At 37.7% G+C, this 72,089-nt stretch overlaps 2 protein-coding genes and 6 non-coding genes across 8 annotated transcripts; 2 read left to right on the top strand and 6 right to left on the bottom strand.

The window, feature by feature from the left end:
• The first annotated feature begins 22,094 nt into the window (after nucleotides 1-22,094).
• Nucleotides 22,095-22,649, top strand: LOC149612603 (uncharacterized protein F54H12.2-like). Its single transcript, XM_089858388.1, has one exon. The coding sequence runs from the start codon at nucleotides 22,095-22,097 to the stop codon at nucleotides 22,647-22,649; it is 555 nt and encodes a 184-aa protein (XP_089714514.1).
• A 22,193-nt stretch (nucleotides 22,650-44,842) lies between these two features.
• Nucleotides 44,843-46,192, top strand: LOC149612602 (uncharacterized). The gene has a single exon (XM_089858386.1). It carries the CDS (start codon nucleotides 44,843-44,845, stop codon nucleotides 46,190-46,192), a length of 1,350 nt encoding a protein of 449 aa, XP_089714512.1.
• Nucleotides 46,193-50,431: 4,239 nt separating this feature from the next.
• Nucleotides 50,432-50,504, bottom strand: TRNAV-AAC (transfer RNA valine (anticodon AAC)). The gene has a single exon. It is a non-coding gene; the product is annotated as a tRNA-Val (tRNA).
• A 341-nt stretch (nucleotides 50,505-50,845) lies between these two features.
• TRNAA-AGC (transfer RNA alanine (anticodon AGC)) lies at nucleotides 50,846-50,918 on the bottom strand. The gene has a single exon. It is a non-coding gene; the product is annotated as a tRNA-Ala (tRNA).
• A 479-nt stretch (nucleotides 50,919-51,397) lies between these two features.
• Nucleotides 51,398-51,470, bottom strand: TRNAV-AAC (transfer RNA valine (anticodon AAC)). The gene has a single exon. It is a non-coding gene; the product is annotated as a tRNA-Val (tRNA).
• Nucleotides 51,471-51,534: 64 nt separating this feature from the next.
• On the bottom strand, nucleotides 51,535-51,607 carry TRNAV-CAC (transfer RNA valine (anticodon CAC)). Its single transcript has one exon. It is a non-coding gene; the product is annotated as a tRNA-Val (tRNA).
• A 478-nt stretch (nucleotides 51,608-52,085) lies between these two features.
• On the bottom strand, nucleotides 52,086-52,158 carry TRNAE-CUC (transfer RNA glutamic acid (anticodon CUC)). Its single transcript has one exon. It is a non-coding gene; the product is annotated as a tRNA-Glu (tRNA).
• A 643-nt stretch (nucleotides 52,159-52,801) lies between these two features.
• On the bottom strand, nucleotides 52,802-52,874 carry TRNAV-CAC (transfer RNA valine (anticodon CAC)). Its single transcript has one exon. It is a non-coding gene; the product is annotated as a tRNA-Val (tRNA).
• Nucleotides 52,875-72,089: the final 19,215 nt, after the last annotated feature.

The raw sequence follows: 72,089 nt of genomic DNA, 5'->3' as shown, positions 1-72,089 counted from the left end.
ACTTTATGTCCCTCTTCTTTCAGGTCCCAGGTCCATTTCTTTGCTCTGGCAATGATTGACTTCGAACTGGGTTGACTTGACGATTTCTTCGAGGGATTCTGTTAATCCTTCCGGGACGACCATATATATTTCCTCCTCGAGTTCGCCATTAAGATAGGCCGTGACGACATCCATTTGGTGGACTTCCAAACGGATTTCCACAGCAAGGGCCATAAGCAGTCTTATGGAGCTGGATCTAATGACGGGTGCGAACGTCTCTTGGTAGTCGATCCTTGGTCTCTGGGCAAAACCTTTCGCTACGAGCCTGGCTTTCCTTTTCTCTACTTCTCCGCTGGGTAAGTACTTCGTTCGGAAGACTAGGCGATTTCCAAGGACCTTCTGGTTTTCCGGACATTCAACGATGTCCCAGGTTTCGCACTTGATAAGCGAAACGAACTCTAACGTTACTGCTTTCCTCCAATCGTTTGCGTACGGAGAAGCCAGGGCTTGCTTCATGGACAAAGGTTCTGATAAGATGGCTAGGTTTGCTGAATCATCGGACAGGGTTTCTTGTTCATCAGTAGACTCTTCTGAGACGCTCGGAATCATGTTGAACTTTTTCTTCGGTCGTCCGGGTACTCCAGTTCTTATTTTCTTCGGTCTTCCAGGACCTTTCTTCAGAACGAGGGTTTCTGAGGGTTCTTCGATGACGTCCTCGTTTTCCTGGGTATTAGATTCTTCCGGGATTTCATCTTTGAACTCTTTTTTGACTTCTTTGAATTCTTCTCTGCCAGACGGTTTTGCAGCGTGTGTAGTGGCCGGGACTTCGATTTCGCCTTTAGCTTTGCTTCCGTATTTCAGGTTGACTTCTGGAGTGACGAAATCATCATATCCGCCTTGTTTATTAAATTCTCCCAGGAACTTGACATTTCGACTTCGGTAAATTTGCTTCTCAGACGGAACCCAGAGTCGATAGGCCTTCGAGACTTCAGAATAGCCGATGAAAACGCATTCTTTGCTCCTTGCTGCAAACTTCCCCTTCCTTTTATTTTGGTCCAACAGCAAAGCTTTGTCACCGAAAATCTTCAAATGTTGCAGGGATGGCTTCTTTCTGGTCCATCTGGTAAATGGTACTTCTCCATTTATGCTCCGGGAAAGACAACGGTTTCGAACGTAATTAGCCGTGGCCATCGCTTCTGCCCAGAATGATGGTGGAAGTTGCGCTTGTATCATCATACATCGGGCCATATCCAGGAGTGTTCTGTTCTTTCTTTCAGCAATGCCATTCTGTTCCGGGGTGTATGGTACGGTGAGTCTTCTTTTTATCCCAGAGTCTTTCAGGAATCTGTCGAATTCATTGTTGCAGTATTCGGTTCCGTTGTCGGACTGCAAGGTCTTGATTTTTCTCCTGGTTTCAGCTTCAGCTCAATGCTTGAATTCTTTGAAGGCTTTCAACACTTCGCTCTTGTGTTTTAAAAAGCTGACTTCACTCCACCGGGAATAATCGTCAGTGAAAACGACGATGTACTTGGCTCCGCTCATCGACGTTACTCTCATCGGCCCGCATACGTCAGAGTGTACTATTTCCAGGACATGCGAGGTTCGGCTATCTTCGGTTTTCGGGAACGGCTCCTTCGATTGCTTTCCTTTGATACAGATTTGGCAGATTCCCAGGCTCCCATCTTTTTCAATGCTGAGACCCGTAGCCAAATTCTTCCGGGCCATTTCCTTTAAACTTCTCTCGTTCAAGTGACCGAGTAGGAAATGCCAGTTCTCCAGGTTGCTTCTAGGCTTTATTTCCGCTTGCAATGCAAGGACCGTTTCTTCAGCCTTTCTCAGGTTGCCGTTTTAATCCAGGCCTGCGACTTCTTGAATGTGACCTCACGTCCTTTGTCTGTCATCTTGGCAATGGATAGGAGATTTGTTCTTAAATCCGGGACATGAAGGGCTCGTTCCAGGCGAAGAATTCGATTGTCGCTGCCATTCGTTGCGGGTATTTTTACTTCGCCAACACCTCGTATCTTCGTTTACTCAGTGGCCAGGTTCAAAGATTTCGTGGTCTCTTCGTAATGATTGAAGCAATCTCTGTTAGATGTCATATGTGAGGTGGCTCCGCTGTCCAGGCACCAGGAATCTTGATCAGCCTTCAGGTGCAATGCGAATTCTTCCTCGGCCAATATTTCTGCCAGTACATGATGGGCGTTTTCTTTCTTTCTGGTTCTTATGCCTGAACCATTGTTTCTGACGGGGCAATCGGCTACCTTGTGGCCGGGTTTCCTGCATCCATGACACTTGTACTTAAAGGTCGTGCTTCCTCGTCCACGTGAACCTCTTCCTCTACCCCTACTGCCCATCATCGCATTCTGCACGGGTTCGTCTTCCCTAGAGTTCTTGGCGTCCGATTAACCCAGGATCTTTGTTTTTAAGGCTTCTGGATCAGGTAACGTATCCCTGGACTCTATTGCGCACCGGAAGTTCTCGTACGATTCTGGTAGACTGTATAACAACATAATGGCCAGTAGGTCGTTGTTTACAGCTACTCCCATGTCAGCCAACTTGTCTACTGCATCGAAAAATGTGATCCGGTTATATAGTTAAGGCATCGCGATAAAAAATAAAGATTCTAAGAATGACCGCGATGCATAAAAAACACAAGTATAAAAAATAGAATCTGGATATAGATAAATAACAACCGGTATTATCTCCAATTTACAACATATACTTTGTAGGAAAATTTCAGGTGCGTTTCAGATACTTTTCAGGATCATTACTGGCGCGTTTCAGATACTTTAATTTGTACAATAATTGCAGGTGCTTTTCAGATACTTTTTAGGATCATTGCAGGCGCGTTTCAGATACTTTTCAGGATCATTACTGGCGCGTTTCAGATACTTTTTAGGATAAGGGCAGGTGCTTTTCAGATAATTTTTAGGATCATTGCAGGCGCATTTCAGATACTTTGTAGGATAATTACAGGCGCGTTTCAGATACTTTGTTGGAAAATTGCAGGAGCGTTTCAGATACTTTTCAGGATAATTGCAGGAGCGTTTCATACACTTTGTAGGAAAATTGCAGGCGCGTTTCAGATACTTTTCAGAATCATTGCAGGCGCGTTTTAGATACTTTTTAGGATAATTGCAGGCGCTTTTCATATACTTTGTACGATAATTTCAATTGCACGCGCGTTTCAGATACACTTCAGGATCATTACTGGCGCGTTTCAGATAATTTTTAGGATTATTACAGTCGCATTTCAGATACTTTTTAGGATCATTGCAGACGCGTTTCAGATACTTTTCAGGATCATTGCAGACGCGTTTCAGATACTTTTTAGGATAATGGCAGGTGCTTTTCAGATACTTTGTAGGATAATTGCAGGCGCTTTTCATATACATTGTAGGATAATTACAGGCGCGTTTCAGATACTTTGTTGGATAATTGCAGGTGCTTTTCAGATATTTTTAGGATAATTGGAGGCTCGTATCAGATACTTTGCAGGACCATGGCAGGCGCGTTTCAGGTACTTTTCAGGGTCATTGCAGGCGCGTTTTTGTAGTGCTGAAATTTTGGATTTTCAATTTGTAAAATTAATAAATTTTTACCTCACCGAGTGACGATGTCGTCACGGAGAGGTATAACACTGTATGTGTCTTTTGTGTGCCTGTCACCGCGTTCGCAGTTGACAAATTGGAGCAAGCGTGTTCGTACATTGGTTTCTACTCCGTTATCGTTGTTAGGGTTGAGGTGTATGCGACGATCGCCTAAGGCTACGAGAAACGATAGCTTCCAAATGGCAAGGCTTCCACCAAATGTTCACGCTTTCTAATTTATTATTGTTAATCAGTCGCCTTATATACAACTTTCCAAACATTGCTAAAGAGGCTTACGCTTGAGTTCAAACATCAACAATAGCTATGTTTAAGTCTCTTAAAACGATTTAACTAGAATTAAGGTAAATTAATGACGATTAAATTAATAAATATCATTTATATTTAATTAAATATTTAAAAATATCCTCTAAATTGCGTCTCGACTTGGAAAGGCTTATTTTGGAATCCCAACTTGTACTCATCCCTTACAAAAATATTAAGCTGTAATTCATCTGCATACACGCTTTTTTATCGCTACCACGCTGTAATATGTATACATTAAGGCTACATTTTCTGCACCTCAAAAAACGGGAAAAATTCACAGCATTTCTGGAACTGCAAATTGAGTGCCGTTTTGACATTTTCTGTTTGTTAACTGTTAACTGTCTAGCCTGGCAGATATATGTAGCGCAGTTCTGCAAACGCTATGCAAAAGTTCAAATACCAGCTGCTAGTTTAAAACTGCAATTTGACCACATTTATAGACATGTTACAGGTCAGAAAGAGTGATGGAAAAGTAGAAATACAGCTGTTAATTTAAAACAGTAATTTGACCACATTTAGAGCCATATTGCAGATATTCAAAAGTAGGACATTTTACTTGAATTGAATACCTGCAACATGTCTATAAATGTGGAATAGCTTCAGTTTTAAATTTTAAGCTAAATTTCAACTTTTCCATCGCTTTTGCAGACCTGTAACATGTCTATAAAAATGGTCAAATTACAGTTTTAAATTTTAAGCTAGATTTCAACTTTCCATCACTTTTGCAGACCTGTAACATGTCTATAAAAATAGTCAAAATACAGTTTTAAATTTTAAGCTAGATTTCAACTTTCCATCACTTTTGCAGACCTGTAACATGTCAATAAATATGGTCAAATTACAGTTTTAATTTGGCAGCTGGAATTCTACTTTTGCATCACTTTTCCAGACTTGAAACATGTCTATAAATGTAGTCAAATTACAGTTTTAAGCTAGCATCTGGTATTTCTACTTTTCCAAAAGTTTTGCAGACCTATAACATGTCTATAAATATGGTCAAATTACAATTTTAATTTGGCAGCTGGAATTCTACTTTTGCATCACTTTTTCAGACTTGTAACATGTCTATAAATGTAGTCAAATTACAGTTTTAAGCTAGCATCTGGTATTTCTACTTTTCCAAAGGTTTTGCAGACCTATAACATGTCTATAAATATGGTCAAATTACAATTTTATATTGGCAGCTGGATTTCTACTTTCCCATCACTTTAGCAGACCTGTTACATGTCTATAATTTTGGTCAAATTTCAGTTTTAATTTGGCAGCTGGAATTCTACTTTTGCATTACTTTTTCAGACTTGTAACATGTCTTTAAATGTGGTCAAGTTGCAGTTTTAAATTGGCAGCTGGATTTCTACTTTTCCATCACTTTTGCAGATCTATAACATGTCTATAACTGTGGTCAAATTACAGTTTTAAACTAGCAGCTGTTTTTTCTACATTTGCATCGCGTTTGCAGAATCGAGCTGAATATTTCTGCCAGTACAGACAATTAGCAGCTAATAAACAGAAAATGTAGAAACGGCAGACAATTTGCAGTTCTAGAATTGCTGTGAAATTTTTGCGTTTTTCGAGCTGCAGAAAATGTAGCCCAAATGTATACATATTACAGCGTGGTAGCGATAAAATAGCGCGTATGCTGATGAATTACAGCTTAAAATCTTTGTACGGGAAATGACCAATGCCAAAAAAAGGAAATTAGCAAACGCCATACCAGAAAACAACCTAATTGAAGAAGAAAATATGAGGTTGAATTTGATAAATAAAAATATGAATAAAAAATAAGAGAATGATGATGGAAAATGAAATGTTTTGATTTAATATTGCACGTTATAGTTAGGTTTAAATACTAACTCGTAAGCAGACTATAGAAAAAGGGAAAAAAACTCTTCTCAACAAGGATTTTTAATGTTATTTTGGAGTTTCTTGGGAATCATTCCGGAAGCATTTTGGGAATTCTTTGGTAAATTGTTTGGGAGTCTTGGGAAAATGTTTCAGGAGAAAGCCGTAAAACCTTAAGCGTTTCTACAATGTAAAAAACTACTGTCGAAATTACGGCAATTTTACTGACAGAAAACTACCAGGAAAGTTACCGTTAAATTACAGGTTTTTTTACCGTTAACGTTAGCAAGGAGAAGATGAATCACGGCTAATTTTGCTTTAGCCCAAGGAATTCTTAATTCATGGATCCACTTAGAACAACAGTTACTAAATAATAAGCGTTAACATCCAGTGAAAACATGAAAGTTAAATTTTACGTTTACCCTATATATAAATGTAGTAAAGCTGAATTAAAAAGTAAACACAAAATTTGAAATATTAATATCAAGAGATGTTCTTGGAATATTGTAATGAAACAGAGCTTTATAGCTTCACAACTACTAAAAGAATCTAAATGTCGAAACATATTTAATAGATTTTCATTTAATATTCTGCAAAAAGAAAATGTTTATGGTTTTGTAAGAGATATTTTCATCCTACTCGCTTTATATTAACTTTGATATGCGTGTAGTGTTTCGATTCAGATGCAATCTTCATTACTCGTTCTATATAAAGTTTCAATCGTGTCGTTCCGAAGAAGGAAGTTTACCTTAAATAATTAAATAAATATATCTTATATTAATTACTTTAATCGTCTGTATTTTAGATTCGTTAAAGTTAAGTCGATGCAATAAACATCATTCCTAAAACTATTTTAAACATAGCTATTGTTAACGTTTGACTTCTAGCGAACACCTTTTTTAGAATTTTCGTGAATTTAGGGTATATAAGGTGATCGATTCACAGTGAGGTATAAGAAAATGAGAATATGCGTGAACCCATGGTGGAAGCCCTGCCATTGTGAGGCTAGACGTTTCTCGTAACCCTAGCCGCTCGCTGCGTACATCTTAAACCTAACGACGTAGATGCAGTAGAAGCTAATGTTGCAGATTGGTGTCTAAGTGGTATAGACGAATAGTGCATGGTGTTGTTGCTAGAATCCAATAAATATTTATTGGTATTGGGTGAATGAGTTCGCCAGCAGATGAAGTTATAACGGCTAGTTGACGATTGACGTTAAGTTAGATAAATATAGCGATGAAGTAAAGTTTTCCGAATTTCTGTGTACTTCGAATGCGGTCCGGAAATTGCGAACACGTTTGCTACGATTTGCCAACTGCTAACGCGGTGACAGACTGACGGACGCACAGACACGTCCAGTATAATACCTCTCCGTGACGACATCGTCACTCGGAGAGGTAAAAATAAATTTCTAGATAAAATGTTTTAGGAAAATGAAATTGTTGTTGAAAAATCTGAGATAAGTAATTTTTTATTTCAATTAATTTATAGGAAATAAATCCTATACCAGTAAAATAAATTGCCCTGGATATGGGAATATCCCTCAATCTGGCATCACTGAATTACGCGGAAGAACGCTGGTTAATCTGATTTGATACGCTTAGTTATTGTCCAATGTCGTAAATTGTAATAATAAATAAATAATAGTAAATAATATCCTAACAGAGAAAAAAGGTGAACTTATTTGAATTTATTTCATTTGGGGTAGTACGAAACCCAATGCAAAGAATAGCATTGTTGATATGTTATTCCTAAGCTAACAGCATCCTCACAGTTGATCGCTGATAATTTATTGTTGATGTTTCTACTATTACTTAGTGTTGATTTTACAGTATTTTTACTATTACTTTATTGTTGATGGTATGGTATATTAAGATAACAGTAACCTTCTTGTTATTTATTGAACATTTACTGCTAAATGTACAGTTAATAAAATTATTACATTTTTACTGTTGCTTATAATAAATATCCTGTTAATCCAACAGTAATATCTGGTATTGGATGTTACTTGTTGAAATTTTTCGGTAATTCAACAGGAAGAAACGGTTATTTTTAACAGTGTAAAGAAATTACCTAAAAGGTTCTTACGATAGCCTTAAGAAAAATATAAAAAATATTCTTGATAAAACCGTAAGAGATAACCAAAAATATTCTTAAGAAACCCGTAACAAATCCCCCCAAAAAGTCTTAAGAAAACCGTAACAAATCCCCCAAAAAAGTCTTAAGAAAACCGTAACAAATTCCCAAAAATATTCTCAAGAAAACCGTAGCAAATTCCCAAAAATATTCTTAAGAAAACCGTAAGAAAGTAGTTAAAATAATTCTAAAGAAACCCTTAAGAAATTAGTTAAAAATATTCTAAAGAAACCCTTAAGAAAACCATTGGGAAAAATGTGCCAAACTTCCCAATAATTCCCAAAGAAATCTCTTAAGAATTTCTAATAAAATTTCTTAAGGTTTCTTTAGAAGTTTTTTGTAAGGGCATGATTATTTAAACGTGTATTTAACTTTCGGCTCAGATTGAGCCGAAAGTTAAATACACGTTTAAATAATCATGCCCTTACAAAAAACTTCTAAACCCGTTAATGTCTCTTCATTACAGACACGAAAATCAAAACCCATAGCTTACTACACCTTGGGCCTCTATTATTTACTCTTTAGTTCACTAGGCCTATTACGGATAATACTTGATTTTACCGACATTGTAAGCCTTAGCGTTCTTCTTGATATAACTAAAGCAAGGATTATTCTATATACAGATGTAGTATAGCTTAAGTAATAGCGCTCCTTCTTTAATGGTATGAATCCTTGCCTGTCTATTAATATTTTACGTAGAGTAATACGTTTTTAACGAAGTCTAGAGAGAATAAACATAAGAGAGATTGTTTCGGAAAAAAAATACTGCTTCCACTAATGGGTTTATACTCCTTGTTACTGTTGTATAGAGTAGTCATGATAAAAGCTTAAAAAATTACGAGAGGATCAAACGTGTATTCAATTTCCAGACCGCATTTACAGTCCCGGAAATTGTTTTCCACTTACAGGCTATTACTCCATTGCCTATCTAACAACTCTGTTCATTTGTCCACCCCACATGGACACCAGTCTGAACTTACTGGCTTCTAAACACCACCATCTTCTAGTCTTTCGCTCATTCCACATGGACACCAGTCTGTACTTAATGGCTTCTAAACACCACCACCTTCTCGTCTTTGTCCATTCCACATGGACACCAGTCTGTACACCTGGCTTCTAACACCACCATCTTCTGGTCTTTGTTTTTGTCCATCCCACATGGACACCAGTCTGTACACCTGGCTTCTAACACCTCCATCTTCTGGTCTTTGTTTTTGTCCATCCCACATGGACACCAGTCTGTACACCTGGCTACTAACACCACCATCTTCTGGTCTTTGTTTTTGTCCATCCCACATGGAAACCAGTCTGTACACCTGGCTTCTAACACCACCATCATCCTTAAGGTTAAGACGTACGCGGCAATCGGCTAGGGTTACGAGAAACGTCTAGCCTTCCAATGGATGGGTCTTCTCCAAGGTTCACGCAATTGCGATGTTCTTATCTACAGCTGCGTTTCGAATCCTTTATATACTACCTATTTGAGTAAGGCGAAACAACAGTCATATCCTTCAATTCAAAGGTCAATATTAGTCAAGTCTCTCAAGGTTGTTTAATTATTCTTTTTCAAAACGATGTAACGCTCAATAAGGCGAACAACTAACGAAGAAAATATTAAATATTAATTATATTTATTTTAATATTTAAGATAATCTCTTTTCTCAATTCAAATTTAATACGGAAAGAGTTAAAAAGCAGTCTATTTTTTGTCTGTGTGTGTCTGTCCGTTGTCACACTAGTGCGCCGAGTTAGCAGTTCGCTTTGTTTTGATGTGTTGGGAAATCCTACAGAACCTTAATATTCACTTTTTCCATAATATAAAGTGAATATGTGGAAATCTTTTTCGTAATTACGATGCATTTAGTACTTTTGTAGCTCAAAAGCTCTGTTTCATTTTGATATTCCAAGGATGTTTTTTAATATTATTATTTGAAATGGCTGTTTATATATCACTTAAGCTATACTACATCTGTATATAGAATATTCCTGGGTTTAGTTATTTCAAAGAGGGTAGAAAGAGGGGGAGTAGAAGCTAGTGGTTTTGGCAAGGCATTTTGGTTGTTCTCGCTTTTCTTTTTTATTTATTTGTTATATTTTCCTCCTAATATCCGGTTCACCGTATTTCAACCATGAAGAGAGCAGAGAAAGATGCGCGCGCACACCGGAAGCTTAGAGGTAAACTTTCAAAGCGAGAACATTCCAGCCAAGCCTTCTACTTCCCCTCTTTCTACCCTCTTTGGCTATTTCAAGGAGAAATCTAAGGCCTGGATTCTGGCAAGTAAATCAAGATTGATCCGCAATAGGCTTAGTGAACCAAAGAGTAAATAATTGAGACCTGAGGTGGAGTAAACTTTGGGTTTTGATTATCGTGTCTGTAATGAAGGGGCATTAACGGTTCAGAGTGAGCCGAAAGTAAAATACACGTTTAAATAATCAGATTTAGATTTTATAATAGAAAAAAGCATCATGGTAGCAATTAGATCAGTGAAAGGGCTAATCGTTATCGGGTTAGTGGTATGCATCAGAGTATAAAATTCAACATAGAACTTATATATTCTTTGTAAATAATTTTTTGAAACCTAGGACTAGCGGATGATTATATATTTTGACAATGTAGAGAAAACTATTCAATGACTTAAGCCTCGTTAGACAAAACAAAGCGAAAAAATGTTGCTCTAGTATTTCTATATTGAGTCGTATACAAGTCGTATACAAGTCTTTTCCCCGACTCGGAGAGGTAGTATTTTGGTTTTCCCAACTTGTTTGGTGCTAAGATTTCTTAAGAAAAATCGAAACGGTTAGGCATTGGTAAAAAATAAATTGTGTAAGCTATTTGCAGAGATGATAATTGTTTTACATGTTTTAAAAAAGACTGAAGCTTCCACTATTGTGTTTATGCTCCTTGTTTGTTTGACTGAAAACCTTCTAGGTGTAGATAACAGTCAGAACAAAAATTTCAAAAATATATATTTTAAATCTAATCAGATACGCCCACCTAGTTGAAAATAGAACTATTAAATTTGCGGGAGCCATTCTTGAGAATTTTTCTTTGCTTGTGGGTTGTCAATTTATCTACCAGTAAATATTTCTGTTTGGAAGTTGGATATTAAGTCAAATTAAGTGGTTGTAAAGAGCCAGCAAGTTTTTGCCGCTTCTTTTTGTGAGTATATGATTTTTGTATGTAAAATGGAGGAAGATAATGTTGAGAGTAAGGATGAAATGCGGAAGCGCAAAGCGCGGGAAAGGATGAGGGCAAAAAGGTCGACGTTTTCATTGGATACTTAAGTTTATATAATCATCTCGACACGGAGAGGTAATATTTTGGTTTTCCCAACTTGTTAACTCCTTCCGTATTAATTTTCAGTTGAGAAACAAGATTATCTTAAATATCAAAATAAATATAATTAATATTAAATATTTTCTTCGTTAGTTGTTCGCCCTATTGAGCGTTACATCGTTTTGATAAAGAACAATTAAATATTCTTGAGAGACTTGACTAATTTTGGCGTTTGATGTGAAGCATACGCCGGTTGCTTCGCCTTACTCAAATAGGTAGTATATAAGGCTGTCGAACTACAGTTAACAGCAAGAACAACCGCAATTGCGAAAACCTTTGGTGGACAACCCACCCTAGGAAGGCTAGACGTTTCGTAACCCTAGCCGAGCAGCGCGAATGTCTTAAACCCAACGATGACGATGGAGTTAGAAGCCAATTAGACAGATTGGTGTCTATGTGGAATAGACGGAAGACCAGTAGATGGTGGTGTTTAGAAGCCAGTATGTACAGACAGGTGTCCAAGTGGGATTGACAAAGAACAAAGACCTGAAGATGGTGGTGATTAGAAGCCAGTATGCACAGACTGGTGTCCAAGCAGAATGGACGAAGACCAGAAGATTGTGGTGAATAGAAGCCAGTATGTACCGACTGGTGTCCATGTGGGATGGACGAAGACCAAAAGATAGTGGTGATTAGAAGCCAGTAAGAACAGACTGGTGTCCGTGTGGGATGGACAAAGACCAGAAGATGGTGGTGTGAGAACTCAAGAACACGTTTGCTCCGATTTGGAAACTGAGAACGCGGTCACGTGGGTGTAAAAACAGACACACACACAGACAGACAAACAGACACACCGATCGTTACAGAACCTCTCCGTGACATACGTCTCTCGGAGAGTTAAAAATACTTTGTAATATTTAAAAGCCAGAGCAAAGATACCGAAGAAGCTACATAATTAATACGCAAATACGTTTAATGTCACGTTATACTCATATTAAACGGCTCTATGTTTAAACTAAACCCTGCAGTCGATTTTAGTAAAGTACGAGAGCAGTACGCAGTTGAAGTTCAAACGCTTTTCTATGCCTTAAATTTCAAGTAAAATATATTGTTCAAATAATATTATCAAAGGAGTTATAGTAGTCAAGTAGGCTTAGCCATAGATTTCAGAGCGTAACTCTATGAAGAAAGATGAATTTCTTCATGATTCCTCTAACTTTATGTGCCGTAGCTGTACAACTTCCGGAGATCACGGCTGAGAGTCATGAAAGGTTAGTGCTTCAACTTCAAATGCTTTAATTTCTTATTGATAACTACACCTCATTATTTTTTTCACAATTCCGCGTATTTTAAGATATTGCATGGAAATTAACTCATTAAATTCACTCTTATGTAAAAGTTAACCTAGCAATCTTGTCTTGAAGCAATTTTAAAAAATCTTTTCAATGCTTGTTTCACAGCATAATTTCTATGCAAACAATTCGGGTGGAATAGTAGCTGTTCCAGATATGCAAATTTTTAATTTTGACCATTGAATTCAGGGCATAAAGCATTACTTTTTTAGAGGCATAGTACGCCTAAAATTGGAACTACAATACCTGAGCTCTTTCCAGCATTTTAAAATAAGTCAATAGTTTACTTATTCCTGTCTTCACGTTTATGCTTGCATGGGATTGGCAGTTTTTTATTGGTTGGTCGGCTACTTGAATTTGAATGTAAGGATAGATTTATATGACTCTCAGTTTTATAAAGATTGATTTGAAATAACTTCGACTCTATATTGAACAATGAGGGTTTTACGTAACAAAATTTGTTTGATCGAAAAAAAATCAGTTTTTTTCCTTAATTGATGGAAAAAACATTATCTGAGTAGCGTCGCTAGGGTTTGAAATTTAAGGGGCTAAAACTGAGCAAACTAGTTATTATAAGAACTTAAAAAAATTTGCCTAATGGGTTCATTGGAAAATGTGTAGACCTTTAAAAACTATCCGTAAATTTGTGTCAACGTGAAATTATTCGTATTTTAAAGATACACAACCTTTTATTTATAAAGACTACGGAACCGATTATGAAGGATTTTCACTCATCTTAAGTTCATTTTTAGTTTTGGTTTGCTTTTAGTCCACACTATTGGGACTCCCTTCGAAAGAACACCAAATATTCTACTGGTCTCCCTCTGCTCTTTTCTTCAAAATTGCACTGTTTGATATTGAAATTCATCTCTGCAGAGATGAAACTTAACGAATCTATCATTATATAATTTTTTATATATTACTACAGAATTATAGGTTGCTAACAGCAATTTTTTGGTAGGGTTTACGGATTTTTTTGGGGAGGGGGGCTATAGCCCCCCAAAAAAGGCCTAGCGACGCCACGAGTAACGGGGTCAGCTTGGTCCCACCTATAGAACGCCTACATTTCCAGCCATACTATCTTCAAAATATTATATGTATTCCCCTTTACTAGCCGGGTGTATTCATCATTAATTTTTAGGATAAAGGTTAACTAATATCTAATATATGTATTATAGAGTTAAGGACTAAACAGTATTAGGTTAAATGCCTCTAGAGTTGGAACATCGTCAGTTAAATTCTTTATATGAAAGCTAAAAATCGATCAAATTCTGGCTTATTCCAATTTCTCAAAATTTATTATAATTTTAAAACATTACTATACGGGACTCTGGCCCTTATTGTCTAAAATCCCTTCCAAAAATATAGGGAGAAAAAATGTGTTCTCGCCTAGGTTTTAAAATTTACAGTTTGTTTTATGAATTTTTAATCCCCTGTTGCTACTTGCTACCATCCGTTGTCATGGCAAATCGGTTGTCGTGGCAACGTAATCAAAATTTCCCAACAGTTTCGTCTCTCTAGGGTGGATTAAGAGAAAGGCTGGTTTTCACCGACCAAAGTTTTACGGAATCGTAAATACAATTTTGCATCATTGTTCGTTAAAATCCTCGAAAAAAAATGCGGCAAACAATGGAGCCTGTATCTTACGATACAGGCTCCATGGTTGAGGCATTTTCATTGAAACTTGCAATATGAAAGAGCGCGAGGTCCATAGATAACGTTCATGTTGAAAATGCTCCCAACTATTTTGTTTAATTTTAAAGACGTACAGTTTTATTTTATAAATAACGATTAAGTAAATCTTCAAAAAATTCTTCGGGTCTATACATTTGAACCTCTCCGAGTGACGATGACGTCACGGAGAGGTATTGCACTGGACGTGTGGGTGGGTGTGGGTGTGTCTGTGTGTCTGTCACATCCCACGTGACCGCGTTCGCAGTTTGCGTATCGGAGCAAACGTGTTCCCAATTTCCGGACTGCATTGACAGTTCACGGAAATTTGGAAAATTGTGTTTGTCTCCGCTGGCTATTCTACTTGAGTTCCCACACCACCAGTTTTGGTTTTCGTCCACTCCACATGGACACTAGTCTGTACTTGCTGGTTTCCAAGCACCACCATCTTCTGTTCTTCGTCTTTCGTCTAAACCACATAGACACCAATCTGCAACATTGACTAATAACACCACCATCTACTGGTCTTTCGTCTATACCACATAGACACCAATCTGTGACATTGGCTTCTACTCCATCATCGTCGTTAGACTTCAGATGTACGCGGCGAGCGGCTAGGGTTACGAGAATCGTCTAGCCTCCCAATGGCAGGGCTTCCACCATCGGTCAATATTAGCAAAGTTTCGAAAGATAATAGGAACAACTTTATTTTAAACGATTTAACTATTTTTAAAGTTATTTACTGGCGATTAAAATAATTAATATCACTTATATTTAATTAATTATTTAAGATAAACTTATTTCTATGTGAGAGTTAATATAGAACGAGTAATGAAGATTGCATCTGAATCGAAACACTACACGCATATCAAAGTTAATATAAAGCGAGTAGGATGAAAATATCTCTTACAAAACGATAACATTTTCTTTTTGCAGAATATTAAATGGAAATACTTAAATATTTTTCGGCATTACGATTCTTTTAGTAGTTGTGTAGCTATAAAGCTCTGTTTCATCTCAATATTCCAAGAACATCTTTTGATATTAACATTTAAAATTTGGTGTTTACTTTTTAATTCATCTTTACTACATTTATATATAGTGTAAACGTAACTTTTAGCTTCATTCAATAATAAGGATGTTAATACTTCATCTCTCCATACGTGTTGAAATGACTGGGTCTATGAGATAACATAACCTAGATTTTAACCAGAATTGACCTTGTTTCATGTCATCTTATAGGAAGTCTTAACGGTTCAGAGTGAGCCGAAAGATAAATACACATTTAAGTAATAGATATTAGGTCCTCATTAGAATTATTGAAGATACGCAGGAAATTATTAAACGCTTTAAACTTTACAAATGATCATGGCAATATCTCGCCGATTAGAACTATGTATTTCCGGTTTGTCTCATTGGCTGGCGGACCTATGTTTGGAAAGTAAATTCGTCTAGGCTTGGAGAGGTTTATTTTGGTTTCCAACTTGTTGTCTGTGTGTCCGTCCATTGTTACACTAGTGCGTCGCGTTAGCCGTTAGCCTTGTGTTGATGTGTTATGAAATCATACAGAACCTTAATATTCTCTTTTTCCATAATATAAAGTGAATATGTGGAAGTATTTTACGTAATTACGATGCCTTTAGTAGTTTTGTAACATGAAAGCTCTGTTTCATTTTGATATTCGAAGGACATTTTTTAATATTATTATTTGAAATGGCTGTTTATATATTACTTAAGCTATACTACATCTGTATATAGAATAATCCTTACTTTAGTTATATCAAGAAGAACGCTAAGGCTTACACTCTGTCGGTTAAATCAAGTATTATCCGTAATAGGCCTAGTGAACTGAAGAGTAAATAATTGAGGCCCAAGGTGTAGTAAACTATGGGTGTTGATTTTCGTGTCTGTATAGAAGAGACATTAACGGTTCAGAGTGAGCCGAAAGTTTAATACACGTTTAAATAATCAGGTGTAGATATTATAATAGAAGAAAAGATCATGGTGGCAATTAGACCAGTGAAAGGGCTAATGGTAAACGGGTATTAGCTACGGAGTTTTCATTCTTTTTATGGTGCGCAAGACTTTCAGTGCGTCTAGCTACAAATCAGGTTAGGTAGGCAAGTGTCACTCCCCAAACAGTGGCGCGGGAAATTGGTGTGACGTCGGACTTGGCGCGGGGAATTGGCGTGAAACCTCATGATGTCAGTCTTGGCGCGAAAGCTCATGATGTCAGACTTGGCGCGAGCTGGTGGGGGAAAATGGCGTGAAACCTCATGATGGTGGACTTGGCGTGAACTGATAGGGAAAAATTGGCGTGTAATCTCATGATGGCGTTTAATCTCGCTTGTCTCCCATACGACCGAATTCCCATTCGACCGAAACCGTCCCATTCGACCGAAAAATACCGCACTTTGGCGGATTTTGAATTCTGTCCAATGGGACTAAAATCTATGCTTAAAGGTAACTGTTTTTGTGGTTTATTTTTTAATAATTTTTAGTGGAATTAGTGTCTGCAGTATACAAAAAGTAAGACGTAATTATATTTTGCAACATTTATTTGTTACGCATAACACAAGTTAACGGCTACGCCATCGAGTAGAGATACAGCATTTTTAATTGCTTCATCATTTCGGTTTTTTTCGAGTTTTCATATATTTGTACTAAATTTTTATACCTGAAGAAATTTCATTTTAAAATGAACCCCGAAATTGATTTCCTTACTTAATATAGTACCTATAAAAAACAACATCAGCAATTTTTTTTATTTTCCAACGCTTTCAACGAATTTATTTTTATATCGAAAAATACGAAATTAATCTAAATTATTTATTGGATATGAATATACTGAAACGTCTACTATTAAAGGTACATTGCTTAAAATTTGAATCCGCGGGTCTAAACGATACCTAGACCTAACCCAACCAAACCTAACCTAACCTAACCTAACCCAACCCAACCCAACCTATCCTAACCCTAACCCAACCCAACCTAACCCAACCCAGCCTTCATTAACACGAATAGCAGAACAACAGAAATTAATTTTATAAAAATATTGAGAAATTACAACGCAAAAATTTCAAACAATTTTTTTAAAGAGAATGAAATAACACTACTTCGATTTTAATATTCGAAAACCGCCATTCCGCTTCTTTCTTTTCTAATTTGGCGTTTTCGGTCAAATTGGAATTCGGTCCATTGGGAATTCGGTTCTATGGGATAGTACCTCTAATTTCATATCGAACACTCGAGATAGGGTTATCTATTCCCGTTGGCTTATCTTATCTTATTTTTCGAAGGACCAAGCTTAGATTATTATTATTATTATTATTATTAAATGCATGACATCACTGATAAGGGATCCACTTTTGAATTATGGCGGTTAAAACCCATGTCACGTGTTCAGGAAGTAAGGCTTAAAACTAGATGTCATATTATTAACGAAGTAGGCGGGAAGTATGAAAGTAGACGGTAAAAAGATAGTGCAGTTTTCAGACACGACAGTGTACCTGATTCCTCACGAGGACAGGAGAAACCATGAATTTCGCAACCTACAATGTTTTAGAATGCAAATTAAGTGTAAATACGAGGACATATTAACTAAGATATTGAAGTTGAAAGTTGAACGTATCGCTAAACCTTGTCATGGGTTGGGATTTTTAACGCCATGTTGACTCTATATGGCAGAACATCGTGATAAGTCATCTTAAAGAACGTCATGTTGGCGTGATTAGAACCCAATCATACCCTAGAGCAAAGTCACGTGACAATACAGTATAAAAGACGAAGACGTTTTGAGGATAAGACATTCTACAACTCTTTAACCTTCCTTGAAGTACCGATCCAGATCCGAAATTTAAAATGTAAGTACAATTCTCAAGTTCTCTTTAGATATATTTATGCTAGTAGGTTAATTTCTCTACCATTTGTCGATATGGATTTAAGTATGCAACACCCCTTTACCGGACTCGTAGCCGGGGTCACCGGCTGTAGGAAAAGTGTTTTCGTAGGGGAATTAAGTAAACATAAGGATATATGTATTTCACCCAATCCCGAAAGAATAATCTGGTGTTATACGGAATATCAGTCGAAACTATATAGCGTTATACAATCCCATACCCCAAACTTAAAATTCCATGACGGGTTATTAGGTGTGAGCATCTTAGATTCTAGTGTGAGGAACCTAGTTATATTAGATGATCTACTATGTGAAATAGCGAATAATAAGGATGTGACAAATCTTTTCATTAGTGGATCCCACCATAGAAACACTTCCGTTCTAATTTTAATGCAGAACCTATGCTACCCCGGAAAGGAAATACGTACCCTGAACCTTAACGCTCATTACCTGGTTATATTTAAAACACCCCGTGATCAGTCTGCCATTTCCCACCTTGGTAGACAAATCTCGCCGGGTAATAACAAATACGTGGTAGACGCGTTTAGACATGCGACATCAGAACCATACGGCTACCTCTTTGTAGACCTTAAGGCTAACACCTTAGATAAACACCGTCTAAGAACTGGTATACTTCCAGGTCAACAAGCAGCGATCTTCATCCCCACGTAACAGCGGTGTTGGAGGCTAATTTCTTCCGGATAGACGGAAAATGGATAATCAAGGAGCTCACGATGTTCTTGAAGGAGACCGAGGTGTACGAGGTGTGGAATTTTAAATCACCATGCAAATTCGCTGATCTCTCTGACAAGGATAAAAGACAATGCAAGTGGTTAACACGAAACACTTGCGATCTGTCATTCGAAGAGGGTGACTATCCCTACGTGGCTCTTAATGAAGCCGCCGATTACATCAAGCTCCTAGCGTCGTCTTTCGGGACGAAAGGGTTGGAGAAGGCGGATATCCTGTCCAGGTTCCTGGGAGAGGAAGTTACTAACGCCGAAGACTACGGTTGCCCAAGACTATCCACTATCGAGGGCGAAACACCGAATCCTTGCACATTCCATAGGGACGAAAACAACTGTACCCTGGTTAAAGCCGCGAGGCTAGCATCATGGCTTCGTCAAAACGAGTCGGAGAACATTTAAATTTATTAAAATTTATTTCTAAATGTAATTCTTGCCAAAGAGGGGCGGCGATTAAATATTCAAATAAAGATGCCATAAAATCTATCATTGAGTGTTGTATAATTATCTTACAAGGGAACGTCCCTCTTTCAGAGGATGAGAAGAAGCGGTAGATGAAACATCGACACGTTATAAGAAGAGTTACATCTAACATACCCTATTCAAAAAAGAAGAAATTATTTATTCAAAAAGGCGGGTTCATCCCATTGATCCTTGGCCCTTTATTATCTATCATTAGTTCGGTAGCAGGCGCGGCTATAAGTCGAGCTATAAAGTAAGAAGAAAGAAAGAAATGGCACGAAAAATTTTATTAATTTCTGAGGACACGTATAATAGGTTAGATTCGAATAGTGGTTTAAAAGTCGACACTACAATGGAGTTGGATAAGGATGATAAGTTGAAATCTATCACTAACGATACTAAATTAAATGATACCGATAAATTATTAAGATATAATCACGAAATTAATAAAACAGCGAAAAGGAAGAAAGTGAAACCTGCGAAAAACCAGAATTCGAGTTCCGAAATCACGTCTTCGGTCCCTCCCTATAGCGCAGTCGATTGTTTGAACTTGTACAAATGGATAGACCGTATATCAAAAATAAAATGGACGCATACCGAGGAATTAATATATGAGAATCGTAAAATCGTCGGTTCCAATATAATTGATTTATTAACATATACTACGACGAATTCTAAAAAACGGTTGCCCGACATTGGCGCCTCACAGTTTTACCAACTTTTGTATACTGCTAATGTACCAAGAACATTAATTAAAATTAGAAAAACAGATTTACCCCCACCTGAAAAAAGCGAAGCGAAGAAAGAAAAAATGCAGAAGGAGGAGGATTATTATCTCCCATCCCAGACTGGTGAAGGTTTCAGAAATTGGATAAACTTGTAGCATTTGTTTTTCAATAAAATACGTTTCATTTATATTCCACGTTTCACTTATTTTAAGTATCTTGATATGGAAGGTTGTGATAATCAAGTGGGCACTTTTGTGGCGTTAGCCAACCTAGTAGACACATTTTTTAAATCCCCTAAAATTTTAACTGTGGTTTTAGTAATTGCTATATTCCTAATTATAGAGGTTAGCGATTTTCTCTTCTGGCATTATCACAGTGTAACAAACTGTACTCTTAATGGATAGACTTCAAGAAATTTATTCCAAGGTTTCTGACCCTGGTTCCTACGGGAGTGTTCTCGGGTTATACCGAGCCGCTAAGGAGGATGGGTTAAAGGTTACGGTAAAAGACGTGGAAGCGTTTCTGAAAACTCAAGACACGTATACGGTACACAGAAATGCTAGAAAAAACTTTCCCAGGAATAGGACAATAGTTTATGGAATTGATGAACTGTGGCAGATTGATTTAGCCGATTTGAAGAGCATAACTCGCCACAATAAAGGATTTAGATACCTTCTATGCTGCATTGACGCTTTCAGCAAGTACGCCTTTGTGGTGGCAACCAAGGAAAAGAAAGGACCAACCATCCTTAAAGTTTTTGGGCCATTCTAGAGTCGGGGCGATCACCGAGGCGAGTTCAAAGTGACCACGGCAGAGACCATGCAGAGATGTGCAAAAGGAATTGAAGAGGAGGGGGATTGAGTTCTTTGCCGCGAATTCCGAACAGAAAGCTACGATAGTCGAAAGGTTTAACAGAACCCTAAAAAGTCGCATGCACCGGTATTTCACGGAAAACAATACCTACACCGGAAACATCGAGACGTGCATTGGGAAACCTCTACGGTGATTTAGACTTCTCTCATCCATTAAAGTATCCTTTCGATATTGGTGACGTAGTTCGGATAAGTAAACATAAGAATGTTTTTGAGAAGAGTTACCTGCCCACGTGGTCGGAAGAACTTTTCAAAGTGGTGGAGAGACTACCTCGCAGTCCACCGGTGTATAAGATCCAGGATTTGAATTCAGAACCAATCACGGGTATTTTTTACAAGGAGCAATTACAGAAAGTGGGTAAAGACCTGAATTCTAGCGTGTTTAAAATAGAAAAGATCTTGAGGAAGCGTCACAGATCTGACGAAATGCTCGAGAAGCTAGTTCGTTGGAAAGGATACTCTCCGTCTTTTGATAGTTCCATGCCGATTCGCATGGGTCTGTCAGCTCCGAAGTTGAACTTTTCGACGTACCCCTTACCAATACCAGCATTCTGAGTGGAGAATGGGTCGAATACAGTCCCATCTCTAACATTAACGAAAATTCGACAATCACGTTTACCGTGGCTGGCAGTTCCGACGCGTATTTGGACTTGTCCAAGACTTTACTACATATTCAAGTTAGGATTGTCGACCCGTCAGATGGAAAAACAATCCCAGCAGCAGCGGACAAAGTTGGACCAGTAAATAACTTCCTGCATAGTCTTCTCAGTGAAGTACACCTTTCGGCTCAAGAGAGATCCGTTACACCATCACCGCAAAACTACCCTTACAAGGCCATGTTTCAAACGGCGGTGACGTTCGGAGGACCTGCCAAAACCAGTTTTCTTACCAGTTCCATGTTTAACAAGGACACTGCTGGTAAATTTGACGTGTTGGACGATAGCGAAGGGTTTAAAACAAGGGCGGCCTTCGCTAGAAAAGGGACAATAGATATGGTAGGAACTGTACACTTGGATCTTTGTCAACAACCCCGACACTTCCCAAATTTAACGGATCTCAAATTCAGGTTTGTTAAAAGTCCAAACGAATTTTGCGTGCAGGCAGCCGGTGCAGTTAAATGGAAAGTGGTTTACGAGGTAGCATCCTTGTATGTCCGTAAAGTAAAATTACCATCGGAAGTGTGAATCGCCCTCGCTAAATGTCTGAAACTGGCAACTATGAAATACCCGATTATTCGTACGGAATGCAACTCTTTCTCAATTAATAGCGGTACAAAAATTTGCAGTAGAGATAATTTATTCATGGGTCAACTACCCAAAAGAGTTCTTTTCGCCCTTGTAGATCAAAATGCGTATTTGGGTGATTACGGAAAGTCTCCTTTCATATTTCAACCTTTTGATTTAAATCATATTGCGCTGTACCTCGATGGAGCGAGTGTTCCGCATAAACCCCTTACCCCAAACTTTTCAGGTGGTCAGTATATGAGATCTTATACCAATCTCTTTACCCAAACCTCTCAATGGTTATTGGACGAGGAGAACTTTATTTCACGAGAGGAATTCCCCAATGGGAATTGCATATTCGCTTTTGATTTAAGCCCCGACCTTAATAGTTTGACCTCTCAATTTCAGTTGATAAGGAATGGTAATCTTCAATTGGAATTAAAATTCGCCAAAGACTTGCCCCAGACTATCACAGTTTTATATTACTCTGAGTTTCAGAATTTGGTTGAGATTGATAAGAATAGAACTGTCATATACGATTACAACTAGAAGATTATGGACACTATACAAATAACTAGAATTATGGAAAGGGATAAATTCACCAAGGATCTTTTTCGCGGTGTTTTCGCCGCGGATATGTTACCTAAAACTGTGAAATCTTTCCCTTCCCTATATATCGTGAATACGGGAATGTGGGATACCAACGGAGAACATTGGACTATCTACTTTTCTAGTAACAAAAATACAGAGTTCTTTGATAGTTTTGGAAACCCACCGGACATGTTTCAATTCAACGATTTCGTAGAAAGAAATAGTGTTACCGTAACTTTTAATTCAAAACAATTTCAAGGAAATTCCAGTCGGACATGTGGCGGGTACTGTATTTATTTTTCACTGTATAGATGTAGAGGTATTAAAATGTATGACATGTAGAGGTATTAAAATGTATGACAATTGCTTAAAATTTGTAAAAGATAAGAATTTCAATGATAAAATGATATCGGAAATTTATGTACAAGAGATTTTCAATAAAGTTTTTTTAAATTTAAATGTGTGTGTGTTTTTCTTGTTCAAATCGGGCGCAAATTTATTCCTACACACGTGCGCGGTAAATTTTTTCTACACACGCGCATGCGCGGCCGGTCCTCGCGCTGGGGGTCTGCCCTCCCTCCTAGAATGAATTAATGTTGCCTAAGTTGTATGAAGTAAGTGAAAGAGAGAGAATTGGTATTTAAAAAAAATTTATTGAGAATGAGAAACCTTAAACTTGAGGCTTAAAACACGTTTGCGGGAGAGGGTAAAAACAAAACTTAAAACTATATATTTTTTTCTACTTGAACATTAAATTATTTAAATTAAAAAAATAAAAACTAAACATTAAATTATATAAACCTAAGAACTAACCATTATTTAAACCTAAAACTATACATTAACTAACTAACAATTATTAAACATCCTTAAGTTTAAAATGACCGTGGATTGACTACCGTTTCTCCCAATTCCCATATCTCCCAATCCCATTTGACCCAACACTATGTCTTTTCCCCCAATTTCTTTTCTCCCAATTCAGCATAAAACATATGTTAATAAATTCAAAGAGAATCTTTTGTTTTATTAACAATGATATGTTTTACATATTCAGTTTAGTTTGAATTTCCATTTTATGATTTCTAGATATTGGGATGGAGCTTTTCTCCCCGCATCCAGTTCCCTTTTTAGTTGTTTTATTCTTTCCTCCTGAATCTTGTATTTTCTGTTTTGGTGGTCGAACAGGTTACCCCCCTTTCACCCAATTTAAAACACCCAATTCCCATTTACCCAAACATCATTCAACCCAATTCCCAGTTCTCCTATTCCAATTAACCCAATATTGCATACCCAAAAAGACTCAAATAGAGTAGAATTTGATGGTTTTATTTATTTATTTTTTCATTTCATAAGGGATACACTTACTTGAAGTGTATAACCGCTCCAAAGAGGAAGATACGTTCTCCTAACCAAACCTAACATAACATAACACTAATGTTTTGGAAAAGGCATATTATTTGAGAAGTCAATGAAGCTAAACGTCAATATTTTGGAAAAGGCGTAACATTGTTAAATGATTTATAAAATATTACTAACCTAACCTAACATAACATAACAGTAATGTTTTGGAAAAGGCATATTATTTGAGAAGTCAATGAAGCTAAACATCAATATTTTGGGAAAGGCGTACCATAGTTAAATGATTTATAAAATATTACTAACCTAACCAACCCAAACCTAGTCTAACATAACAGTAATGTTTTGGAAAAGGCATATTATTTGAGAAGTCAATGAAGTTAAACATTAATATTTTGGAAAAGGCGTACCATAGTTAAATGATTTATAAAACACGAACTTTCTCGTGAATCTAGCAGAAAAATATAAAACATTTAGAATAACACTTCAAATTAATTGGTAGGAAAATTATTTAACCTATCCTAACCTAACCAATCCAAACCTAACCTGAACCTAACATAACCTAAACAAACCTAACCTAACCTAACCTGAACCTAACCTAAACCTAACCTGAACCTAACCTGAACCTGAACCTAATCTAACCTAACCTAACCTAACCTAACAAACCAAATCAAACTTAACCTAACCTAACCTAACCTAACTAAACCTAATCTAACCTAACCTAACCAAACAAAACTTAACCTAACCTAACCAAACCTTACCTAACCTAACCTATTCGCATTAAAAATAATCAAAGTCGTTTTGAAAGCAACCCTTATTAGCATAAAATATTAGACGAAACCATTCGATTGGGAGAAATGAGAATTGAATAGTTTGGGATAAAAATTCCGATTGGGAAATATAAGATTGGGAGAACTGGGAATCGGAAAGTTTGGGATAAAAATGTATTTTGGGAAACACAGAATTGGGAGAAATGGGACCATACCTGGCCGTGTGCGTACGTCGATATTCCATCGATGATGAACCTCTTATCATCGCAAGGGTTCAACGCTAGCTTCCTCTGTGTAACGGAATAGAGTTGATGTTTTACGCTTACGATCCGCTTCATCTCCTCGACGGTAAGCTCCCGATCTAAAAGACATTCCTTGTATTGGGCATGCCGGATCTTCTTTCGGACTTCACGACGACAGACACCCTTCGCCGTCTTCTTTTCACCCTTTGCCGACAGGATACTGTACATTTTTGGCCGCAATCCGCTGAACTCCTGGATTGGAATGCCATTGAGTTCATCTTACTTCCCAAGCACCTTCTTGTTTTCATCACTGAAGAGTGGATGATCCTTGGGGTAGCCGGAAAAGTCATACATCTCCTTGTTTTGGGCAAAGTCATGGGGAAGATCGTCCTTGAAAATTTGATAGGTGAGGCTGTCTGTAATTATACATTAAAAAAAATAACATTGGATTAGTTTTAAAATCAAGTGAATGATTTATTTTTAAATCTATAGTAAACGATTAAAATACCGGTATCCGTGAAAAGAAGTTTGACATCGCCGCCATATCTAGCCTGCATGGTGTTGTAATGGAAGTCATACATTACTAACTTTGACAAGTCCAATATTGCAAAGCCAGTGTAGATGGGGCGGTCCAACTTGAGAGATTTCTTCAGCCGATGGATCCCAACCAGTTCATTCCTGAAGACGGTGAATCTCTGGAATGTAGGGGAACTGGACTTCTTGATGGCCTGCTCCCGGGTCTGTACAAGGTCGAAAATGATTCGGTTGCGGAGATTTTCCATCGTCTTGCCGAAAACGCTGTTAAAAGATAATAATTAATTTACGTGTACAATAATAACTTGGGGGTTAGGTGTGTTCATACCTATTATTAGCTAGCTTGAAGAAATCCATTTCAAAGTCGTTGGTCGCCTGCTTCCTCTTTTCTGTATTAAATTCAATAAAGGGTTTTAACCATGCGCCCTGCTCGAATGTGAGGATCCTATGGATTTTTCCTAATTTCATACGCTTAGCTAGGTAAAACTTGATTTTTCGGTAGTGAAGATCATATTTCTCCCTATTGTAAAGCGAGGGTAATAGCTTTGGAAGACTATCCTTAACTTTAATTTTGAGCTTATGCAATTGTTCCACCGAAAACGGGGAAAGCTCGTCCACGCTAATAACACGTGATTCGGGGGCTAAGGGAAGGCAGTTATGTTCCTTGTGCAAACTTTCCGGGTACTCAAGATCTACCTCTAGAATAAACCCCTGGGAATCATCGTCTGGGTTATTCAAAATAATTTCACGGGTGAAATCCTGACAGGGTTGAATCCATCTAAAACCACTCATCGGTAGGTGGTGACACATTACAGTGCCGTAAAGATTATTACAATCTAGTTAGGTAATGTAGGAGCTACGTTTTGCTGGGTCGAATGTTTCGGGAAGATCCTTATTATTAGCTATTGCCAACCTATGCGTAATTAATGAGACACCCCCTCTTATTCCCTTCTCAATAAAGAGATGCATATCAGGGTCTAATGAAAGTTCCAATCTCACTCGGGTCATGCATAGCGCACTTTGCCAAGCAAAGCCGGGGCCTGTATATGCGTGCGCGCAATCTAACTTGTAATATTCTAAACACATGGTTCTGAAACTCTCGAAAACATCCGCTAGGAGCAAAACGTCGGTCGTAATATATAAGTCATGATACTCGCCCAGATTAGCGATTTGGAATTCCTCCCAAACTGTTTGAGCGTGAGAATAATCCGCATCGCTAATCTTCTCGTCCGTCAGCGTGTTGAAAAAGCCATCCTTGGGTGGTAGCTCCATCTCGTTGAATTTCGTCTCGCAGTCAAAGTAGTCGTACGGGTAGACCTGTTTCCTTAATAGGTGTGGTACTTCCTCGGCGCTGAACACAGAGTTTAAACACTTAAACTTATCGGCTCCTCCTCTAGCCAGATTTGCCACTAGTGTCTCCAGCGATGCAGGCATGAACCTAATGGAGTCTAAAAATCTAAGATTACCAAGAGAAAATGAAATATAAGTTTCCGAATTTGTCGGAATACACTTGATCTCATGGTCTTTAACCAGCCCTCTTTTATCCATTATAAGGTGGGCGTCGTAACGAGAGAGATTGTGCATAAGAACCGGAACGAAATTCCTGGATCTCAGCTTCAGGTTACACGAATTATGAGCGGCTCCCCTGTAGGCCCCAGTAGTATGATCGTGGTCACGTACTTTACAGTCATTAACGGTAAAGGGTTCGATACATCGGTAACAGTCTTGAGCCGTGGCAAACTGTACCTTTTCTAAGTTTGATAAATTCATGGGGGTGTTAACTTTAATTTTACCCTGAATAATTGCATCTTCACGCAAAAGGTTTTCTAAAAACCTTTCCGTGGCATCTACCCCACGATAAGTAACCGGTTTGGACACTGTACCATCGTGACCAACAATCACATAGCTGAACCCGCAGGAGATATGCTGCGAAGTTTTCGTGGTAGAAGAGAGGTCACTGTCGGGGTTGCATCGGTGAACTTTGCGGAGAATCGACTCGAAGTCGGCGTAGATGACGTATTTCACCTGTGGGAAAAGACACAACATGTTATCAGTGATAATGTACTCTATAATGATAACCGAACTCTCTCCCCTTCTCTCATGCATCTAATCATACGCGTTATTCGCTCTTTCCTCTGAAAAATAATAATAATAGATTTAGCTTACCTTCTGTTGCCAGGCAACGTTTTTGAATTCCAGAATGGGTTCCTTCACCGGCATCTCGATTTTCTGGGGTCCGTGTAGACTGCACTCCTTGATGTGGTCCTTGTAGTTTGTCTCCGAGTTCGCACCGGAGAAACGATGCAGGCAAAAGCGGCAGTACTAGTTCCTGTGAACGTGTGCGGTGAAAGTTCTTGCAAGAAGTCGGGTGATGCTGCGAATTAAACAAAAGTGCTTCTTCTCGGCCTGGGTTAACAGCAACAAATCAACTTGTCGCGGTTCCTCAACTCTGTTGGAACTCACGTAAAGGGGGAAAACCTCATTCTCATAGCCGAATATATTAAGCGAAAGATTATTTACACGCTCAAATTTCTAATTTTGCGGCATTAACTTCCACGGGGAATGTAATACCGGCCATGTCTATTTCATTGCTAAACTCTAGATACTTTGTTACGCTCTGGGGGTTATTATTTTTAGGGTGTAAATGAGCCAAAATTGACCATAGGAAGCACTTATTATCTGTGTTTTGTACATTAAGGAGAGCTTTTTTTAAATGCGAGTTTGTTAGGGGTTTCAAAGTACGTACCTCCGTGAAGCGGAAGGTACGTGATAATATTAATTTGAATAAATAAGATCCTATCTAGTACCCACCCACTACCAGCCCCCTCATACTCTTCCATTAATTGTTTCAGGGTTAAAATTCCTAAGTCCATCTGTTCAGGTATAACGCCAGGCGTTAAAACTGCTAAGTTTCGGGTCCTGTGATAGATCAAACATTCCACCTCCTCGTCAGTATTAGCTAACCCCCTGGTGTAGCGAGCTCTGACAGTTAAATACCACTTATTACCCCGATCCCTCGGCAATTTGTCACGTAAATAATTTTCTATCGCTACCCTATGTCTACCTATGTACTGATCTACATCAGTCTCGACCGCTAAAGGTGTGAAACGTGCACAAAAAATAGCGTTACCTAGAACCTCTAACTGCTCTAGCTGATCGTGAAGGGGTTCTTCTGGCGAGGCAACGATAGGTTCAGGCTCCTCCGGTGGTTGCCCTCCACCCTCCTGTTGATCCATGAAGTCATGGATGTCACGGGCCTCTTGACTCGAAAGTTCCGGAAAGTCCTCCTCCCCGTCCATGAAAAGGTTAAGGTCACGGGCCTCCTGGCTCGAAAGCTCCGGAAAGTCTCCCTCCTGACTAATCCCATCTGCCGCGCACTCTTCAACACCTCGGACGTGCTCGCGCATGTGCATATCGGACTCGTTTTGGCCGTCGAACCACTTGTCGCAAATGTAACACGCGATCCGAGGTGAAGGGGAGTGCCGTCCAGCGTGACGACTTCGATGTCATCCTCTTCCCGCTCCATGAACTCGTGCAGCGCACGATTGAAATCGTCAGGTAGTTCATCTAGATTTTGGGATGAAAGGTCCGACGACAGGGTGTCGCCGGAAGGGGAACCAAAAACGTGGGGAGAGGTGGGGGAAACTGAATCGGGAGAGGAGTGGGTGGCGACTTCGGAAAGTGAACCAAAAACAGAGGGAGGAGTTGGGAGAATAGGGTTTGGAGTGGAATGGCTAAGTTTTGGCCGCTTGGCCTCGGGAGAGGTTAAACGATTCCCCCTACTCATGATAAGCTCGCGCCTAGCTCGGGCTTCCTGAGCATTTAACTCTTCCATGCTTAAATCCTTAAGGGTAGGAAAATCGGGGCCAGGGGAGGAATCAGAGTCCGAACTAGAGCTAGATAGGTTGAACATGGCACGCTTTCTACCTTTTAAGTGGTTGCCGGCCACGTGGGAAGTGGCGCGTCTCGTGAAACTCTTTGGGCAATGCGTGCACTTAAACACATCGCCCTCATGCTTTTCCCTTCTATGCCTCGTAAGGTCCCGTGATCTAACACTCGCGCTCGCAAACATCGCACTTAAAGATTCTAAAGACAGTAAAAAAATTTATCTTGATCTCGGGACAGAATTAACTATGTTTTAAAGGCAGTAAAAAATCTATCTTAATCTCAAAGATAATTACAAGGTTTTTCGGTGTTAAACCGTAAAAGTTTCACTTACCTTCTGCAAAGAACGGCTAATAGAAACTTGGGAACAGTCAGGAAGTTGTCCAGAACATAAAATGAATAGCTGATCTACACGCTGGAGCTTTTATACTCTTGGCGTGATAAGATGTTCAACTATGGTAGATCAGGGGATTTCACACTTGTATCACGTGACAATCAGCGCCATGCTTCGAGACGGGATTTTAAAGTTCAATCTAGTTTATTTTTCTTAAGTCTCCTATCGTGAACATAGATTATTTTCCCAAATATTGCCGACTGTAACTGTTTACTTGGCTTACCATGAAAGACCTCTATCATGGTTTATATCTCAAATTATTGATGGTATTGACCTTCTATTTACTCATAATCGGAGGATTCCATGAACCGACAACGTATTAACACGAGCCCATCATGTTTTCGAAAACATATCTAGTTGTTTCCACTTCATCAATAAGCGTTTCCTAACCAAAAAACATTTCCTACACCCGTTGCAGTTATTTACATTTCAGTTTCCTATCTCTACAATGATTGTTCTAAAATATATATATATATGCCTATATCCCAAATAAAGATAAACTATTAAATTTGAAAATTTATTAATTTTAATAAAAAATTGGAAATATGCTTATACTTAGAATAATGAGAATATGTTAAATTTCAATATTTATTATTTAAATTATCGTCAATACATTATTTTACAAGAATTGTTTTGAGTTGCATACGCTTTTAGAAACCATTTGCTTACAGAATTGAAAACTTAAGAAAAAGGAATTATTAAAAATGTTAACTATCATCTCTATATTTAAATTTGACACGGCATTAGAATAATGTTCATCTACACGTTCACTCCATTCCATCATTATGCAATCATGTTGCATCTGCGATGGGTGGTCTTTAAAACATCCATTGCAGGTATTCTTGACTCCCTCAGTCAGTTGCTGTATAACCATCTCCTTAATCACGCTCTCTACACGTTTTGATTCAGTAAGGAATGTAACCACCTGAATGTGTTTTTCCAGTAAGTTCCCCCATAGGAATGATCCTATAGCGAATCCATTCTTAGTCGGGTAGTGAATTCCATAGTTGGCTCCTTTACCCGGGACTATTTGACGTATATTTAACGTTTTCCTATCCTGGTAGGTTACAAGTTGAATTCGCTTGTCCACCGACCCTTCGGAAAAGCTCGTGGTAGGTTGAGCGTCATCCTTCTCGAAAAATTCAATTATGGTATCCCTCATCTCATAAATTTTCATGTACTCGTCCTCACTTAATATAATCCCAGTAGAACCATGCGTCATTCCTAGTCTAATATTGCAGACCGCTGTTACACTGACCGATTTAGTTTCGGAAATCTCGAAAACGTTGGAGTTATCCCTAAATATTCACACAGAATTAAGATGCGAACTAAAATTTAAACATAACATTAAAGGAGAGAGTATACTTACGTTTCGATGAGTGCTTGAAGACTCGTAAAATGCCTTATCCTCAAACCTACCACGTCTTTTATACGTTCGAGGCACATCGTCGAAAGTCAATATGACACCTGGTCTTGAGCCTAACACTTGGCGGGGGTTTACCATGACGTTGACGGTCACGTTGTCGAAAGACAATGTGACATCGTCTTAAGCCTAACACTTGGCGGGGGTTTACCATGACGTTGACGGTCACGTTGTCGAAATCAATATGACATAGTCTTAGGCCTAACACTTGGCAGGGGTTTAACATGAGGTTGATGACCACGTTGTTGAAAGTCGATACCTAACTTAGGCCTAACTTCCCGAGCACGTGACTTTGGTTTCAAACGTCATAACTCAATCCCTATCAGTGAGACCATGCATTTATTATTTTCTTCAAAAATTAAGATAAGTAACGCCAACGGGAATAGATAACCCTATCTCAAGTGTTCGACATGAGATTAAACGCCCTCATGAGATTACACGCCATTTTCCCCCACCAGCCCGCGCCAAGTCTGACATCATGAGATTTCACGCCAATTTCCCGCGCCAGCGCGTGCCAAGTCCGACGTCACGCCAATTTCCCGCGCCACTGGCCCAAAAGTGACACTTGCCTACTACTGGTAACTCTACGAGACACCCGATGAGTTTTTAAACGACGTGGAGAGATTTATGAGAGTGCGAAGTATTGACCACGAGGCCATATTAGACTACGTGCCATTAATGTTAGAAGGAAACACCACTTACTGGTGGGAGAGATGTAACACCAGATTTAGGCAACTGCCCTACCCCCAAATAATAACTATCCTTCCCCTCGAAGAAAACCCGCTTTCTATTTTTGAAGCAGTAAGCGAAAATAGAAAAACCCAAAGACCACGCGGATACCTGCGGACACCTGCAAGTACGCTACCCAAGACCCACAAAGGGTTGTTTTTGTAAAATCTTCTCGGGGTCGAAAGAAGAAGAGACCCGAGAAGATTAGATTTGTTTGGACCGAGCAAAGGAGAGGTTCACTCTCTTTAGCTCTATCTCTATAATGTAAACCCAATATCATTTCTGAATGAAACTTTAACTTTTTACTTTTGCGCTCTTTAGAGCAGCGAAAGTATTGTTCCGACCCTTGCTGGAACGCTGGGCGCCTTTTTTCCCCCCTTTTTCCCCCTTTTTTAGCGTGCGCGGTCGGATATTTCCAGCTAAATAAAGATTTTGAATTTCAAATTTCCCGCGAATTTTCGACTCGAAATTCATCCGTTGTTCACGTTACACCTCATAGGTGGCGTAACGTATTTAATTTCAATTGAAATTATTTTCCCGTCGGCGCCGGGCCTCGAACCTGCGATATCCCAATCCATACGAGACGTCAGTGAAGACGCCCGGCCGCGCGCTCTACCACGAAGCCACGCTTGCTTGTAATATAAAGCGAGATAAATTATAGTCAAGAGAAGAGGAAGGTAGAACGATATGGACCCCCCCCCACCTCCCCGACGCCCGCCACGAGACGAGAGAGAGAGAGAGAGCTGTCTGGCTTTAGATGTGGACCCCCCACCTCCCCGACGCCCGCCACGAGACGAGAGAGAGAGAGAGCTGTCTGGCTTTAGATATGGACCCCCCACCTCCCCGACGCCCTCCACTGGATGCTGTTGAATATATATTGTATCGCGCTAGAGGAGGAGAGATCCGAGAGAAGGACAGACTTCGCACGCGCGCCAGACTGCCTTTAGCGCTGTGTTCCTTGCAATTTTTTTTGCAATTTATAATTATTATATATCTTTTTAATCCTAGGCAAGATTAGATTTCTACTTGGGAACATAAACATTACAATTAATATTATCATATTAATCAAAAAAGAAATTAAAGTTCTCCCCGACTGAAGGCGCGATAAGCAGAGAGAGTTTTCTAATTTCACCAATGATATCGTTTTTGAAGACTCGTCTGCTTAAAAGTTAGGGTCAAGATTTAATACGCGTAAGATTGTTGAATGTATTAACAAAATGAAACTCGAGTCAGCGTTTTAAAACTATAACTAGTTTGGGACGGAGGTACCATTGCTCACTATTTGTTTGGCAAGTTTAAAATTAAATGATCACTTAACGGAACTGACATAAAATAATAGGTAGATTTTTGCAGAATTAAATTGCAGATTCTTTGCAAAATTAACTAATCATTTTGGCAGTTTTGAAACTTTGTATTCTGGCAGCTCTGTTGCCAAGAGTTTTTTGTTAGTTTGCTTTCGTGATGATGGCCTAGGTTGCCATTTGCCAATGTTTTTTTCCTAACCTCAGGCTCAGTAGTTTAGGCCTACTTAAAATTGACACGTTTTTCTGGGAAATGAAAGTAGGGCGGGATGTTTCTCAATGATAAATTCTTTATTTTAGCAGAAGTTATGAAATAGGCTTATATTGAAACTTGTCAATACAGTTTTGACAGATTTATCGGGTTAATTTAAGAAAAACAAAAACTTACATTAATTTTTTCCACAAGTGTTTTACAAACTGAATATTTCAATTAGATTATTTATCAGGTAAGTTATTTAAGAACTGAATATTTTAAACATATTTGAACAGAAGTTAAGAAATATTATTTATCAGATACGTTATGAATATAGTTTGAACAGTAGATTATTTATCAGGTAAGTTATTTAAGAACTGAATATTTTAAACAGATTTGAACAGAAGTTAAGAAATATTATTTATCAGATACGTTATTTAAGAGCTGAATATTTTAAACAGATTTTATCAGGTAAATTATCTTTTTAACCTCACAGAATATAGTCACTTTTTAATTACTTTAAGATGAACTAAGAAAAACCTAACCCACATTGAATTTTTGCAATATAGATTTAGCAGGTACATAATTTTTTACATCACTAAAAACTATCATTTAACTAAGAAAAACAAAAACCTACATTAATTTTTTCCACAAGTGTTTTACAAACTGAATATATCAATTAATCGTGTAAGTTATTTAAGAGCTGAATATTTTAAACAGATTTTATTAGGTAAATTATCTTTTTTACCTCACAGAATATTTAGTCACTTTTTAATTACTTTAGAATAAACAAGGAAAAACCAAACTCACATAGTGTTTTATAAACTAACTAAACTGAATATTTTAAATAGATTTATCAGGTACATTTTTTTTTCGCTGTTAGCTACATTTTTTTCACCAAAGTCAAAAAACACTTTTAAAAGAGAAAGTTGTTTACTTAAGGTTGAACTAGGAAAAAATAAAACCATCTAAATTAAAAATTAAGTAAGAATGCTTTATAACTATTGAAATTGTTTTTACCTCACTAAAATTACTAATTGGTACCCTCTTTCAAGGCCATGTTCGATGCAACCTTTTATTATTTTTTTAAAGAAAAAATTAAGAACTATCAAACACCTTTGTTCTTGAAAATGAATTGGGAATTTAAATGTCATCAATTACCATTTTCAATTGAAAATTTTAAATGTTTTCCTACGTAAAAATTGTTCCTAACTTTTAACGTCTTTGTTCTTCAATCTGAAATAAAATGTCATCAATTATCATTTTTAATTAGAAATATGATCATTTTTCGGCTTACTTAAAAATAATTGTCGCTTATTAAGATGAAACACTGAACGCTTGTTCAACATTTATTACCATTATACTTCCTTTCCATGATTTAAACAAAATTTAATCAGCTAGGCTGATGGTTTTAACAAATTTTATTTCCTGACATAGGTATATGTCATATCTAAGTTTCCTGATTAGTTTGGTTTGCTTGATGGGAAAGAGAGGAGGATGGTGGAGGTATGATACCATCTTTATAATGGTCTACCAGACATTCAGCAGGGTCTATATTTGATGAAATAGCGTTCTCCTTTAATGTTGACGTGGATCTGCGTTGATTCCACACTGAAGCAATTTCGTGATTTGGCGATAAAGATTTTGAGCATCTTTCTGAAGCAATTTCGTGATTTGACGATAAAGATTTTTGAAGATTTTCCATTTGGAAAAAGTTTTGAGCCAAAGAGGATAAAGATGAATAAATGCGTTCAGCTAAAGATGATAGCGTTTTAGCAAATGTTTTCGGTACTGCATTTTGAGATTCTCCACTAGAAGGAATTGCGCTCTGACCTTGAAAAGGTAGGGATTCCAAGTGGTGATTTGTGTTGCTATAGATAAGACTTTCTACACGGTGATAAGTGTCAGTATCGGCTGAAGTAAGGCTTTTTCTATTGCTCAAAGCTCTGGTTTTTCCAGGTGAATTATGTGTATCGTGTCTTCTTTTCTTGGATGATGAAATGTACGTGACTTCTCTGCATCCTGATGAACAACGCTTTTTGCCTCGAGTGTCTGCGAGATAAGAACCTTTTCTTTTACTTGATGACGAGTCAGCAGTTGTTTTTTTCCCAGAAGAACTGACCCTGCTTTTACAGCTAACCTCAGAAGATGAAAGGCTGGTGTTGTCTGTGCGCGCAGATAAAGTGTTTTGGTTTAGACTTTCAGGAACATGACTCCTTTCTTTCATACTTTTTGAAAATGAGCCCATGGGTTTTTGCCTTTCAGAACAACTCTGCCTGTTTGTGTTGCTAGTCTTTGACAAATAAGTAGTTTTTCTTTTTGTTGAAATTCGCATAACTGGGGGTTTTTTCGAGATAAGCTTCGAGTTTTTTCTACTAAAGACGATGATGACCTTTCATTTTCTTCATGGAATGGCCTGTTTCTATTATGATATGATTCATCTTTGTGTTTAGACCTTTGATTTCCAGAATGGAATGGAATGTTTCTATTACGATGTGACTCATCCTCAAGTGTGTACCCTTGATTTTTTTGAAGGAATGGGATGTTAGGATTACGATATGGTCCACCTACACGACGGTTCATATCGCCTTTAATTGAGCAGGATGAGCAATATTTTTCAGAGAGCAAATTCAACTTGATTTTTCCATTAACAAAAGAAAGTGTGACATTCAAGCGCTCAAGGGTTTTAAATCCAAGTATGATAGGATTTTCTAAATTTGAAGAAACTAAAACTTCTTCTCTTATTTCCTTGGAATTTGGTTATACGCTTATGTAAATGGTGGTTGCCCCCAAAATATCTTCATTACAATCAGGAGCAGGAAAAAGCCGTTGTCCATAAACCATATTTTTCCAGAAATTTAATGAGATAATAGTGTAATTTGATTGCAGATTGATGACAGCAACATTGCGACACTTGTTTATATACAACTCTGCACTGGTTCCCCTAGAAGCAACATTACTCAAAGTTTAACATGTACGTCAAAAATGTTTTACCTCAAAAAAAAAACCAAAAAAAACCCAGATATATTAAATTTTTAAAGCACTTAAGCCCAACTTCACTCTCACATAACAGGTAACGCTACCAAACTTAACAAACCCCAAACCAAATACTCATGGGTGTTCATTGTTTTAATCCATGCCTCCCTATTTACCGTAGAAGGAAGATTTAAGTGGTTTATGTTAAAAATGTTTCAATAAACTTTTTCGTAAGCAGATAAAATTTTCAGACAAATTTGATTGTTTCGTTTTAACGTACAAGGGACTAACAGTTAGCGAACTTAGCGAGGGCCCTTACATTAACAGACTATTTGGAAATTTTGTATCACAGAAATAAAGATATAACTCACTTCGATAAATCCATTGTTAAAATACTAATGTTCTTAAGCCTTGGCTACTGAAATTATTTTCCTTTTTCTTGTGAGTTGTAACTACTACCTTGTCGTAATCTTAAAAATTCATCTCAATTTAACCATTTAAACGTTACGATTAGAAACAGAAAATTTAACTTCGACATTGTCAGCGTTTGCCTTTGTCTTTCCCTGCGACGCATTCGTAGGCAACGCTCCAGCCATTCTCAATTTCTCCCGAATGCCAAAAACCGCGCAAAGGGTCACGTGACCAAAGACGTTAAAAAATCAAACAACAAAGAAGCAATGCAAAGAACTCAGCCTGCCAGGAGGAGTTTCGGGTCGCCCGCTAAGAAAACAAATTGCGGATGCGGATTCCATAATTCCATTGGCTGCTCGCCTGCTCACGTGATCGAATGGTGCTGTGTTTTGACGGGGAATCGGGGAACCGGTATACTTTTTTCTTTACCCTTTGTCCTTTGAGCTTGGAAGTTGGAATTTAAAAGTTTCTTTGTTGGAAACACATATTCTATGGAAACACAGTCATTTCAGGTTTCGGTTTGAAATTAGAAACAGAGTTCTTCACAACTTAATTGGAATCTAGTCTGGCGATTAAAACTTAGAAAATCGTTGGCTCTATTGTTTTTTTTAGTAATATTTCAGTAAGAAATAATTTTCTTACACCCATTTTGAAGGCCATTGACTATCATTTAAAAATTTAATTACCTAAAGTGATTAAATGGCGTCACCCATCTTTAAAAATCCCATTTTGGAAATGGAAGCTGTTGTTGGACCTAGAAAGTTGTGGCCTGAAGACATTAGGAGAATAATTTTTTTAAAACATTCGGAATCAACCAATCAAATAGTGAAATTATGCGCATTTGCATATGTCAACTCTGTGGATCCATACCTTCTTGATAGAGTAATTCAACAAGTTGGTGGTTACACTGCATATGCTGATCCCAAATCGGCAATCCATACCTCCTACTTGGCATGGAACATGAGCAACGACCTAAGGAGAAACCAGTTGGCATACTCCGTGAAGAAAGGATGTATTCTTAACCTTAACTCTGAAGAGTATGTGATGCTGGTTTTAGTACCAGATATTGGTAAACTTTAAATATTATTTTCAGCCCGAAAACTGTTGGAAGATCACCCAGAAGATGTTACCAGGAGTCTCCAAGACGTTATCAGGAATCTCCAATTAAGCGACATTATTCAGGTTTGTTAAATATTTATTGCATTTAATTAATAATTATAATTAAAAGAACTCTTTTAGATGTACAATCAGATTTTGAAACTCCTAAAAAACCAGCAATAAGGCTTGACATTAGTGAAGAGGAAATTGAGCGAGTCTTGTCAGACGTACCCTGTGACTTGTTGAGTCCAACTCCAATTAACACCAAAAAAAAATCAAGTAGTGCTAACTTTACATTGTCTATAAATGACAATACTCCTGTTTCTAATTATCAGTGTAATTGTCATTTAGGTTCACATATAATCAAAGAAGCCATCATTGACTTGACTTCTAATGAAGAAGGCGTGACCTCTCTTAAAACTACCGAAGAAGGCACCACTGAATTCACTCCTGTTAAAACTACAGAAGAAGGCACCACCGACTTCACTTCTGTTAAAACTACAGAAGAAGGCACCACTGCCTTCACTTCTGAAAAAAATCTAAACATGCATTAGTGAAAAGTTTTTGATGAAAGTTTTATTGAAAATCGTCCAAAAATGGCCGACTCCCATAAATTAAATGATTTTCCATCAGTATGTCTAGTAGACCTCTTCGATAAGTTTTATAGAACAAGCGTTCAGTGTTTCATCTTAATAAGCGACAATTATTTTTAAGTAAGCCGAAAAATGATCATATTTCTAATTAAAAATGATAATTGATGACATTTTATTTCAGATTGAAGAACAAAGACGTTAAAAGTTAGGAACAATTTTTACGTAGGAAAACATTTAAAATTTTTAATTGAAAATGGTAATTGATGACATTTAAATTCCCAATTCATTTTCAAGAACAAAGGTGTTTGATAGTTCTTAATTTTTTCTTTAAAAAAATAATAAAAGGTTGCATCGAACATGGCCTTGAAAGAGGGTACCAATTAGTAATTTTAGTGAGGTAAAAACAATTTCAATAGTTATAAAGCATTCTTACTTAATTTTTAATTTAGATGGTTTTATTTTTTCCTAGTTCAACCTTAAGTAAACAACTTTCTCTTTTAAAAGTGTTTTTTGACTTTGGTGAAAAAAATGTACCTGACAGCGAAAAAAAAATGTACCTGATAAATCTATTTAAAATATTCAGTTTAGTTAGTTTATAAAACACTATGTGAGTTTGGTTTTTCCTTGTTTATTCTAAAGTAATTAAAAATTGACTAAATATTCTGTGAGGTAAAAAAGATAATTTACCTAATAAAATCTGTTTAAAATATTCAGTTCTTAAATAACTTACACGATTAATTGATATATTCAGTTTGTAAAACACTTGTGGAAAAAATTAATGTAGGTTTTTGTTTTTCTTAGTTAAATGATAGTTTTTAGTGAGGTAAAAAATTATGTACCTGCTAAATCTATATTGCAAAAATTCAATGTGGGTTTGGTTTTTCTTAGTTCATCTTAAAGTAATTAAAAAGTGACTATATTCTGTGAGTTAAAAAAGATAATTTACCTGATAAAATCTGTTTAAAATATTCAGCTCTTAAATAACGTATCTGATAAATAATATTTCTTAACTTCTGTTCAAATCTGTTTAAAATATTCAGTTCTTAAATAACTTACCTGATAAATAATCTACTGTTCAAACTATATTCATAACGTATCTGATAAATAATATTTCTTAACTTCTGTTCAAATATGTTTAAAATATTCAGTTCTTAAATAACTTACCTGATAAATAATCTAATTGAAATATTCAGTTTGTAAAACACTTGTGGAAAAAATTAATGTAAGTTTTTGTTTTTCTTAAATGAACCCGATAAATCTGTCAAAACTGTATTGACAAGTTTCAATATAGGCCTATTTCATAACTTCTGCTCAAATAAAGAATTTATCATTGAGAAACATCCCGCCCTACTTTCATTTCCCAGAAAAACGTGTCAATTTTAAGTAGGCCTAAACCATTTTTGTTCCTGATTAATGTGCGAATTAAATTGGAAGTAGGAAACACCTGAGCAAAAAAGGGAACTAAAAGAAAAGGCGGGAAATTTGACGAATTTCAAGAATACATGTAAATGGCCGAAATTCAAGTTCATTTTCTAGATGGCGACACCATCGTTTGATAAACTTGGTGGCTGTCCGTCCGTACAGTTGTTTTAAAAGTGTCCCGCGCTCCCCCAATAGGCAGGTTAACGCAAAGGCCACTCTAGTGGTAATTTTCTCAACTCAATGGAGGAGATGATCTAAGTAGGCCGTGGAGGAGATGATCTAAGTAGGCCGTGGAGGAGATGATTTAAGTAGGCCGTGGAGGAGATGATCTAAGTTGGCCGTGATTTTGTCGAGCTTGAGAAGTTGAGAGCTGTAAAGCGGTACCGCGTAAAGTTAAATCGCCCATTTCTGGATAACTTTTCGAATGAAAGATGAATGATAAGAAGGCAAAAAGACATGAACCTATAAAATGCACATATTTTGCTGAAGAACATTTCAGGAATTGGATTAATTTGGATCCCTTGGCGAAAAACCCTTCATTGTAAGTTTTTGGTCGTATCAAAAGCTTAGATTATTTTTACTTTCCTTCAGATTTGATTAAAAACTGATTCATAATAATTATATTCAGAATTTACTACGATCCCGACTTTTTACATATGGACGAAGCGGAACTCTATTACAAAATGATCAAGACTAGTGTGCAATTTGAACAAAAACGCCAATATCGAGGTGGGAATGTCATTCCAGTCCCAAGGTTAACATGCTGGTTGGGTCCAATAGCTTACAAATACGGCAATGGAATCGCTCACAAAGCAAATGAAGATTGGTCCCCTTATATTCGCGTGCTCAAGAACAAAATTGAGGCATATTTACGCTACAATTCCAATGGAAACTCGGAATTAAGAGAAGCAACTTTTATCGCGACTCAAAAGATGGAGTTGCTTGGCACAGTGACAATGAAACTACCATGGGCGTTTGCCCTATAATTGCTTCTATTTCTCTAGGAGAAACGAGGAGATTTGAATTGAAAAGATATTCTGTAAGGAAAGCTAGTACAATTTTACAAAGCATCTTAAACCACAATTTTTTATGATATACAGGGCTTCAATACGGAATGGTGTGTCCATTTAAAAAGAGGAAGCTTATTAATTATGGCGGGTAACACCCAGCTTGACTGGAAAGTAAGATGAAATTATTTGGTAAAAAGTTATTCGCAACCAATTTAACATAAACCGGATTCCAACAGAATCTCACGACAAAGGGCCAAGAATTAACCTCACTTAAGGCAACATTAACCGATTTGAAATTCATAGCATAGCATTTTCTCGTCTACATAGACTAATTTTCTAAATGCAAAATGGCCAACTTCCATAAATTAAATGATTTACCATCAGTATGTCTAGTAGACTAAATGATAGTTTTTAGTGAGGTAAAAAATTATGTACCTGCTAAATCTATTTTACAAAAACTCAATGTGGGTTTGGTTTTTCTTAGTTCATCTTAAAGTGACTAAATATTCTGTGAGGTAAAAAAGATAATTTACCTGATAAAATTTGTTTAAAATATTCAGTTCTTAAATAACTTACACGATTAATTGAAATATTCAGTTTGTAAAACACTTGTGGAAAAAATTAATGTAGGTTTTTGTTTTTCATAAATTAACCCGATAAATCTGTCAAAACTGTATTGACAAGCTTCAATATAGGCCTATTTCATAACTTCTGCTCAAATAAAGAATTTATCATAGAGAAACATCCCGCCCTACTTTCATTTCCCAGAAAAACGTGTCAATTTTAAGTAGGCCTAAACCATTTTTGTTCCTTATTAATGTGCGAATTAAATTGGAAGTAGTAAAACACCTGAACTTCCTACAATGGGCTGACTAAGGGTTATAATTGATACGTTTACAGTTTACACAGACGAATCGTTAAAATACAGCCATTTACATTAATTTTTCAAACCATCGCTCTAACCATTTTTATTTAAATTAACGTAAGAATTAAGTTAAACTGAAGTAAACGATCACCCGTTAAAATCTTAAGCTGTAAACAAAACTGGCCTGCCAGTATATCTGTCGTTATACCACAAAGATGGTGATGAACATTCCCAGAATTTTCAAACTTACCGCGCTTTAACAATTGTAAATTGATCAAGCACTCAAAAGAGTTCATCTCATCTGTTGCAGTTGTAGTATTATATCTCCATAGTATAAAGTGACCTATCCCAGGAGTTTCACCCCTTCACTGTCTAGCTTTTGCTTTTAAGGAGAACCAATGAAAGCAGAGACCTCGAGACCACTCCACTCCTCTCGAGTCTCGACTCGTTCGCAAATGACGGTTATCGTTGCGTTGATACGTTTGCTGAATTAAAAACATTTTCTTCGAAAATAGAAATAATATTTATTTATTGCAGCTAAGTATTATTTTGTGATCTAAGCAAGACCACTTTTAAATATTTTAATCTTGCTTCAGTGGTGTAAAGAAATCCAGAACTTGAAGCGCTTCACATTCATTTCTCAGTTCTCACATCGTTAAGCCTTTGTATAGTTGTACTGTACAAGTTCTACAATACATTTTTGGTTGTTATTTTCTATGTTAATATTTGCGGTAGTTTGATTTATTAGGTTGTACATTTTTTAAAAACTATACTGTGTTACCATATTCAGGCGTATTAATAATAATACTAATGAAATAAGTTACTTCATATAGATTTAAGAGCATTTTGTGGATTTGTAATATCTAGAGGATATTTTAATCATTTTATAATTAAACCCTAGTCAGAGTTTAAAATGGCATCTAATGCCAAGGAAACGTCGAAAGAAAGAATGAAAAGATTACGTCAAGATACAGAGTACAGAGAAAAAGAAAATGCCCGTCGACGACAAAAATATGCTGAAAAAAAGAAAAAATGCAACACTTCGACTTTTGACATTTCTTCAACTTTCGAAGACCCTTCAACGAGTGGCAGAAACACAATTATTGATGATTGTTCTACAAGTAGAGACCCTTCAACAAGCGTAGGCCCTACAATCTTCGATGGCCCATCAACAAGTGGAACCCTTTCAATCTTCGATAGCCCTTCAACCAGTGGAAGCCCTACAATCTTCAATGGCCCTTCAACAAGCGTAGGCCTTTCAATCTTCGATAGCCCTTCAACCAGTGGAAGCCCTACAATCTTCGATGGCCCTTCAACAAGCGTAGGCCCTACAATCTTCGATGGCCCTTCAACAAGCGTAGGCCCTACAATCTTCGATGGCCCATCAACAAGTGGAATCCTTTGAATCTTCGATAGCCCTTCAACCAGTGGAAGCCCTACAATCTTCGATGGCCCTTCAACAAGCGTAGGCCTTTCAATCTTCGATAGGCCTTCAACCAGTGGAAGCCCTACAATCTTCGATTGCCCTTCAACAAGCGTAGGCCCTACAATCTTCGATGGCCCATCAACAAGTGGAATCCTTTCAATCTTCGATAGCCCTTCAACCAGTGGAAGCCCTACAATCTTCGATGGCCCTTCAACAAGCGTAGATAGAAAGTCTAAAAAATTAAGAAGAGAAAATGAAGAATATGCTCAAGCTGAACTCCAGAGAGATAATTTTTCAAGACTTCAAAGACGTGAGAACTCCAACTATAGAGAAATCGAAATGCAGAGATACAACGTTTCAAGGCAGATTAGAAGACTTGATGAAAATTATGCTGAATTGGAGCGTATAACAGATAATGCTAGTAGAACCATTAGGAAACAACAACCACAATATTTTGAAAACACCTATATGCAAAATATATCGAATGGTCCAGATCATAAATGCGAATGCTGTTCTGGACTATTTTTTTATACTTCTATTAGAAAAACGGAGTCAGTTAAATATTTATCAATTGAAAGAATAAACCAGAGATTGCTTCCGTCTCATATCATGTTGTGTAGTTCTTGCCACACCTATGTTTCTCGAAAGAAATTACCACCACTTTCTAAGGAAAATGGCTATTATTTTCCTGATTTACCACTGGAGTTGAAAGAGCTTACAGAGCTGGAGTGTAGAATGATTTCTTCCCGTTTACCGTTTTTGCAGATAAGAAAACTTGGAGTTGATCAGCAAAGAGGCATTCGCGGTAATGTCGTAAATGTACCAGTTTCAATCGATTCTTCAGTTTCAATTCTACCCAGGAGTCCCACTGACACTCAGGTTGTTCAAATTAAACTCATGAGGAAGAAGGAATATCAACACCACTATATGTTTGAAACAGTTCGTCCAAGAAAAATTTTGGACGCTTTAAAGTCTCTCTTAACAACTCCACTATATTTAAAACATGGTGTTACAGTTCCAGATGACATAGCCCTGGAATTCAGCCAATCAAATTCAAATAGCATAGATTTCATATCGAATGAAGAAGACACGCCAAATGAAGTTAACGACATGCCCTCTATTGGTACAGATCCACAAAACAATGCTGTTGCAGAACCTCAACAAGTACTCGACAGCGACGAGGAATGGGACGAAATTGATGAAGAAACGACATTAAATAATGGTAACAGAGATACCCTTTTGCTTTCTTCTGAAGATCTAATTACACCTCAGATTGAAAGTATTGCTTATGCTCCTGGAGAAGGGCAGAGACCACAATCTATTCTTTATGATGAAGACTCCGAATACCTTTCTTTCCCGCAAATTTACGCTGGTCAAGCCTTGAAGCTACCACCAAAGGCAACATACAGCAAATAAAATGGGAGTTCAGATGCAGCGACAGGCGTTGTGCTTCGAATATTCCGAAAATATGTTATTCCTATGTAAAATTAGTATCGTCAAAACTACGAAGCGCTACTAATATTTGCATGAGAAAAACCAAGTCCAAAGCTGGCCAAGCATACACAGCGGGAGAATTAACAGCACCGGGAAGTTTGGATTCTTTGGTGAAACATGATGATGGTTACAAAGTTTTGGAAAGCGTTAGATCTTCTCCTGGCTATTTACAACAGCGTGAAAAAGACCTTCTGGCTATGGTTCGTCAACTTGGTAATCCTACGTGGTTCCTTACTCTGAGTGCGGCTGAGTCGAAATGGGAAGAGCTTTTGCAGTCCTTGTGTGTAATTGCTGGACACCCTCGAGACACTGCGAAAGAATATGTCAAAACCTTGGGATTTATGGAGAGAGCTAAGCTTATCAACGAGGACCCTGTCACCTGCAGCCGATATTTTGATTATCGTTTGAGAGAATTTTTCAAGTTTCTGCGAAACAAAGAATCACCGATTGGAACCATTGATGATTACTACATTAGGATAGAGTTCCAAATGAGGGGATCACCACATGCTCATATTCTAATATGGAATAAAACCGCTCCACAATTGGGAAGTGAAAACTCCAATTTAGAAGAGGTTATCATATTCATTGATTCACACGTTACTTGCTCGAAAGGGGATGGAAGTGAAAAATGGAATAACTTGGTCAAACTGCAAACTCACAAGCATTCCAGAACCTGTCGTAAAAAGAGTAATGGTGGACAGTCATCCTGTCGTTTCGGAATACCTTTTCCGCCAATGGGTAGAACCATTATTTACGACCCATCTAAACGTGATGAAAACGAAAACGCTGAAGAGGTTGAAGCTAGAAGCAAATTGGTGCGAGATGCTATCGAAAATTTGAAAGTTGAAACTGCACCAGAAACATTTGAAGAATTTATGGAAACTCTCAACATGACTGAAAATGAGTATATTGATGCTGTAACTTATCCAATTCGAAGGTTCACTGTAATTCTGAAAAGATCGCCGCAGGAAATAAGAATAAATCCGTACAACAAAAATATTTTGGAGTTATGGAACGCTAATATGGATCTTCAATATGTCTTAGACCCGTACGCCTGTCTCATGTATATTGTTTCCTACATCGGTAAAGCCCAAAAGGGAATGTCACAGCTCCTGAGGGAGGCTATCAAGGAAGCGAAAAATAAAGGCAGTGGTATAAAAGAGAGATTAAAGGTTATTGCTAATAAATTCATTCATTGTGAAGAAATTAGCGCCCAAGAATGCTGCTACATACTGCTTTCCATACCAATTTGTCGGAGTAGTCGTGCTCACGTTTTCATAAACACTTCACCACCAGAAGAAAGGGTGTACATTCTGAAAAGGCCATCTGAATTGGAATTATTGCCCAATGATAGTACTGACGTTTTTCTCAAGGCATCATAGAGCACTACATTGCGAGGCCGGATGAACTGGAAAATCTCAGTCTAGCCACTTTCGCCTCGTGGTATGAGTTTTCCCGAACCAAACGCAATAGAAGAACCCAAAATTTGAACGAAGATGAAGACCAAGAAAATGAAACGATTTCTGTTGAAACATCTCTTGAGCTGAAAGATTCTTCAGGATACGTCCGGAAAAGGATGCAGGCCAAAGTAATCAGATTCAAAAAGTACAGTATGGTGAAAGATCTCAAAAATTACTGTCGAGTGGAATTGATGTTGTTTTTACCTTGGCGTTGTGAGGAAACCGAATTACTAGAATCTAACGTCGAAGAAATCTATGAAGCCCATAAGCTGGAAATATCTCAAGCTAGAAGGGAATTTATAAGTGAAGTTGATGATTTGGATTTGGACCAAATGATTCAAGAAGTAAGAGAAAACCAACATACAAATGAAGTTCAAAATATTCAACCCATGATAGAACATCAAAACGAGCGTGACAGAAATTTCACTTTGGATGATCCGCAGTATTTTGTCAACTCTCTTCATGAAGCTGTTTGTGACATAACTTCTGATATCCAACAGACAAGCGTTGCCGACTTTACTCCAACAATAACTCTGGTCAACAATGAAGAATATTACAGCATGCTTCGCAAACTTAACTTGAAGCAGCGAGAGATTTTCTACTACGTGCTTAAACATCTCAAAACATCTGAAGAAGAACCTTTGAGGATTCTGATAACAGGGGGTGCTGGTGTTGGGAAAAGTCTCTTGATTCAAGCCATTTTTGAAGCCGTATCCAGGCATGAAAAGAACAGACCTGGTGCCGATCCATCACGATTATCCGTTTTAAGAACAGCGTTCACCGGGAAAGCAGCTTTTAATATTGATGGTGTCACTCTTCACTCTGCCTTTAACTTGCCAACTAATCAATTTTCTGGCAAGATGAATCCTTTGGACAACGACACTTTAAACAGAAAAAGGTGTTCTCTTTTAGGCCTGAAACTTCTGATAATAGATGAGATATCTATGTGTGGAGCGAAAATCTTCAATTATATTAATGTAAGAGCCCAACAAATCTTCGGATCTTCAAAGCATTTTGGTGGTATTTCAGTTATTCTCGTGGGAGACTACAACCAGTTACCCCCTGTTGGGGATAATTACACATTCTTGCCCTTAAAGGAGAAGAATAACCCCTATGCGGCGCTAATTGGAAGCCCACTGTGGGAAGAATTTAAGCTGTATGAGCTTAACGAAATTATGAGACAGAAAGATGACAAAATATTCGCCATGGCTTTAAATCGAATGTCCATGGGAGAGATGACACCCGCCGACATGGATTTGTTTCGAAGCCTGGAAACATCTATTTCAAGACCTCTGCCTCTGGAATCCCTTCATTTGTTTGCAACAAATGATGAAGTAAATGCGTTCAATGAATTAAAGTTATGTTCACGGAATGCTGAAAAGATATGCTCAGTCGCATTTGACTCGGCTACCGGTGATGCCAGCAACGAGATCAAAGCAAGAATTCTTGAAGCCGTAAAAACCTTGAAAACCCAAGAAACCAGCGGTTTAGCAAGAGAATTAACTCTAATGGTTGGTATCAGGTACATTATCACCAACCATTTGAACACCGCCGATGGCCTAGTAAATGGTGCAACTGGAAGATTACGAAAAATACAGTATGGTCAAAATCAAAAAGGTGAGCAAGTCCCTCTTCGAGTTTGGATCGAATTTAATGATGAAAAGACTGGAAAAGAGACTAGAGCCCAGTCTCAAGGATTAATGGCCGCCAATAACATTAACGAATTATGGACTCCTATTGAGAAGATTGTTAGAAGTTTCACCAGACGTTCGGGACAGAAAAACATCTACGTATCAAGAAAACAGTATCCTCTAGTAATTGCCGAAGCTATTACAGTACACAAGAGTCAAGGAGACACCTACTCCGAAGTAGTTGTTCATCTCAGTCCAAAGCGAAGGATGAAAAGATCTCAATTATATGTCGCTTGTAGTAGAGCTAAAACTTCAAACGGTTTGTTCATCGTGGGAAAGTTCACAGCGCCTAATCCAGTGGTTGAAAGTAAAGACGCTGTTGCCTTAGAGATGGAGCGGCTTCGAAAAGATTGTCCCTTGATTTTACCTATTTTGGATAGAAGAATATCTATTTATGTACATAACGTACAGTCTTTAAATTGCCATTTACAAGATGTGACCTCGGATCTCAAAATAATGGAATCAGATATGGTATTTCTAGTGGAAACCTGGGCCAAAGAAGCTGATGATTTTGCTATCCCTGGATTTTCGGAGCTAAATGGTATTCGCCTTCCTCTTGAGTCTCGACGAAAACCATATGGAGTATCAGCTTATATCAAAGAAAATGTAACTCACACCAGGATTCGTACGTACACTGCCGTACCGACAAGAACCTCTCATATTGAATGCTTGTGGCTGGATGGAACGTTAGGTGATTTACGCCTTTCTGTACTAGCAGTTTACTGTTCCCCAGCTTGCAACATTCGGGACATAATATATGGTATTGGGAAATGTGTGGCGGACTATTATAATGAAGATATTCCCAGCGTCATTGTTGGCGACCTCAACATCAACCTTCTTGACACATTATCTCTTGAATCTAAGAAGCTCCTTGATTTCTTCTCTGATAATGGGTTTCAACTTTTACAAGGTCTTAACTTGAAGCAATCAACTGATGGTGGTACTCAACTTGATTTAGCATTTGCCGATGAAAAGTTTTCCACCATTTTCCGCGCTACTTATCGAGAGTGTTACTATTCTTATCATAAAGGAATATGTTTACATTTGATATAACACAGAAGCTATGACATGAAAGAACATAATCTGATGTTTCAAAGCAATTTTTTCATGTTTTAAATGATGAACAGCGTTCTTAGTGAAACTTCTAGATCAACAGTGATCTGGATGAAACTACAAGATCAACAGCGTACTGGATGAAACTACAAGATTAACAGAGTCCTACACAGTTTTCGGAAAAAACTTCAAGGTCTACAGTATCAAGATGAATGCACAACTACGAATTCAATGGTTTGCTTGGGAACCTGAAGTAAGAAATCCGTGGAAGGCTTGGGATCCTTGAGAAAGGCACCCATATAAGGCTTGGGATCCTTGAGAAAGACACCCAAATAAGGCTTGGGATCCTTGAGAAAGACACCCATAATAGACTTAGGAGCCTTAAAAAGAAGTCCACATACATGGAACAAGATCAACGGTAATTCAGTTTGAACAACTAGATCTGCCGTATCCAGATGAAACTGCAACTGCAAGATCAGTGGTTAACTTGGGAACACTTGAGAGAGACACCGAAATACAATCATTGAATAATTTTGGTTTCCAGTCATATATATTATCCTTCAAATATTAGGTTCCAGTTCACTCATAGGACAGATTTGTTAATTACATATTTAATTAAACTGAAAACCAAATTCTTATTAAATTGAGTTTTTTCATAAGCGGAGTGCTATTTTATAAACAATAAATAAAAAACCGAAAAATATAAATTTGCCGGGGTCATCTTACAATGAATATAGTAATACTAACTTTAGTCACTAGACGCCGCGCAAAAGTATAATCTGGCCGGGGCCATCTTGTTATTTTATTAAACTTAAGAAAAGTTATGTTATTTTGTACGCGCGCTTGCTATACGTCCTCAAACGTTTCACGCACCTAAAGCCGCGCTACAAAATTCAAGTTCCTACCCTATATACCTTTCGAAATATCGCAGGTGAAATTTACCTTATATTGTCACACACTCACTCACTTACCGATCATCAAAATCAATCAGGATGGTCAAAACATGTATCTACCAGGTCTCGAACCTGGGACTTTCCGCGTGTAAAGCGGACGTGATAATCACTACACCATAGATACGTGGCAATACTGAGTTTTCCAAGAGATCTGGCTTATTATTATGTCCAATTACGATGGTCAAAACATGTATCTACCAGGACTGGAACCTGGGATATTCCGCGTATGAAGCTGACGTGGAAATTACTACACAATAGACCCGTGGTAACACTGTGTTTTCGAGGAGATCTGGCTTATTATTATATCCAATCACAATGGTCAAAACATTTATCTACGAGGTTTCGAACCTGGGACCTTCCGCGTGTAAAGCGGACGTGATAATCACTACACAATAGATACGTGGTAATACTGAGTTTTCGAAGAGATGTAGCTTTTATTATGTCCAATCAGGATGGTCAAAACATGTATCTACCAGGGTTCGAACCTGGGACCTTCCGCGTGTTAGGCGGACGTGATAACCACTACACCATAGATACGTGTTCTTACAGAGTTTTCAAAGAGGTCTGGCTTATTATTATGTCCAATAAGGAGGGTAAAAACACGTATCTACCAGGGCTCGCACCTGGGACCTTCCGCGTGTTAGGGGGACGTGATAACCCTTACACCATAGATACGTGGTCTTACAGAGTTTTCCAAGAGGTCTGGCTTATTATTATGTCCAATCAGGATGGTCAAAACATGTATCTACCAGGGCTCGAACCTGGGACCTTCCGCGTGTTAGGCACACGTGATAACCACTACACCATAGATACGTGGTCTTAATGAGTTTTCCATGAGGTCTGGCTTATTATTATGTCCAATCAGGATGGTCAGAACATGTAACTACCAGGGCTCGAACCTGGCACCTTCCGCGTGCTAGGCGGACGTGATAACCACTACACCATGGATACGTGGTCTTACAGAGTTTTCCAAGAGGTTTGGCTTATTATTTGTTCAATCAGGATGGTCAAAACATGTATCTACCAAGACTCGAACCTGGGATCTTCCGCGTATGAAGCTGACCTGGTAACTATTAAACACAATAGAGACGTGGTAATACTGTGTTTTCGAAGAGATCTGGCTTATTATTATGTCCAATCACGATGGTCAAAACACGTTTCTACCAGGACTCGAACCTGGAATATTCCGCGTATGAAGCAGACGTGGTAACTACTACACAATGGAGACGTGGTTATACTTTGTTTTCGAGGACATCTGGCTTATTATTATGTCCAATCACGATGGTCAAAACATGTATCTACCAGGTCTCGAACCTGGGACCTTGCGCGTGTTAAGCGGACGTGATAATCACTACACCATAGACACGTGGTAATACTGAGTTGTCCAAGAGATCTAGATTTTATTTTGTCCAATCAGGATGGTCAAAACATGTATCTACCAGGGCTCAAACCTGGGACCTTCCGCGTGTTAGGCGGACGTGATAACCACTACACCATAGATACGTGGTCTAACAGAGTTTTCCAAGTGTTGGGCTTATTATTATGTCCAATCAGGATGGTCAAAACATGTATCTACCAGGGCTCGAACCTGGCACCTTCCGCGTGTGAGGCGGACGTGATAACCACTACACCATAGTTACGTGATAATGCTGAGTTTTACAAGAGATCTAGCTTATTATTATGTCCAATTACGATGGTCAAAACATGTATCTACCAGGACTCGAACCTGGGATATTCCGCGTATGAAGCTGACGTGGTAACTACTACACAATGGAGACGCGGTAAAACTGTGTTTTCGAGGAGATCTAGCTTATTATTATGTCCAATTACGATGGTCAAAACATTTATTTACGAGGTCTCGAACCTGGGACCTTCCGCGTGTAAAGCGGACGTGATAATCACTACACCATAGATACGTGGTAATACTGAGTTTTCCAAGAGATCTAGCTTTTATTATGTCCAATCAGGATGGTCAAAACATGCATCTACCAGGGTTCGAACCTGGGACCTTCCGCGTGTTACGCGGACGTGATAACCACTACACCATAGATACGTGGTCTTGCAAAGTTTTCAAAGAGGTCTGGCTTATTATTATGTCCAATCAGGATGGTCAAAACATGTATCTACCAGGGCTCGAACCTGGGACCTTCCGCGTGAGAGGCGGACGTGATAATCACTACACCATAGATACGTGGTAATACTGAGTGTTCCAAGAGATGTAGCTTTTATTATGTCCAATCAGGATGGTCAAAACATGTATCTACCAGGGTTCGAACCTGGGACCTTCCGCGTGTTAGGCCGACGTGATAACCACTACACCATAAGCTGACCTGGTAACTATTTAACACAATAGAGACGTGGTAATACCGTGTTTACGAAGAGATCTGGCTTATTATTATGTCCAATCACGATGGTCAAAACACGTATCTACCAGGACTCGAACCTGGGATATTCCGCGTATGAAGCTGACGTGGTAACTACTACACAATAAAGACGTGGTAATACTGTGTTTTCGAGGAGATCTGGCTTATTATTATATCCAATCACGATGGTCAAAACATGTATCTACCAGGTCTCGAACCTGGGACCTTGCGCGTGTTAAGCGGACGTGATAATCACTACACCATAGATACGTGGTCTAACAGAGTTTTCCAAGTGTTGGGCTTATTATTATGTCCAATCACGATGGTCAAAACATGTATCTACCAGGTCTCGAACCTGGGACCTTGCGCGTGTTAAGCGGACGTGATAAACACTTCACCATAGATACGTGGTTATGCTGAGTTTTCCAAGAGATCTAGATTTTATTATGTCCAATCAGGATGGTCAAAACATGTATCTACCAGGGCTCGAACCTGGGACCTTCCGCGTGTGAGGCGGACGTGATAACCACTACACCATAGTTATGTGATAACACTGAGTTTTCCAAGAAATCTAGCTTATTATTATGTCCAATTACGATGGTCAAAACATGTATCTACCAGGACTCTGTAATAGATAGACTTTTCCTTTCTTTATTGTTACAGTTAGACTTGTCCTTTGCTCTCCCTTTTTCTCGTTTATATGTTACTTTTTCTTTTGTGTAGTTTTTCAATACATAGCGTTCCCATGCTAAAAGAGCCTTCTTAGAACTTTGTACTGTGAAGCCCCTAGTTAAACTTTTATTACCCTAATGCCCGGGGATATTATTGCCTCGATTGTTAGCTGTTAGCTCGGCAGTTCGAATTTGGATGCCTATCCAAGAGGTCGTGCTCGCCTTTTTGTTTCTTGTTTTTCGTAAATATTATTTTGAATTTAATAAAGTGTTTTAAAATAAGAAATGTTGACTGACTTTTCTCTAATGACCCGAGCTCGGAGTGTCACCCCCGAACGGGCCATTACAATGGCGCCCAACGTGCTTATTCTTGTGCCGTTTTTGGTTTACTTTTGTCCGTTTGCCATGTTTCGGACTCCCGTCACCCGTGCTCCGTCCCCCGCGTCTTCGTCTCGTGGTGGGGATGGTGTCGCGGTCGCTCTCGGAAGTAACCTGCCAAAACCGTCGATACCGGTACTTGACATTAATACCGCGAAAAACACTAAACGCGAACGCTCGCGCTCTATGGATAATCTGACTCGTATTTCATCGCCGAGTGTTTCGAACGTTGTGCAAACGCCGAACACAACGCGTAGCAAACTGGCTGCAAACTTCTCAGGGGTAAACCCACAACATTCCAGTACACCAAATCCGCCTGTACTTTCATTAATCAATCCGCAAGTATCAAATTTACAATTAAACCAATCTACGGTTCCTGTGCAACCAAATCCTAACCAAGTTCTTACAGACGCATTTAATACTTTTGACTCTCAAATGGCATCTAACATAACTTTATTACGTTCGGACATTGTTAAAATACGCGATGACATTCAGAAAGACATATCGGTCCAAACAAAACAATTAAATACGCTAGCCCTAGATTCGCATACCAGATTTACTCAAATAGAACAGCGCCTCGCTGCGCTAGAAACAGTACCGCCTGTTGTTACAAAGCCAGTGTCCGTCCAGAGTAACCCGAGTCCACTCGCTGCTATGACGGGTCCAACTAACTTTAATCAATCGACTATATCGACTACGCCTACGTTAGAAAGCAAGATGGGATCTCGTTTGTGCTATAACTGGTTAGCCACAGCCACGTTCAGCGGGAAAAAGAATGAAAATGCTTTTCATTTCTTACGGGATGCCACAAAGGTTTTCACCATGAGTGGGGCGCCGTCCACTCAATGGTTGGGCTTTATAAATAGTGCCTTTAAAGGAAACGCATCGAGATGGTTTGAGAACCGCCGACCAATTTTCGCGGATTGGTCTGACTTTGCTACAGCTTGTCTCTGTGACTTTCGCCATAAAACACCTATGGAACTGCTAAAAGTTGCCCTCAGCCGAGAGCAAAAGGTTAGTGAAAATTTTGAACGATTTGTATGGGAAATTCAAGACACCTATGAACAATATGACCCCTCTACCGCCGAAGACGTAATTTTCGATACCGTCGTTAACAATGCCTTACCCGAATTTCGTCGCGATCTTCGCTCTGTCACGAAAAAGACTATTCAGGAGTTACTACGTGTCGGCCGATTAGTAACAGCTGATTTAGAGAAAGGCACGATTTTATACGGTTCATCGACTAACACGTCCAAGATGAGGACAGAGCTAAAAGAGCCCGAAAATACCATTTCGGAGAAGCCTAGAGAAAATAACGCTTCCGCGCGCCCGCGCCTAAACGAAATAGAAAAACAATTGGTGAAAGACCAGAAATGTTTCGCCTGTCATGCTGTTGGGCACAAAAGAGTAGACTGTCCCAACAAGGCATCTATTAATTCGTTGCATACTACTAATGCCAAAGATTGCCCTCACGTCGTTTTGGTCATAAACCAGTACGAAAAGATAGCTTTTGTAGATTCAGGTGCAACTTATTCTGCCATAGATCTTAGCGAATTATCCAGTTACGGCAAAACAATAGAAGATGTTAAGCCTTGGGTTAAAGAACACATGACTCCTGCCACAGGACCACAATTAGAAACTGTCGGTTCCTGCCCTATGGATGTTGAGATACAGGGAACAATCATCACAATCGACTTTGCCATCTTAGGACATTTTAACCTGCCAATAGTATTGGGTCAAGACTTTATCAAGGGAGTAGGTTTTGTAATATTGCCAAATAGTCACGCCTACGCCTTTGAGACAAATTTGCATTGCCTATGGCCTTTACACTCCTTTGAGCGTGAACCTAAAGACATTGGGAAACCTAACCTGACGCCAAATAATGTCAAGGACCATTTACAAGAGAATATTTCTGATTTTAATCAAAAATGCGAAGAATGTCAAGTAGCCTTATCAACGCTCTTAAAGGCTTACGAAGATGTGGTCTCCTCGAACACGCTTGGAAACACGTCGCTGGTCAAACACAAAATTGAAACTGGAACAGCGAAGCCTGTAAAATGCCGACCATACCCGTATTCGCCAGCAAAACGGGCAGAAATCAAAAGACAAGTCGACGACATGCTTCAAAGAGGTATTATAGAACCTTGTGCATCCCCATGGGCCTCACCAGCGGTCTTAGCCGGTAAGAAAGTGGTGGACCAGAAAAGAAAGAAAACCCTTACCGACTGTGTTCGGATTCTCGAGGTCTAAACGACGTCACTCTGGATGACGACTTCCCATGCCTAGCATTCCGAACATTTTCAATAGCCTAACAGGTGCTAAATATTTTAGCCGAATAGACCTTCGATCGGGGTATTGGCAAATTGAGCCAGACGAGGATTCGAGAGATAAGAGTGCGTTTGTCACGGCGGAAGGTCAATATCGCTATACCCGTATGCCATTCGGACTGAAAACGGCTCCTATGACTTTCCAGCGCCTTATGAACCTAGTTTTGAAAGATTTCGGACAATTCGCACTAGCTTATTTGGATGACATTATTATCTTCAGTGCCAGTCTAGAAGATCATTTAAAACATCTAGAATTCGTCTTAGAGGCTCTCCGAAAAGCCAATCTAACGTGCAACCTCCCGAAATGCAGTTTCTTCCAAACAAAGATAAATTTTTTAGGCTTCGTCGTGTCAGCCGACGGAATAGAGACCGACCCGAGAAAAGTAGACTCGACTAGAAATTTCCCTACACCAACAAATGTATCGTCGCTTCGATCATTTCTGGGTCTCGTTAATTTTTATCGAAGTTATCTGCCCCGCATGGCCGATTTAGCCATGCCGTTATTTCGATTGCTAAAGAAAAACGTGCCTTGGAGATGGGAAAAGTCAGAAGCTGAAGCCTTTGACAAGTTAAAAAGTAGATTAATAGAAAGTGTAGTTCTGGCTTTCCCAGATATGAACAAGCCCTTTATTCTGCAAACGGATGCCTCGCAGACCGGGGTAGGCGCCGTTTTATTACAGCAAGATGAAGAAGGGAAAGAACGAGTAGTCGCGTTTGCTAGCTACATGCTAAAACCAGCTGAACAACGTTATCACGCGACTGAAAGAGAATTGCTAGCGGTAGTAATCGCCGTAAAAAGGTTTAGAAATTATTTGGACGGACATACTTTCACCCTAAGAACGGATAATAAAGCGCTAGTCTGGCTAAACAAGATGCGAGACATCAATAGTCGTCTTGTTCGATGGGCTTTATTACTACAAGAGTTTAGCTTTATCGTGGAACATATACCTGGAAAGGAGAACATAGTCCCAGATGCTATTTCAAGGGCCGAGTATGCCAGAGAAGATAATAGCCTCGAACCGTTTGAGGAAGAAGTAGAAAGACTCTTCGTTCCCGACGGAGTAAAATCTGTAGCCCATATCAATGTTTTAGCCATAAAACAAGGTCAGCCAGAGACATTAGAAGCGTTACCAGCTTTAACGCCAGAAATTTTGAGAGATCATCAACAGGAAGATGACCGACTCCAAATTATCATTGACTTTATTAGTCATGGCACGTTACCGGATGTTAAGCCTCTCGCTCGTGTTATCCGAAGGCAGGCTTCGCAATATCTACTATGTGATTCGGTTTTATATCGGATGGAAAACACCCTTAATGAGGTACCAACGTGGGTTCCTTGTATTCCGCGCTCGTTACGCGAAGCGGTCTTAACGCTAATTCATGACGATCCTAAAGCGGGTCACCTCGGTGTAGAAAACACGGTATTCCGCGCGCGACAACGCTGCTTTTGGGAAGGAATGACCAAGGACTGCAAAACGTATGTCTTGTCGTGCGATCTATGTGAAAAAGCCAAGCCAACCCACGAAAAACAAATGGGTTTCCTACAACCAATCGTGCCAACCTCGCCTGGGGAAGTGTACAGTATAGATTTGGTTGGACCTTTGCCCCAGAGCGCCAAACAATGTTCCTTCATTCTAGTAATCGTCGATACCTTTTCTAAATGGCTGGAAGCTTATCCTTTGAGACGCGCCACAGCATCCGCGGTTCGTCGACTCTGTTACGAACACATGTGTCGACATGGAGTACCCAGAGTCATCATTTCGGACAACGGGAGCCAATTTGTATCTCGGTTGTTCTCCGAAATGTGTCAGAATAACGGAATCGCGCACCATACCACATCGGTGTACCATCCGTAGGCTAATATGGTGGAAAGGTACAATCGGTCCCTTAAACAGATCTTGCGTATTTATGCACACGATGCTCATCTAAAATGGGACGTACGACTTCCGGAAGCTGTTTTAGCTCTTAATTCCGCCGTGAATTCGACCACGGGGTTTCCACCATCACAACTTACATATGGTCGAGCTCTGCGTTTACCGGTTGACAATGCCCTCGCGAAACCGCCTACTGCTCCGATTACCATGGAGGAATATGCCGCGAAAATTGAGAAAACCATGACCGCGATGGAAAAACGAGTTCGGGATAACATCGCGTTATCACAAACGCGCCAAAAAAGAAATTACGATTTGCGACACCGTGCCGAAAATATCCAGATCGGAGATTGGGTCTTGATTAAAGCCCATCCTCAGTCATCCAAAGAAGAGGGTATAACGGCCAAACTAGCCCTTCTATATTTGGGTCCCTATCGTGTAGCCAGTGCCGCGGGTGACCTAGCATTTAAATTGGAAAATGAAGACAATAAATCCGTCGGTACTCAACAAGTGTCAAACCTAAGACTCTATAAGAGAAGACGGTTTGATCCAGAGATGCAGGAGGTACCATTACCAAAACAAACTGTGACCCCTGTACCTCCCATCTCCCGCGTATTGCGTCCAAATACCCGGAAAAACTATGCTTAAATATCGGGTACTTTTAACTAAAGACACTTAACGGTGCTTAGATTCATGTAAATAACTGTAAATAATATTTTTGTTTTTGTTTGATTCTATATTTGTACTTTGGTCATTAATGTATAACTCTATATTTTGTAGTATTTTGTGTCCGTGCGGGTAATGGAAACTTAACCATACCTAGAAGGTTTTATTCGTTGATTAGTCTAGTTCATTAGGACTAAAGAACCAATGTTAGACGCATGCTGAAACCAAACTTTGTTGTTATTGGCCGCGATGAAACAAGGTTATTGTAGTCTAAGTTATTAGAATAGAAAATCTAATATTAGAATTCAAGCCATGATTATGTCAGAAAACAAATGCCATTAATTTTCTGTCATATCCCTATTTTTGTTATTTCTTAAATTAGGAAGAAAAGCCCTAATGAGAAATATTGCCGAACTAAAAATGTTTAGATGTTGCTTAATCGTTTTTCCCTCGCTATCTCTTAGTGGTGGGGATTGTAATAGATAGACTTTTCCTTTCTTTATTGTTACAGTTAGACTTGTCCTTTGCTCTCCCTTTTTCTCGTTTATATGTTACTTTTTCTTTCGTGTAGTTTTTCAATACATAGCGTTCCCATGCTAAAAGAACCTTCTTAAAACTTTGTACTGTGAAGCCCCTAGTTAAACTTTTATTACCCTAATGCCCGGGGATATTATTGCCTCGATTGTTAGCTGTTAGGTCTCGAACCTGGGATATTCCGCGTATGAAGCTGACGTGGTAACTACTACACAATATAGACGTGGTAATACTTTGTTTTCGAGGAGATCTGACTTATTATTATGTCCAATCACGATGGTCAAAACATGTATCTACCAGGTCTCGAACCTGGCACCTTGCGCGTGTTAAGCGGACGTGACAATCACTACACCATAGATACGTGGTAATACTGGGTTTTCCAAGAGATATAGGTAGAAAAAGATGTGCACCTACTCTATCTAAAAGCCTTTTAGAAGGCGAGGAAGAGAGGTGTGACGATACGGCGCAGGAAATGCCAAAGAAGAAACGGAAGGACCAACAGTTTGGATAGTTTTCCCGTGAAAGGTTTAAATAACGATGATCAAGTAACATGCTATTCTAATAGCATTTTGCAACTACTTTCATTAGTGCCGGAATTTTGAGAATTGGTCAAACCTTACAATGGATCATTCGTTGAAAAACCAGTTTTACGGTGCCTCCATAACACGATAAACGACATCGAGAGTTCTCAAGGAAGTTTTAGCCGTAAAGGCTTGGAACTCAACATTGGCTGTTGGTAATCACCAGGCCTGTGCGAGTACTTCACTCGAGACTCGAAAATCAATGTTTTAGGACTTGAAAATTATTTAGAGTCCTTAAAATTCTTCACTATTGGACTCGACTCGCTCGAGGAGGACTCGAACCGAGACTTGACGCCTTATCAAGTCCAAAAATATTTACTCGGTGATTCGGAATTGAGGGCCGCATCTAGTGGGGTTTAATTTAGAATAGACCGGTGATTGGACAAAAATTTGACTTCAGGTAAAAGAGTTAAGCAAACCAAAACCAAAAGTTAAAATTATTGTTATTGCGCGTCATTTTCGTCGTGAGATTTTTACTTCGTAAAATTTATCCTAATTTGAAATTAATTTATTATAATTCTTGTAAAACTAATTATGTAATATTAAACTAAGTTAATTAAATTAAAGTTAGTATTAATAGAATTAATTTAATAGGACTCGAGTGGGACTTGATATAATTTATCAGGACTCGACACTTGACTTGAAACCTCGTTCATAAGCTGACTTAAGGACCCGAGGACTCGATACCAATTAAAAGACTCAACTCGAGATTCTAGAAGAGCTTTTTTTAAGGACTCAAGACTCGACTCGAACCCCAAAATGAAACGCAAAATGAGCTATGGTTGCGAGAAGAAAAAATCATGAGTCTTGCATTAATCAAAGGATTTCTAAGAGGAAGGTTTACAGTAACCTGTACGTTTCAGGCCCCAGCCTCTTTTGGAAATCGAAACAAGGCCAGGTGGGAATCTATTTTGGTCAAAGTCACGAAACCTTACCAAATGCCCTAAATATCAAGTTGAACAAAATTCAGAAAATATTTTTGAAAGCAACATTTTCCATCTTTCACTAGAAAATCGAGATAAAATTTTTTTCCAGCGAGATGATCGTATTTCTGTCTTTTCCTAGGTGATTACAAAGATGGTTGGCCAATTAACGTTTCAACTTAAGGATTAAGTTTCGAAAATCATCATGTCACTTTGAACGAAAGGTTTTTTAAAACTAAAGGAGCGACTATTCATAAGGGTGAATAGATGGCCGATGGATATTATGTGAACTTTGTGAGGAAAGACAACGGCTGGTACGAGGTCAGTGATGCAATGATTAGAAAAAGAGAGCAATTCGTCACTGTTCTGCTTTAGGAAAGAGTACAGACTTTTAAACGGAATGTAAAGTGCCTGGAGTCCTTATAAAATTTAACCCCGAGAAAACAGTAAAATTAATGGTACCTGGCAAAGTTGTACAAATAGTTTCATATTCCCTTTAAAGTAATTCATGACTGGGTAACATTATCGACCCTCGATCAAGTTTAAGGTTTTCGATGGTTCAGTGTTAACTTTGAAAGAGTTGTCTTGGCAATTGCTGTGAAAAGGGAGAGGTGGGACGGTTCTAGGGCTTAGCTATTGCTAAGAGAGAAAAAAATGCCACAAATCTTGCATTAATTATAGAATTTCTAAGAGGTAAAAATTAAAATAAAAGCGTAACCCCTGTTGGTAAAGCGTTTCAACTAAATATGATTCCTTTATACGATCGTAAAAAAGGCTACTTAACACTGAACAGACTTTTTGAACTGAAATCCAAATTTTAAACCAATATCAATTCCAAGTAATTTTTTCAAAGAGTTCACTAAATATCCGATTCACAACTACATTAACAACGCTCTAAGACACCCTTTAAATTTATACATTACTCGTTTTAAAAAGTTTCAAATAATCCACAAGGTTTTGTAAAACCATAGAATTAATAATCTAAACTATATAGTTTTAAGCTACAACTAGAACACCCAAATAGCTTAACTTTTATATTTAAATAATATCTTTTATTATATCCTTTTCTTTGTATAAATTTTGTATAATATACCACTAATAGTATTTTGGTTAAAAATTTAATTAATTTTTCGTTTTAATTGAAACTTAAAGGCATGTTTAAGAAAAAACAACGTTCCATTACCGTTTTCCGTTGAAATAACATATTTTACAGGTAATCAATTTCAAAAATTTACTTATCTCGGGTTTTCGGGCACAATTCCATTCCCCCAAAACATTTTATCATTACACTAATTATTTTTGAGAGATAGCGTGTCAAAATAAGCTTTAAAACATTAAAAAACTGAATGAGCGGTCTGTTTAACCATGACCAAAACCTTCAAATCAGTGTTGCCAATGTTAGAATGTGGATTTTCCCACTTCCATTTTAAACATTTCCCACATTTCCCACACCCCCTTTTTTACAGTCATATTTATCTGGAATATTTTATCATACTAAGTTTAATATGGAATATCATTCCGCATGACTTTGACAATATGTACAAATGCACCAAAATGCTATAAAGCTTCAAAATTCTCAAAACATGCTTTCTTTTTTTTCAGTGCCAAAATGCACTAATTTTAACTGCACAGTCTGCACTATTAACCCTTTAACAGGAAAATTTCGACATTTGATTGATCTCGGAAAAATATTATTTTCCCCCACAGAGCCTAAAACCAAACTTAAATTTCCCACGATGTTTGAACTTACCCACACATTGGCAACACTGCTTTAAAAACTTACAACAAGCACCCTTTCGAGACATGTTCTGAACAAATTAGTGCTTAACACGCTAATAGTACGACCACGGAGAATTTATGTAAACTGTAGTTGAAATATATTCATGTGCGACCTGCGGCACTGAATGGTCTCTAACCATTGTTTGAAACTAGAGAGAAAAAAATAGTGAGCAGCATTAATCATGTCCTGAGCTATGAGAATGAACAGCATGACTGTTGACTGAAGTACACTAGACATTACATCATTTTGCATAACCACGAGTAAAAATCTAACTGTCCCTACTTAATTTTCCGCCATTGTTTTAAAACTTATCCACTGCGAAGCATGCCGGGCACAAATGGGGGAACCTTTTAAAACTCAATGTCATACACGTACTCTCTCAAAAGTAATTAATGTAATGATAAAATGTTTTGGGGGAATGGAATTGTGCCCGAAAACCCGAGATAAGTAAATTTTTGAAATTGATTACTAGTAAAATAATTTATTTCAACGGAAAACGGTAATGGAACGTTGTTTTTTCTTAAGCATGCCTTTAAGTTTCAATTAAAAAGAAAAATTAATATCTGATCCTTCAGTCAAGTGATAAGCTCAGTCTTTTCGATACTTTTTAGGACTTGATTCTAATCAAGACATTTTTGATTAATATCTGTTCCTTCAGTCTTCATTTTAATTAAGGATGTTAAGAAACAGTTTTACATTTTCAAAATCTGCACTTAGCAGAAACATATATAATTATAAAGGGGACCATAACTTTAGCTCAATCAGACATTTATTTATAATGATACTTCAAAAAAATTTCGAGTAAGGCATTCCATAGCACAGTCTTATACGAAACAATTACTATTGAAACTATGGAGCTCATACTGAAATATTACGAACTTATATCGTTAAAAAAACCCGTGACCAAAGTTGGGTAAAACTTCCATGCTTTACTGTTAAAAATCTTCCTCGGTCCTCAGAGAGCCATATGGTTCCAAAGAACGTTTGGGCATTACAAAGAAAAAGTGCATTATGTGACTAGGGGTAAGCAAATTTTCTGGTGTCTATAGTCTATACGTTCTTAAATCTCCCCAACCCGAAGGGAGGGGGTTGTATTAATAAAAGTGAAATTCATCTCTATACTCCCGAGCACAGAAAAACTATAAAACTCCTTCACGTCACGCGGTTTCATATGGGGTGCCGTTCGAGACATAATTCGTAAATGAAGGTTTTTATGTAATTCTAAAAGGTTTTCATATAATTCTAAAAGATTTCCATATAATTCTAAAAGGTTTTCATGTAATTCTAAAAGGTTTTCATATAATTCTAAGTGGTTTTCATATAATTCTAAAAGGTTTTCATATAATTCTAAAAGGTTTTCATATAATTCTAAAAGGTTTTCATATAATTCTAAAAGGTTTTCATATAATTCTAAAAGGTTTTCATATAATTCTAAAAGGTTTTCATATAATTCTAAGAGGTTTTCATATAATTCTAAGAGGTTTTCATACAATTCTAAGAGGTTTTCATATAATTCTAAGAGGTTTTCATACAATTCTAAATAGTTATATCTATATAACGGCATTGTGGCTCAAACGTAACAACTTTTGGTTTTAATAAAGTTTATTTATTTAATAATCACGTTGATTTTTTCCGTAAATCCATTAAATATTTTTAATCTTACAGAGGTTGTTGCCCTTATAAGTAAGTGTTTTGTAGGCGAAATATATTATTATTAGACTGAAAGGGTCTACTGTGACCTTCTCGGAACGGAATTTCCCACGGTCGTAAAAGAGCCCAAAATAGGGCTGGGAGTATCGAAGATTTTTGGTATCGAAAAAAATACTCGATACCCTAAGTATCGAGTACTTTTTTTTAAATCGCCACCTATGATAGATTTTGCGTATTTAATAATAATAAGCTTTGTAATTAGTTTTTTCTCTCGGAAAACCATTGCTGCAATATTTTAACATTTAATTTAAATTTATTTAATCTAACTTTTAAGATGTGATTTTAATTTAGTTAGGGCTATTCTCATAAATTTTCTGTACGCCTTTTAAGTTCGGTACGAAAGCTTGAATCCTTTGGAATATAATAGAATAGATTGTATCACACCTCAGAGTAAAATTTCTGGACATCATTTTGACTTTGGAAAATAATTTTTATAAAACAATATCCACTCTAGAAAGCTAGAATCCTTTTAAGTATAATAAACACGTCGAAACGCATAAGTTAAATTTCAGGTCGTTTGTATCAATAGGACGAAGGACCTGGCCAAAAAACATACCTCCTCCTATAGAACTTAATATTAATTTTCGGTTACTCCGAATTTTCTTCAAAAGTCGCAATGTAAATCCAACTATTTGAACGGGATTCTATAGCACGAGCAGCTTGCGTCGTTTTGTGCGCGATCGAATGGGCTATGGTTGAAGAAGCTACGTCTGACGTCAGTCTACTCTAGGGATGGAGTATAGAGACTAAACTATGTCGACGAGGGAAAAATTCACGTGTTAAAATATAAAGCAAATGATTGGCCGCAAGTTGCAAAAATAAACCTTCCTTCGATTCCAGGGGGAAAAGTTAGAGGGATAAAGTACTCGATGCTTCGGATTTTTCGAAAGTACTCGATACCAGTATCGGATCCCAAAAACGGTACTCGATACCGGTATCGAAAGACTGAAGTACTCGATACCAAGTTGGCATCGAGTAGTATCGAACAGCCCTAGCCCAAAATCGCTAGTTTTTCCCGACCCTTTTGTCGGTCTATTTCAGTTGTTTGGCGAGTTGCGCTTGGAATCAGGCTAGTTTGGATAGAGTTAGTAAAAATCTTTTGTTGACATTTTGAAAATAGTATTTTGGCAATAAAAATGGCCGATGAAGAAAATTTAAATAGGAATTCATTGGGTGGTAATATTGGAGATATAACATTAGACGCGCTACAAAATATAATCAGAAATCCGGATTTTGTAAGATCTATAAATGAAGCGGCAACCTCTCAACAACATTCTCCTGCCACTATCTCGCCAATGCCCAGGTCGCTATCGTCTACTACAATTACTCGCCCAAATTTTCCAAGTTATTCAGTTCCAAACTTATCTGGACAGGAACAAAATTCTCCCTCTACCAGTACAGCCTACACCAGTGGTCCACAGTTAAATGCTCGTAGTCATCAAGGCACCAGATTATCCCCACCCACTACTTCTGAATTATCGAGCTCCCAGAGGAACCAGGCATTAGATTCTGACTACAGTGACTCAAGCTTTCAACCACTTGTTTCGACACAAATTCCACCGCAGTGCACAGTTTTGCCGGGAATTAGTAATTCAGCGAGTTCGAGTCACTGCAATCTCAATTCCAATGCAAACGATGGTCTTAGCAACCTTTTTCAACCAAGTTTCAGGAGGAATGTTTTCAAGCCTAAACTTAGCATGACCAGGAATAAGCGATCCAAATTCAAGTAAGCTTTTAATTGTAGTTTTAATTCTAAACGTTTCTTCAAATTATTACCGTGGATGTTTTTTAAGCTTAAATGTAAGCAATGCAAGTTTAAAATTTCAACGGAAAACGTGGGAATGTAGTATATGACAAATTTTAACAGTTTATGGCGTCGCTTACATATTATGCTTTTTTTCTTTACTCGTAATCCCTTTTGACTTTGAAAACCTCAACTGAACTTTATGATTATTTTACACTTAAATTTTTGATTATTTTAGACTTAAATTTTGTTTAAAAATATTAAGTAATAATTTGATGAAGTTAAACCTCCCCTGTAGCAACAATATAACTTCTTCAAAAAGACCGAAAAAGCTTACTACCCTCTCCACGTTACTTAATTGGTTTTGTCTTTTGATAGATCTGATCAATTTAAAGGCTGTTCTGGCTCTAGCAATCCAACTTTCCGAATGCCTGTTATTCTGCTTCTTGGACCAAGCACGGTAACTGTCCCCAAAGGAAAGAAGAAAAAGGTTTTGCACGAAAATAAGTTTATTCGTGACTCTATGGAGTTTCAAAAGAGTTGGACCGAGATGGATGTACTAAGGGAGATAAGGCGAGCATTTAGGGATCAAATAGACGATGGAATAAAGTGAGTTGTCGTTTAATTCATTGCCAAATGCAAAGTGACTCAAAATTTTTACATCATTGATCCATTCTAGAATTGAGCTTCTCAATTCGTGTGGTGGTGCATTAGTGGACGCAGACGTGGAAGGCGATGAACTAAAATTTTGGAGGCAGAAACCTCTCTATGTCAGACTCAGCGTTGAACTACTGCCATCTGACAGTTCAGAAGATACACAAAGTGAATATGTTCAAGATATATCAAGCGACGAAGATTCATTGCCTCTAATAAATATTTTGCCAACTCACAAGAAACGTCGAAATTCGTCTCATGACCAAAACCATTCCGCAACAGTTCCTTCGGTGGATAACACTTTAGACCAGACACCAACTATTTCACCAATAACCAAAGCTAGGTCAGAAATAATAGGTATACCAAACTTTTACTTAAGTCAATTGTCCAGTGGTGATGGCTTACTTCAATCTGCAAGTAACCAAACCCAGAATCAATGCAACTCGGAGACTTTCCAGTATGCTAAATTTTTGGGGCTGTTTAATGATGAGACTTTGGAGGCATATGCTATTGATGATTATGCGGATGCAAGCGAACTCAACGAGATCATCGAGGAAAGCGAACCAAATAACATACCTTCAGATGATTTTTCGAATACAGAAATCGTTAAAGCGACAGCCGACATAAAAGATATTTTGAAAGAACTTTCGGAACAAATATATCCAAATAAACGTTTCTGTATAACCATTAATCGCACGAAATTCATGGAATGTACATTGAGAGCTTTTAAGAGAAAGGGTTACGATACCACTTTCAAAATGTCAGTCTGCTTTACGGATTGCTTGAACAACCGTGGTACTAGCACTATCGATGCTGGTGGACCGACAAGAGAATTTCTAAGACTGTTGGTAAAAGAAATGGTTAACAGTCATGTTTTCACTGGCCCGAACGAGGCTAGAATTCTTTCGCAAAACACTGCAGCTCAAGCTCAAAACATGTATTTCTACGCTGGTCAAGCTTTCGCCGTTTCCTTGGTCCATGGAGGATCGGGTCCCCAGAGCTTATCGAAATTAACTTACAAGTCACTGGTTAAAGATGTGAAAGACTTGGAACCTTCGCTAGATGACGTAGGAGACTACGAAATTAAAGGGAAGTTGAAGCCCATTATGGACAGTGAAGATCTAGAGTCGTTGCAAGATGCTGCTTCAAACATTTCCGATCTTCGATATCTTGCTGGCTGTACTAAACCGATTCTGAAAATGGAAGACAAAGAGCGCGTATTGAAATCTTTGTTACATTTTTGCGTATTTACGACTACTGTCGAAGCTAGACAGTGTTTCATCAACGGCTTAAAAACACTCGGACTACATTAAGCTATGAGCAAACACATCGATGCGTTCGAGCCATTATTTTGTTACCAAAAGAATGACTTATCAGCGTTCGAGTTCTTAAATTTGTTTTCCATCGTGAACTACACTGATGAACCTTTGAGCAAGTTCACGTTAGAAATGGATGTTATGGCGTACTTCCGAGATTACATTTTTGAATGTGAAGCTGGAGCCACGAAATCGACTGTCAAAGAATGGTTGATTTTTTCAACTGGCGCCAATGCGATACCACCATTAGGATTTAATGCAACCCCTTCCATTGGTTTTTTTACATCCTTCAGAAAATACCCCTGAAGCTAAAAAGAAGGCAAGCTCTGTTCCTATGGCTAGTACGTGTGCACCTAGGCTTGATCTGCCTGTTATTCATGAAAGCTACGAGACTTTCTGTGAAAGTATGGACGAAGCAGTAAAAAGCGCTTTCGGCTTTGGCATACCATGATAATTTGGAGCGACTTTTCTACCTTTTTTTTTTATTATTATTTTTACCTATTTTGATAGCTTTCAAACTTTTTATTAAATGCTAAAACCGTTTCAAAATATGTAATAATCAAGTTCTGATTGTTACTTAAAGATAGTTATACGTCCATAAATAGATTCATCAAAATATGTTAAGATAACACTTATCCTTTCTATTACGTATGGCCATATGTACGGTAAAAATCCGTTAAAAGCGTTATTGGCTTCCACATAAATTATGTATTTGAAACTATTTCCTGTTTTTCTTTTTTCATTTATTTTAACATAATGTGATGGCCTTCAAAAGTTATTAATAAATACTAAAACTGTTTACTGTTATTAAAATATAAGAGTAATCAAGATTTTAAAAGGAAGATATCAGTGATAAGTTGAATATTCTATATTTTAAATGTGTTTAAGTTAACACTTTTCATTATGATTATCATGAAGACATTTTCTTGTTAGGTTATTAATATATGTATCCAGTTACATTATTTTGAAAATAATAAAGAGCAATAATACAAATTTCAAATTATGTTATTTAAATGTAACTCTGTTATTCCCCGGTCTTAAACAGACAAGTAAATTAAATGAAGGGGATATTTTTATGGTATTAAGACACATTAGTAAAACTAACAAACCCACGGAATGATAAAAGAGTTATAATTCTAGCATAAACATTAACTCCATGGCTATCATCATTGACAGCAGATTCAATTAAATTAATTATCTCATCGTGTACTTCATTACCAGGAAAAAATTGGCACTCATCTACAAGAACAGTGTTGTCAGTTTCCATCGGTATATGAATTATGTCATCTACCCCATAAAGAATAGGGTCATTTTCGTATTCATTATTTTCGGTTTCTAAGTCTATTGAATTCATTCGAGACATAGTCCATAATTGTATTGGAGAATGGGAATTTTCTGTGCTAAGGGAGTGGTGGTTCCAGGAGTTCATGAGTGATTGGCAAGATTCTCTAATTCTTGGTACAAAAACTAAATGTAGAGCGTACAAATGCATTTCGTTATCTGGGTCTAATACGCCTTGATCTTGCATATGCAAGAAAATATTTCTAAAATGAGAAGAGACGAGGCGATTTACTTCTCTCCACAAGCGTTCTATGCGTTGATTGTGAACAGAAAGACCAGTAATAAAACTACCGCGGTTAAGGCCTCTATTTAGAAGCATGTACCTTGCGACATCGACATTTTCGGAACCTTTATCTCCTCGAACACGTTGTGGAAGGCCATAACTTTGAACTCCATCGTTGAAAAGCCTTAAAACGCTGTCTGCACTGTTGTTTGATAGGCATTGAAGATAAATTAAATATCTACCATACCCATCAACACAACCGTGGAAAACGAGCCTCCAAGCTATTAATTTATGATTACTGTCCATGTGCCTATTGAAAAAAGATCAGTAATATTAACATTTGTAAAGGATAATGCGATTTGACGGGTAATTTAAATTTTGTGGTGAGCTAAACCGTTCATCCAACAACCGTATTCCAACAATCGTCTATGGAATTCTCGGGGTCTCTATACATTAGACCAAGCTTCTAAACTGTTCCCCAATTATTTGGGGAGTATAGTAGGCAAGTACCTTTTCCACACCCAAAATAACGTTTAAAAACCTTTTATGTGTGCCTTTTGTGTCAAACCGAATACAGATGGAACTTCAGCTGTTGTACACAGGGATATCTAAACTAGGTAAAATAAGTTTCATGAACGTACCAAAGAGCGTTGGCACATCGCACGTTGCATCGCCTTCTCGATATTGGGTGTCTTTGTCTCAAAGTCCTGCCGACTCGATCAAGTAAATTTAACCTTTCACGAACTCTCCATCTCAGAACTCTTATTCCCAAGCTTCTGAGACCCCCTGTAACATATGTTTCTCCAATGTTAGGGTTACAATTCAAAATGGTAATAATATGGTTGTCCAGTTGAAAGTCATTAAGAGGTTCAGTTCGTTCATTCACAATACCAAGATTTGTACGATGGCGCAACAGTGTTCTTGTGCTTATACCTAAAAACGCAGCTGTCCTAACCCAAGAAAATTGAAGTGTGTCCCAACAAAAGACTATCTGTTCTCTAGTTAAATTATAACTAGGTCTTCCTGCAGAGCCTTGGCAGAGAATGGGGCACATGTTTGGTTCATCCATGTTTTCATTACTTAGCAGAGCATCTCCCATCTCATAAACCATCGACGAGACTCCACGGTAAACGATTTCGAATAACTCGAGTAAACTGTCTTGGCGATGATAATTATTTTGCAAAGATGATAATAGCGCTTCTAAAATTCTGCAGTGACCTTGCAATCGTCGGTGGTTTATTTCTAAAACATTAATATCGTTGGAATACCTATGTCTTAAGCTCTCTTCCAAAGCGTGCTGCAGTTAAAGCAGATAATCGTTTATTTCATTACACAAAGCTCCTCGAATTAAAACGAACTCGACCAACACGACTATGCATATGAAACTACCGAGCTTCATTTTATATGAATTAGTATTAACGAAGACTGGAGATTCAAACTAGGTACATAAAATCGAGAGATTGACACAACTTCATCACCACGCGGTATCAAACAATGCTTTAGCAGGCCGCCGTAAATAAGACACTGGTGGGTGCCGGTATGTTGCGTACAGAAACGATTCTTATTTCTTCTAAAATATTATTCCTGTAGAAAATTATATTTTTTAGAACTACAAATATATGAAAACCTTTTAGAATTATATGAAAACCTTTAAGAATTATACAAAAACCTTTAAGAATTATACAAAAACCTTTAAGAATTATACGAAAACCTTTAAGAATTATATGAAAACCTTTAAGAATTATACAAAAACCTTTAAGAATTATATGAAAACCTTTTAGAATTATATGAAAACCTTTTAGAATTATATGAAAACCTTTTAGAATTATATGAAAACCTTTTAGAATTATATGAAAACCTTTTAGAATTATATGAAAACCTTTTAGAATTATATGAAAACCTTTTAGAATTATATGAAAACCTTTTAGAATTATACGAAAACGTTTTAGAATTATACGAAAACCTTTTAGAATTATACGAAAACCTTTTAGAATTATACGAAAACCTTTTTGAATTATACGAAAACCTTTAAGAATTATACGAAAACCTTTAAGAATTATACGAAAACCTTTTAGAATTATATGAAAACCTTTTAGAATTATACGAAAACCTTTTAGAATTATACGAAAACCTTTAAGAATTATACGAAAACCTTTTAGAATTATACGAAAACCTTTAAGAATTATACGAAAACCTTTTAGAATTATACGAAAACCTTTTAGAATTATACGAAAACCTTTAAGAATTACACGAAAACCTTTTAGAATTATATGAAAACCTTTAAGAATTATACGAAAACCTTTAAGAATTATACGAAAACCTTTTAGAATTATACGAAAACCTTTTAGAATTATACGAAAACCTTTTAGAATTATACGAAAACCTTTTTGAATTATACGAAAACCTTTAAGAATTATACGAAAACCTTTTAGAATTATATGAAAACCTTTTAGAATTATACGAAAACCTTTTAGAATTATACGAAAACCTTTAAGAATTATACGAAAACCTTTTAGAATTATACGAAAACCTTTAAGAATTATACGAAAACCTTTTAGAATTATACGAAAACCTTTTAGAATTATACGAAAACCTTTAAGAATTATACGAAAACCTTTTAGAATTATATGAAAACCTTTAAGAATTATACGAAAACCTTTTAGAATTATATGAAAACCTTTTAGAATTATACGAAAACGTTTTAGAATTATACGAAAACCTTTTAGAATTATACGAAAACCTTTAAGAATTATACGAAAACCTTTAAGAATTATACAAAAACCTTTAAGAATTATCCAAAAACCTTTAAAAATTATATGATAACCTTTTAGAATTATACGAAAACCTTTTAGAATTATACGAAAACCTTTAAGAATTATACAAAAACCTTTAAGAATTATACAAAAACCTTTAAGAATTATATGAAAACCTTTTAGAATTATATGAAAACCTTTTAGAATTATACGAAAACCTTTTAGAATTATACGAAAACCTTTTAGAATTATACGAAAACCTTTAAGAATTATACGAAAACCTTTAA

The sequence above is a fragment of the Phalangium opilio genome, unplaced genomic scaffold, assembly GCF_054372755.1.
Source record: "Phalangium opilio isolate 3A_F unplaced genomic scaffold, DU_Popi_V2 ptg000240l_1, whole genome shotgun sequence".
NCBI classification, from domain to species: Eukaryota; Metazoa; Arthropoda; class Arachnida; order Opiliones; family Phalangiidae; genus Phalangium; species Phalangium opilio.
This window is presented reverse-complemented; position numbering and strand designations above follow the sequence as displayed.

What these genes read in the sequence shown, in the direction of transcription:
- LOC149612602 (XM_089858386.1), top strand. Translation starts at nt 44,843, where the DNA reads ATGAGAAAAACCAAGTCCAAAGCTGGCCAAGCATACACAGCGGGAGAA.
- LOC149612603 (XM_089858388.1), top strand. Translation starts at nt 22,095, where the DNA reads ATGAAATACCCGATTATTCGTACGGAATGCAACTCTTTCTCAATTAAT.